This window comes from Siphateles boraxobius, unplaced genomic scaffold, assembly GCF_051911475.1.
Source record: "Siphateles boraxobius isolate OS27281-9 unplaced genomic scaffold, OSU_SipBor_1 2, whole genome shotgun sequence".
In the NCBI taxonomy this organism is placed as follows: domain Eukaryota; kingdom Metazoa; phylum Chordata; class Actinopteri; order Cypriniformes; family Leuciscidae; genus Siphateles; species Siphateles boraxobius.
The window spans coordinates 16,447,311-16,503,441 of record NW_027508810.1 but is presented as its reverse complement, the minus strand read 5'-3'; the positions used below and the strand labels follow the sequence as shown (position 1 = coordinate 16,503,441).

At 37.4% G+C, this 56,131-nt stretch overlaps 5 protein-coding genes across 13 annotated transcripts; 1 reads left to right on the top strand and 4 right to left on the bottom strand.

The window, feature by feature from the left end:
• The first annotated feature begins 18,740 nt into the window (after positions 1-18,740).
• Positions 18,741-25,213, top strand: prss23 (serine protease 23). 5 transcript variants are annotated; one of them, XM_077236116.1, is made up of 3 exons: positions 21,424-21,591; positions 21,709-21,834; positions 23,106-25,213. In XM_077236116.1, the coding sequence occupies exon 3, from the start codon at positions 23,124-23,126 to the stop codon at positions 24,252-24,254; it is 1,131 nt and encodes a 376-aa protein (XP_077092231.1). In that variant the 5' UTR covers positions 21,424-21,591; positions 21,709-21,834; positions 23,106-23,123; the 3' UTR covers positions 24,255-25,213. The 5 variants fall into 5 exon arrangements, with proteins under 5 accessions (XP_077092229.1, XP_077092231.1, XP_077092232.1 ...); XM_077236117.1 differs by having other exon boundaries at positions 21,431-21,591; positions 21,709-21,829; XM_077236115.1 differs by having other exon boundaries at positions 21,431-21,591; positions 21,709-21,839; positions 23,115-25,213.
• A 1,545-nt stretch (positions 25,214-26,758) lies between these two features.
• On the bottom strand, positions 26,759-32,179 carry cfl1 (cofilin 1). The gene is made up of 4 exons (XM_077236156.1): positions 32,045-32,179; positions 28,957-29,255; positions 28,620-28,696; positions 26,759-27,705 (listed from the first exon to the last, which is right to left on the bottom strand). The coding sequence occupies exons 1-4, from the start codon at positions 32,045-32,047 to the stop codon at positions 27,587-27,589; spliced, it is 498 nt and encodes a 165-aa protein (XP_077092271.1). The 5' UTR covers positions 32,048-32,179; the 3' UTR covers positions 26,759-27,586.
• Positions 32,180-33,165: 986 nt separating this feature from the next.
• Positions 33,166-46,160, bottom strand: LOC143744551 (atlastin-3-like). 2 transcript variants are annotated; one of them, XM_077236127.1, is made up of 14 exons: positions 45,871-46,160; positions 44,648-44,875; positions 44,310-44,444; positions 43,413-43,517; positions 43,267-43,317; positions 39,207-39,263; positions 38,578-38,670; positions 38,347-38,485; positions 37,344-37,471; positions 37,203-37,259; positions 37,034-37,105; positions 35,407-35,598; positions 35,078-35,317; positions 33,166-34,559 (listed from the first exon to the last, which is right to left on the bottom strand). In XM_077236127.1, the coding sequence occupies exons 2-14, from the start codon at positions 44,849-44,851 to the stop codon at positions 34,491-34,493; spliced, it is 1,542 nt and encodes a 513-aa protein (XP_077092242.1). In that variant the 5' UTR covers positions 44,852-44,875; positions 45,871-46,160; the 3' UTR covers positions 33,166-34,490. The 2 variants fall into 2 exon arrangements, with proteins under 2 accessions (XP_077092242.1, XP_077092243.1); XM_077236128.1 differs by having other exon boundaries at positions 45,876-46,052.
• A 404-nt stretch (positions 46,161-46,564) lies between these two features.
• On the bottom strand, positions 46,565-51,470 carry LOC143744540 (uncharacterized). Of its 2 annotated transcripts, XM_077236110.1 has the most exons (5): positions 51,091-51,243; positions 49,956-50,562; positions 49,728-49,849; positions 49,518-49,573; positions 46,565-48,151 (listed from the first exon to the last, which is right to left on the bottom strand). In XM_077236110.1, exons 2-5 carry the CDS (start codon positions 50,514-50,516, stop codon positions 47,859-47,861), a joined length of 1,032 nt encoding a protein of 343 aa, XP_077092225.1. In that variant the 5' UTR covers positions 50,517-50,562; positions 51,091-51,243; the 3' UTR covers positions 46,565-47,858. The 2 variants fall into 2 exon arrangements, with proteins under 2 accessions (XP_077092225.1, XP_077092224.1); XM_077236109.1 differs by having other exon boundaries at positions 49,956-51,470.
• A 23-nt stretch (positions 51,471-51,493) lies between these two features.
• Positions 51,494-55,661, bottom strand: yif1a (Yip1 interacting factor homolog A (S. cerevisiae)). Of its 3 annotated transcripts, none has more exons than XM_077236113.1 (9): positions 55,583-55,661; positions 55,230-55,268; positions 54,596-54,837; positions 54,317-54,421; positions 53,935-54,013; positions 52,967-53,024; positions 52,608-52,763; positions 52,411-52,504; positions 51,494-52,333 (listed from the first exon to the last, which is right to left on the bottom strand). In XM_077236113.1, the coding sequence occupies exons 2-9, from the start codon at positions 55,258-55,260 to the stop codon at positions 52,175-52,177; spliced, it is 924 nt and encodes a 307-aa protein (XP_077092228.1). In that variant the 5' UTR covers positions 55,261-55,268; positions 55,583-55,661; the 3' UTR covers positions 51,494-52,174. The 3 variants fall into 3 exon arrangements, with proteins under 3 accessions (XP_077092228.1, XP_077092227.1, XP_077092226.1); XM_077236112.1 differs by having other exon boundaries at positions 55,230-55,271; positions 55,583-55,660; XM_077236111.1 differs by lacking the exon at positions 55,583-55,661 and adding an exon at positions 55,468-55,537.
• Positions 55,662-56,131: the final 470 nt, after the last annotated feature.

The window sequence follows — 56,131 nt, the reverse complement described above, 5'->3', positions numbered from 1 at the left end:
AGAGAAAAAGTTATCACACTGATAGCAAAAAAGCATTTCATGAGAGAAAAAAGAATATTTGAGAGAAAAAGTTTTCATACCAATAGCAAAAAATAATATTTGAGACTAAAAAAAGTTTTGAGAGAAAGTATTTTCTCATAGAACATAAAAAAATATAAATTTGAAATTTTTTAAATTATTTCTGAGAAAAAAAATCTCTCTTAAAATACTTGGAAAAAAAATATCAAATATATATTTTTTGCTATCAGTGTGAAAACATTTTCTCTAAAAATAAAAAGTGTTTCTCTCAAAACGCTTTTCTTTGCTCTCGATGCAATTTTTTGCTCTCGTGTCAGGATTTTGCTTTAGCTGTGAAAATTGTGTCATGGGCGGGGCCACGTTCTTTTTTTCCTATTGGAACGTTCCTATTGGCCAGTCGGGTGAGCATCGTCTTAGGCTTGTTCGACTTGAACCGGCGCTGCACAGACCGATCGGTTGATGACATCAAAGTACCGCGAGAGCGATTAGAGAGCAGACGGCTCCTTATGCTTTTGAATAGCTCTCGCGGTACTTGGATGTCATCAACCGATCGGTCTGTGCAGCGCCGGTTCAAGTCGAACAAGCCTCTTGTCTTAGGAGTCGAACTGATTCATTACACCATTGTTCGCGTTCGGTTCACCTAGATAGATGCAGTCTCTGCCTTAGAGTTTAGATTCTCTGCCCGAGCCCAGGCCCGACCTCGGGCCGATATTTCCCGTCACCATCCTCGGGCCAGGCCGGGCTTTTGATCTAGAGACGTGCACTCCCAACGCAAGAGAGTGTGGCGTTGGACTAGGTTTGATGGCCGAGTGCGAGCGCGGGCGCGGGCTGTAATGCACTCACTCTGTGTGTGTGGGTTCCGGGAGAATAAAACGATTTGTGGGACTCCCGCAAACTAGAAATATCTATGAATAAAAACTAATAAATTTTTATTCATCTGTTGCAGAAAAACAACAAGAACAACTAAAACAAAATACAAATGATTTACAGGCCAGAGTTTTGTTTTATAACATGTTTGCAGCGTTGAGCGATGTAGCCAATCACAGACATATGTGTTGATTTCTTGAACGCAATGGCCAATCAGAAGCATTTAAGATAGTCTCCCCTCACTGCTCAAAACGGACTTTTTGTTCAGAGCTGAATTCTGTATGCTGGCAAATCCTCTAATTATAACAAACAAAGTGTATATATTATGAAAGATTCATTGTGCAGTCAGCGTCATTGATAATAACAGAGATGTGTGAGATCGCGATGAACTGATGTCAGCTTTAGGGATTTTTCAGGGAGCGCACTTTGCGCGCATTCAGTCATGCCAAACCATGCACTCAGTAGCTGCTTGATTTTATGTTATAACAGTGGTTTGTGTGTTAATGCTTTAATAACACATAATTTATCAGGAGCATTTATGCTGATGTGTATGATGGCGACACGTAGGCTAACTTGAAAGTATTTGGAGGTGCAGAACAGAGGAGGAGGAGAAAGTAACATAGAAAGTAGTTGAGAACGTCAGTTATAACGACCCACGTATTAAAATGGTCGGGACTCGGGTTTAAATCGGGCTCGGGCTCATAATTATTGTTAATGCGTCGGGCTGGGCTCGGACACAACGTGCACGGGCTCGGGTAGGATCGGGCTTGATTTTTTGGGCCTGATCTAAGCTCTAAGTCGAGCACGGACACTCCAATGTTTGGGTAAGATGATGACACACACAACTGGATGTTAGCTGGCTGAGCAAGTTCAGCATCACTGAAGATTAAACATTAAAAATAGCACTCATATTCATGAATGAATGTGTATTATATTATTAGCTTGCTAATCGCTAGTAAAGCTAATTATTAATTAGCCATCATGCTAGGTAAACTTGCATGAGTGCTATTGTTTAATGTGTAATCTTCAGTGATGCTGAACTTGCTCAGCCAGCTACCCATCGAGTTGTGTGTGTGTCATCATCTGCAGAGACGGCATCTATCTAGGTGAACCGAACGCGAACAATGGTGTAATGATTCAGTTCGACTCCTAAGACAAGACGATGCTCACCCGACTGGCCAATAGGAACGTTCCAATAGGAAAAAAAAGAACGTGGCCCCGCCCATGACACAATTTTCACAGCTAAAGCAAAATCCTGACACGAGAGCAAAAAATTGCATCGAGAGCAAAGAAAAGCGTTTTGAGAGAAACACTTTTTATTTTTAGAGAAAATGTTTTCACACTGATAGCAAAAAATATATATTCGAGATTTTTTTCAAAGTATTTTGAGAGAGATTTTTTTTCTCAGAAATAATTTTAAAAATTTCAAATTTATATTTTTTTATGTTCTATGAGAAAATACTTTCTCTCAAAACTTTTTTAGTCTCAAATATTATTTTTTGCTATTGGTATGAAAATTTTTTTTTCTCAAATATTCTTTTTTCTCTCATGAAATGCTTTTTTGCTATCAGTGTGATAACTTTTTCTCTCAAACTTTTTTCTTCTTCTCTCAGATCATTTATTTTCTCGCATGTAATAAAGACACATTTCTAGCTCCATATAAGACCACACTGAAAAAGTTTTAATAATAAAACAATTATGCAATATCACATGAGCAAGACTGCTGGCCATCAAAGTCTGCTGATACTTACCAACAGTATGATTGTTAATGTGATTTATTTTATACAACATTTCAATAAACAAGAAATCAATATTGACTTACTTACATTTTAGACCCAAAATAGCCAGTTATTTTGTCCTTATCCACAAAATAAATCCAACTCCGGTGTTTAATTCCTGAATGAATCAGTGTTGAGTTATCGAGTCTGTTGAGTGAATAATTCAATGACTCATTCATTACGACCGTGGTTGCATCTGAAATCGCATAATCTCTAAGTACTTCTTTTGAATAAGTAATTATTTTGCATCCGTTAAAAAAGTATGTTATGTATAATGTGAATGTGTGTACCATGCATGTAATCTAGGCGTACAACATTCGCCATGTCGTCATTGTATGTGACCTAGCAGATGCAGTTGCGTCACTTCAAAGCCATTTGCAAATCTCTCCCGTGGCCCCATGGGAATATAAAGTGTCCATTGGATGCACAGTTTAGAATCTTGCATGAAGTATAGGTCATACTTTTTGCCTACTGTTTCATGAATGCTATGAATTCGGACATACTGATAATTTCGCATACTGTTTTTTGCCTACTATATATAGTAGGGAAGTATGGATATTTGGATGCAGCTGGTCACTTGTTTTGTTATAGTGGCTTTGGATTTTTTGTATTCTACAAAAATTATTAAATTATTAAAACCACAAAATCAAAGCTGTTAAAATCAATGTGAGCTGTTCTTTATGGCTTTATGCTTCATTACAACTGCACATGTCGGGAGAGCCTTTGCATTTATCATCTCTGAGATGTATACAAAAACATCCCCCATTATCCATAACTCTTCATTAGGCTTCTTCTAAACAAAATACACAGACACATGCCTAAACCAAACATTAGCTGAGTTGCTATTTTGTGTTGTGTGTTTGTTTGCATTCCTCTCTGCTAATCTTTCTCAAGCATTTAAAGTGGATCCATCCAATCTGTGAAAGCAGCTTGCCACACACAAACACACGCTTATGACTTAATATGACGTCTTGCTTTTAGATGTGGTACGTGAGGACTAATTCCATCTGTGCGCAGAATGATTTATGGCGGCCTGTTTAGAGTAGTACATTCTGACTTGAGAAAGCTTGCTGAATTATTTCTCACATTGTAAAACCATGGGATTTATTTTCGGGAACAAAATGGCCCGCCAACCCTCAGGTCACTGGAGTCTGTCATTCCATTTTGTCATCCAGCACTAAAAGTCCATAAGTGCCTTCATGTGACAGTATTCAAAAGGTGTATGAAGTATTTTGTTTCTGTATGTTACTTAAGACATTTAATAAACCACCTCAATGAAGGATCTGCTGGACAATACAAGTGTGAACCAGGAGGAGGTAAAAGATTGCTACATGTCATCTAGAAGTCTATTCTCCATTTGATTTCTGCAGGACAAACAATTGATTCCAAAAACATTATATTTCAGTGTGAGATTTATTTCAAGTTTTTTTTTCCCCAAGTCATTCTGCAAACTCAAAATGATTATAATCCATAATGGCTGGAATCACTTTTTTGTTTTTTTTTGTTAACAAGGATTAATGTTTCCATGCTGTCCTGCTGTTTTAACAGAACAAAATCTCTCACAACACTGAGGATTTAAGGTCAGTCATTAGGAAAAGAGCTGAAGGATTACAATTTTGAGAAAAGAGCTGAAGGATTACCAGCTGAAGGTGGTGAGAGTTTTCTGGACTCACTTAGGCATTCTGCGGCTCCACGGATGTGCTGTACCTGCAGCTCCAGCCAAAATGAGAAAAACATAGGTTGGATCAAGAAAGAAGGGAAAAAACAGCAAAAAAATCAGTTAATTTATCTCACGTTCCAATATGTTTCATAAAAGGTCAAAGAGAAACACAGAAAGAGAGGTTGCTACATCCACACACTGCCTTTCACTGACCTATAAAGAATAAACATTTTGTATTCAGTTGACTGTGTGTCTCTCTGGTTTGAAACTTGAGTCATTTGTGCTTCATATGGCCAATAGGCAATTTTGTTCAAAATTCACTACGGACTCAACAGATGATATTAATTCAACCTCTCCCACTACTTTCTGTCACAACAACATCAGTGCTTTCAGCTAGTCTCCTTGTTTTTTTGTTCCTGGAATTTGTCATGCTCATCAAAGCCTTAACTGGTTCCTATTGTGTTTGATTTATATACTGAAGATGTGTACAAAACATATTTGCAATTAATTTCATAATAGCCTGTTGTAGTTATCAAATTAATTTATAATGCTATTATAAATTAACTAGTTTAATGCTTTTTAACACTGAAAGTAAATAACCCAATTAAACATATATACAGTATATATACAAATTGCCTATATGGTTTTATAACATAGATAACAAAACAATTTTTTCCAGTCCTCGAAATTGATTGGCCGCATTCCAAGATTACCGGCTTTTCACTGTTTGTATTACTCAGCTTGTCTGTGTTTGTGTATTCCAGACCGACTCTGGCTATTATAAACGGTGGGGAATTTGGGGATTTTTGGAATCCCTCTGACTCTGTAGGTTAGATGCGACAGGTGACATTATTGAGCCGTTGAATCATTTGCATCATTATAAAACAATTATTCATTTATGTAGAGTGAAACACTACTGTCTTTCCTCAGACAAGCAGGTCGAGTATGCTTTGGCTTTGTTTGGAACTTTGCTGAAATGTTCGTTGAGGGAACAAAAAACACAAAGAAACTGACAGTATTGTGTCTAAAATGTGAGTCAGTTCAGCTTCAGTCAATGTAAGGTTATTCTTGAGCTGTCCTATAAAAGCAATATCAAACTTGCAATTGTTCCATTTTTCTGAATATTAACACACTTGTTAGTGTGATATTGAGTTTTATAGAGATATAAGCAGGGACAGCTTATTCTACATCTGGGGATTATGTTTCGGTGCTGTGAAACGTGTCCAGACCAGCCTCCTGACTGATGTGGAAAATTCAGCTCACTTTATCATTTACTGGCAGACCGTTCATGACTCCTCCACTGAAAGAGCATGTCAGAAGTTCATGTTCATCTGCATCCAAGAAGATAGTGTCCATGGTTCAATCTAATGTTTCATGGAATCTTTTTGGGGGAATTATGAGCTTGAAGTAAAGTGAAGGTCAAGGATATTTATCCTTCCCTTTATCCCTTTTTGTACAAAGTGCTATAAACCTTCACAGGGATGCCCACAGAAATGTGTGCAACCCTAGACAGGTGGTCAGTTTGTTCTGCTTGGTGTTGGCTTCCATTACAGTTGCCTGCTAAAAAACGCAGTGGAAGCCCTTGTATTATGGTCACATAAAGAGCAGAGACGCCCTGCTATAAATCAACTCTGCTGTCGGATCTCCCAAACTCTGCTTCAGGCTCCACTCTTCAATTTTCTACTTTCTGATGTTTATTCTGTTGTAACTTTACAAAATCTTTATCTTGCTGTGCTGTAGATTTTTTGCCAAGCTTATTATGTTGTCAGATTATGCTATAGTTGATTCATATCAGCTTGTATTTGGTTATTTTATACAAGGTTTTTAGATAAATATTTTTACTATTTTTGGCTTAGGATTCATACATAATGCGGACAAGTCACAGATGTAAGAAGATCAGTGGAAGCAACTGAATATTCCAGGTTCAATACAAGTTGAGCGGGTTCAACTGAGTTGTCAGCATAATGTTGATAATAATAATAATCATTTTGACTTCCTCCCTTTATAAAAAAAAGTAAAAAACAGGGTATGATAAGAAATGTACAATGCATGTAAATTGGGCCCGTTTTTGGAGGATTTAAAAGCAGAAATGCAAAGCTTATAATTTTATAAAAACATTTGCATTGTTCTATTAAAACTGTTTTTGAGGTTTAAAGCAGTTTGAATAATCATTTTACAGTTGTTTTAGGCTTTAAAAGGTTACAGCTTTACATGTTCTTTTTCTTTTTGCTGAACCGTTTATATACCATTGGTATCACTTGTACTCTTTTTGCCTGGTTCACTTTATACCTTTCAAACCGCACATAGTTTGTACAGCTAAATAATTTTCAATCTCAACCTACTTCTGTTAGTTGTGGTGTCCCCCAAGGTTCTATCCTAGGTCCAGTATTGTTCCTAATTTACTTTCTGCCACTTGGTAATTTCTTCTCTAAATTTGTATTGTATAAATATGTTATTAAATTCCATTGTTACGCTGTCAATACACAACTTTATGCATCTACAAACCTGATTCCATTCTTCCACCTTCCTGTCTTACCAACTGCCTTTACGAAATAAAAGTTTGTTTTTCTGCCAACTTTCTTAAACTTAATGGCAGTAAGACTGAAGTACTCCTTATAGGCACTAAATCTATTCTCTCTTGGTCCTGCAGTTTTTCATTATGCATTGACGGTTCTTCCGTTTTTCCTGACCACCAGGTTAGGAATTTGGGGTCATCTTCGACAGCACTCTTTCATTTGAAAGATCAAAGCTCACATCAATAGCATAACCAGGTCTTGTTATTTTCATCTTCGTAGTATTGCTCGCCTCCATCCATCTCTCACCCCGTGCAGTACTGGCTATTCTTGTTCATTCGCTTGTGACCTCTCACATCGACTACTGTAATTCTCTTTTATCTGGTTTACCACACAAGTTTCTTCATAAACTCCAGCTGATTCAGAATTCTGACTCCAACTATACCACATATATTATTACCCCATCCCTTCAACAATTTCATTGGCTCCCTTTTAAATTCCGCATTGAATTAAAAATTCTTCTCCTCACTTAGAAATCTTTTCATAATCTCTCTCCATCTTACCTTTCAGATCTTTTACAGCCCTACACCCCTACTCGAACTCTACGCTCCTCTTCATTGGGTCTCCTCTACTCGTCTAACCTACCACCATGGGCCATAGGGCCTTTAGCCAAGCTGCTCCTCACATTTGGAATTCTCTCCCAGTTATCATCCATTATTCAGACTCACTATCCCAATTTCAAACTCAAAACTCACTTATTAAGAATAGTTTATCCTTCATGATTACTGTCTGCACTCAGATCAGGCTTTTTTCTTATCAATTGTTGTTGCTTTCCTCTTTTATTGTTTATTGACATTGTTATTTATTACTTTAACATTGTTATTGCTACCTCTTGTTCTTGATGTATGATAACCTTGCGTGATTTGAAAGGCACCTTGAATAAAATGCTTTATTATTATATGGTATCCAGTTGCTAAAATGGATTTATCTTTACCAAAAATGTTACAAAGCTACATTGCTTCTCTTTTGGCTAAACTGTTGTAGAAAAGGTTTTAGAGTTTACAAACGCCCCCTTTCTCCATTATAAGTGCCTCTCTGCAACCCAGATTTTTTGCTTTTTATTTTTTTAAAGAAAATAAGGGACATAAAATCATTTTTTTGTGATAATCAACAACCTTATGCCACAAATGCTGTCTAATGTATATAGTGAGCCCGGAATATTCCTTTATTCTGTCAAAATATTCTGTCTATGCTTCAGCACTGCAGGAAGAAGTTTAGTTTGACAGCTTTCAGCGTCCTCTTCACTTAACACCCTGGAAAACTATGCACATTAATCTGCAACACCTTCACTGTAGATTGGTTTAGGAAGTCTTCAGATGGGATTGTACCTGTGAGGTCAGTAGTTTACAGTAGTAGTTGTGCCAGCCACCCTGAGGCGATTGCTGTGGGTCATTTAGGAAGTATTGCACAATAACAGCTGCTTCACATTTGGTCCTCACTGACAGATATTGGCCTTAGAACTGGACTGTTTCTGTGACTCCGGATCTTCACCATAAATTCAGACATGACACTGGCAGCAGTACATAATATCTAAACTCCTGGAGATGATTAATTTATCTTCATCATTTCTCATATAGGTGTAGAAGGATGAGCTGGATTTCGTCTTTAAAGACGTTGGAGCTCTTGTTCTCCCGCATGCTGGAGACTGTTGGCTCCGGGAATTCGTTGTTGGGGATGTGCCGGGGAAAATTGTGAAGGAGGATGTATTAGCCTGTGCTTGGCAGAGTATTAGGGAGACTAGGCTTTCTCTTGGGATACTGGATTTTGTGCTCAATTGGACCAAACAGAGAGATAGAGGTTGAACAAGAGGATACGCAGCTGCAGCCCAGTCTCTGCATCATCTCATCTCAGTCTCTCATGCTATTAATTAAGGAGCAGCGGGACTGATCTTCGAGTCTGAGCGCTGTTTACAGCTGTGCCTGCATGCTCTGAGCTGAAGTTTGATAAACAAGAGGATAACAGAAAGTCAGTGCGGGACATTTATTGCACATTTTTGCATCATATATCGTTAATGTTGCACAACAGAAACTGGATTTGTTATGAGTGGCTCATTTGTGCTGCTGTGAGTCTGCTATTAATGACATATGGGGTGTTTTAAAATCCAACACCTCATGCACCACAGGCCCAGATCACTGTTAAAATGCTAAATCATGGGACTGTTTTCAGATCAAAGAGATGCATCAGAGCTGTAGCATGAAAATATCACTTTGAGGGATAACAGAGTAAGACAGAAGACAAGAGGTTGAGAGCTATAACAGCTCTCAAAATATTTTTCTTGTATATAATATTGTATGTGGATGACATCCATGTTTTTCATGTTTACTTTTCTATAATTCATTTGAATAATATTTAATTCTTTTTAAAACATACATTTTTACTTACCTTTTTTTGTTTCAAAAACCAAAAGCTGTATGGTATTTTTTATCTGTAATCCAAAAAAATAATTTCTGAATAAACTTTGTGTATGAGAAAGGGATTTTGCCAATTTGTCCTGTGTATAGCTGTCGAACGAAATATGACAGAAAGCATCAGGTTTGATGTCCGGCAAGAACAAATAATTTTTACAGTGCTTTTTGTGTTTTTTGGTCCTTTTTTATTCTAACATATACCCAGACAACAACATATGTCGGCCCACATCTGGTATACATGTGGATTCCACACGTACCAGATGTGGGCCGGATCTGGGCCGACACTATGTTGCTGTCTGGGTATGAACTGCCAGTAAGAGCTGTATATATATTCTGCAAATGATCCATGTCCTGTTTCATAAAAAAATATAACAAATGTCACAGAATGACTTGAGGGTCAGTAAATAAAGTACATTTTAAAAATTTTAAATCTATAAAGAGCTTTTTCAACCAAGCATGACCCTTAAAATAAAACTTCAAAAAAAATTACACTTAAGCTAATGTAGTCAGGTTGATTTGGTTAGGCTTAATGAAATAATATAATAAACCAATTATTTATCAACCTTACAAAACAGTGTAGAAAAGTTTTTACTTCAGCTGTGAAGTATGGGAAGGCCCTAGAGAGCTTCATTCCCATCGTCTCTTTATGCAAGTGTAACGGTCTTGTAACAAGCTCAGTCTCTCTGTACTTTAAGTCCTGAATTGAGCACAGTGCTTGTGTCAAATGTGGCTGTTCTGAGTAGATTAATGCGAGGATGGGATGTTGGTTTTGTTGCTGGTACAAACCCGCTGTCACAATCCACTCTTTTATAGCACCGTCTCTCTGTTTTTATAAGCTTCTCTCAGATAGATTCCTGCTCTCATGGACAGGGATGATGTTTTCCCCTCATGTTTTCTTTGGCCAGACACTAAATGTTTGAAATCGTACAAGGATCTTCTGCTACACTGACATGCATCAACAGTGCTGATGTGATGAGCCTGGTCTTGCTGGTGCTAATGCCCCAGAGGAGTGATGCTCGCGGTACAGCACTGGAATCCACATCAGAGGGAAAGAAGTGGATAAAAAAAAAACCATGTCAGGGCAGGGCTCTTTGAAATGTATTGAAATACCAAAGGTGAGATTAGTAAAGAAGATTAAATCAAAATCTCGAAGAGATCACGTGAATATTATTTATGAGATGTTTTTACCACCAGGAGTGTGAGGTTGCTTTGACCCAGTCTTATGGCTGAAATTTATGAATAGATGGAGTAGAGAGGTTGTATATTGATTTACACTTCAGTGTCCTGCACTGCTATCCCAGAACTCTCCATACAGTCTATCCTTCCCTAAGTAAACTAGATAGACACCATAAAAGCGTCCTGCCAAAACCTCAGAGAATTCCTGATGAAGGAAAGAATGCAGCAGGAAAAGAAGCCACATTTTCGTCCCTCCATCTGACTCTCTGTTTTTTCTCTCTTAATAAAAAAACATAAAACTGCCCTATCCATTCTGCACTATTGCCCCCCCCCCCCGTTTCACAATTTTGGCAGGAATAAGTACTCCAAATGCTTCAGGCTGGAAGAAAACATTGTGGCAGAACTGAATAGTTTTGCATCATTTTGAATGAAGCCAAAAAGTCTTTCTAAATCTACTCAGTATGGTTAAATGTTTTATTTTTTTTTACTGATGTGTGGTGTCTACAACACCTATAGGGAAAGTGCAAGGCAAAGCAGTTGTGTTTGTTTTGTTGTGAAGTGTCAAAGGGGAAATGTCTCATTACGCAGTATCAGAGACGAAACTCAGGCTGCAGTTTGTTTGGCTTGTGAAGTACGTCTGGTAATTAGTTTGAGCTGTGGTGAAGGAAAACTGCGATCGTGCAGTGAATGCAATGCACTTGGAGGCTCAAACGTGTCTCTGTGTTGGATTAGAAATCCCATTTGAAACACAGGAGATGAAAAAGTCTTTGTTATGTTTGTCTCTTTGTCATCTTGCTAATGCACGAGCTTATGATGTATATATATATATATATAGATATATATTAATTCTGACAGCTTAGAAAATAAATCTGTGGTTGAGAAAGGTCTAGTTGTGGTTGAGAAAATCTGTGGTATTTTTAAAAATTGAAATTTTGGCCTTTCATATTTCAGGCAGACTGCTGAATCATGAGCAGTGGTTTATATTGTAGTTTTCTTTTATGCATTAGGATGTTGCATTAGTCATTCCAGAACAATCCAGTTGTGGAGACAGAGATCCACATGCGACTTGTTCCCTCAAGAGGTTTTCAGTGTGTAAATTGCTATTGTCATTCTTATCAATTTCTAACTCAACCCAGTTTGCTATTCATCTTAGTTTTGTCTCTTTAGAGTGGTGCAGATATGACATCACTTAGAAGGCCAAAGCGCAAAAGCGAGTTAACATTTTACCACTTTCGGTTCCATCGTCCCGAAGTCAATTGGTTTTTTGAATGGGGTTTTGGTTAAATGACTGAAATAAGGTTTGTGGTGAACACAAGCTCAAGATACTTTCACGTTTTATTCTACGATATAAATTTCATCAATATTACTTCACTCATGCTTTTTTGAAGCTGTTAACAAGTGGCTAAATAGCACTATATAGGCGGAAAAAAGGAGATTAGACGTCATCACGCCAAAAAAGTAAACTCAGTCCACTTTTACAGCCTCGTTATGGATATAATTGTGCTCTTACAAATGATTCTAACTCAAACATTTTGGGAAAATTTTTTTACATCAAAATTGAAAGAGTTGTTGGAAGCTTTAAGTAATGGTGACGTTGAATTCGTGGGACCGTGGAATAGTTCATTTATAGCCAACCTTTAGCTTTTTACTTCTGGCGACTGCATTTAGATTTCAAAATTCATAAAAGTTGTGTTCATCTGTGATAATTATCTTGATGGGCAAAACGTGCAAGTATCATTAACTTTTGTTGATCACAGAGCTTGTTTTTAGCGATAATCCAAAAGCCTATGGGAAAGTCCTATTGTTTTTTTGTCGAGGGAACCAGCGGGATGCTGACTGCCTGTTGGCCTACAAAGTGACGTCATACCTGCACCACTCCATTGCCAGGGTGGCACTGGCCCTCTTAGATTGATGGCTGATCTACCCAATCAAATGAGACACAATTTTTTTTTTTTATCACACATACTGGACAATAATAATCGCTCAAATACATTAATAGCTGATGCCAAGCATGAAAAACAAAAGATTTATTCAAATTCTGGACTTATTAGGCTCTATATCACCTTGGAAGTGCACAAAGAGCCCTCCCTTTATAATTATTAAAAAGCTGTCACTCACCTTAGTTCATCGCAATGATGCGGTCTCACGAAATTATGTTTCACTAAACAAAGTTCGGGAGGAGCACGTTCAAATAATCAATCCAATTAACTTGTCATCAACAATCATCATGACTATCCCATCAGCATGAGAGGAAGCATATGCACTCAGTCGACTCACCTACATTCCTTGACAGTTTTTCAGCATCCCTCCACCACCTCGACACTTCACTCTCGGGCTTGTTCCTTCCACAGCCAGGAATATGGGGGGAGTACTCTGGGTTCGGGCCAAATACTGAGCCCGGAGCCCTCTCCTTGGACAGCACGCCAAATATGCATCCCATTTATTCTATTTATTTGTAAGTGTGAACTCCGATTATAAACAATGAAGCTGTCTACACTGCACAATTAATCTCTTATTTACATGATTTAAACACTTTGCTATAATGAGAGGATTTGCGAGCGTGCAGAGCTCAGCACTGAACAAAAACTCCGGCTTTGAGCAGTGAGTGGATTCTAACTTAACTACCTCTGATTGGCCATTGTATTCAAGAGATCAATAGATATGTCCGCGATTGGCTACATTGTTAAACGATGCAAAAACAAGTTGTAAATGGAAAACCAGACGCTCTCCAGAGTGCAAACAAAGATAAATACTAGATCGTTTTCCAAATCGCCAATATGCTATTATGACGGAGCAACTGATTCTAGACCAGCAATTATGAGCAGCTTCTCCCTCTAAAAGCAATCAGAAACAGCAGCAGGCAGTGATTTGAGTGAGAAATTTCCACTCGTCTCATGTCCGTGGCCAGGGGAATTTAAAGCCTTACACATGCTCCATCTATATGATTATTACCTTAATTTATTGTTCTTATTCGGTTCATGATTAGTTTATTTATAATTTTTTTAGAATGATTTAGAATGGTTAAAATGATTTAGTTGTTTTCAAGAAACTTTTGGCTGACAATAAATAACTCATGTAATAAATTATTTTTATCCCTTTTTTTGTAAAATGATGTATTTTGAGAGTATAGGCACTGAGGTCCACCCTATTTCATCAAGGTCCACTCACTTTGCCATTTCTGGCCGTGCCACTGCCGGAGACTGTGATCCTGGCAGTCAGTGTCTGATAATCACCTGTGCTTACAGAGCAAATACATGTGTGAGAGCCAAAGAAGCAGTGCAAAGCAGTTCACCATGAGATCCAACGCAAATATTTTGGTTTGTTTAGAGAGCCTCAGAGCATATTTCTCTCTTTTTTTTAACTTGTGTCCATTTGTCTGTCATTACTGAACACTGGTTTTGACATCTTGATTCTGCTCTCTTCCCCCCCATGGCCATAATACTGCAGTGTTAAAGCAATAAGCTCAATTGATTGCTTTTCAGTGTGTTATCAGTTTCTGTTGAAGGTATGTGTTCAAGAAGGCAGAAGATTGTAATTCTGATGTTTACTAAAGACCTTTTATTTGGATTAATGTTGAAGATGAAAATGGAGATGATATTTAATGCAGACATTTCATTCAACGTGGGTAAAGGTGTAATTTAATTGTTTCATTTATGTTCTGTGTGACTCTATGATGTGTTCTTCAGTTATTGCTCTGGCCATCTGAGTGAATTAAAACTGTCTAAGAGAACTGAGAAACTGATTCATTTATAATCTTTCTTTTTTCTCTTTCCCTCATAATCCTTTCTCTCCTTCTCATAGTCTGAACCATAAATGAACCCAAAGTGGAGAACTATTATCCCAAATATGTGCATTAATCTGCCATGATTATGGCAGAATTTTCTATTTGCTCAGCTGTTTGGGAAGTCCTTTTTCCAATCATCTCACTGTGCTTATATAAAACCTCTCAGTGTTTCAGTGCAATATTTATGGCATATATAAATGTTCTTGCTCAGAATGGCTTGAAAACAGCACGCATTCATGCAAGGCTGACGTGGATCACTTTAAAGTGGCCAATACTGAGGGAGTCCTTTCACAAGGTCAGGCGTCCAGATGAGTGTTGGAGTGTGTCTGTGGTAACATCTGCACAGCAGTCACATCAGACTCTCTACAGCTGTCTCTGTCTGCCAGTCCTGACATTATGACTCCACTCAAAACACTGTTGGGAATCTCCAACATGGCCAAATCATTTACTCAACTCCTCTCAGATGTCGATCAAGCTTGATGTTCAGTAGAAATCACTTTTATACCAGTTAACAATAGTCATTTGTTTGTTTGTTTTCATGTATGAATGTATTAGTGTACACTAGTTTTCTATTGAATACCAGAGGTGGACAGTAACAAGGTACATTTACTTGAGTACTGTTACTTTAGTACACTTTTGGGTATCTGTACTTGAGCATTATTATTTCTGGAAACTTTTTACTTTAACTTCACTACATTTGGAAGACAAATATCGTACTTTTTACTCCACTACATTTCTGTCAGGGTCCTTGAGTAGAAAGTAGTACCATCAGTCAAGGGAGTCATCAGTTGCATTTTGGACGGAAATGAAAGCCGGGTTGACGTCAGAACCCGACTGATGTTGGTTTCTGACGTCAACCCGAATTTCATTTTCTACCACATGGAAAGAGAAACATGAAAATGTAAAAATTAAAATTATTTTGTAACTTACTTGCTCTCGTGTCTTTCAGTTTGGTTTAATGTTTAACACAAAGACTGAGATTATGTTTAATGAGAAGACAGAAAGTCAATTTCGAGATATCTACAATACGTTCAGGTGCTGCTTTCTTGTTATTTTTAAAGCATCAACCCACTTTTGCTTTTATAGGAAAGAGCATATTGTACATTCTGCATAACATATTTCTAAAAACAGGGTTAGAATGACATGGAAGAGAGTAAATTATGACAAAATGATAATTTTTGGGTGAAATATAGTTTGAAGTGCTGCATGAAATGTGTTTCTGTTTCACAGCTACTGTAATTGGAAAAATAAACATTTATGTAAGACTGCAAGAAGCAAGACATTTCTTTTGCAGACAGCAGGTTGGTTCAGTAAAACATGTCTCTTTTTCTTGGCTTCATGTCTCACCATGAGAATAATTTTCCAGCATGGTAATAATGCGTTCATTTCCATCATGTCAGCACAGTCGGATGTCACATTGCTGCTCTTTCCTTGTTTTTGTTTCTAAATAAATCAATCAAATAAAGAAACATCATTCTCATTTCTCTGCATTTATTTAAACAGACTGGATCTCACGATGCTAATTATTTTGAATTATTTCTCTAAAGATTTCTAATGACCAAATACAAATTCCAGGTTATCGCGTAAATATTTTAGCGGCTTGTCATTACAAAGTTGTTCGAAGATTAGGAAAAGTTATTATTAATAACTTTTTATTTCAACAAAACAGTGCAACCCCATGCTTGGAGCCAGTTACATGGTCTTTAAAAAAGATTTTGCGATAAGAATATTTTGTTCTGCATTCCTCGACTTGTTTTTGCAAACTGTGTGTTTTTGTCTCGATTTTCCCATAACTCCTTCGAGCTGCCAATTTGGGAATGAGCTCATACTGGAGCTTCATGGGGAGAACTGGGGAGATGATGAGGGGGAGTACAGCATGAGAGAGGGAGGGATAGAGTTTGTCAGAAGAGGTTAGAGAAAAAGAAAGAAGAAACTGTGTATTACAGTAGTCAGAGTCGGTGGACAGCTGTATTGTGGGAGAGGGGTTCTTAGTTCTGATATACTTTTAGCATTTTTGCCATTTTAATTATTAATAGTTATTTTAATGTATTAATTAAAGTATGTATTCATATTTATTAATAGTTAATAATTAAATATAATTATTATGCACATCTTTTTTCTTCAAGGATCTTTTTTTAAAGATTTTTAAATAAATATTTTCCCACTGTATAGGACAATTTATCAATTTAAGTGTAACCTTTCACTACAGTTGGTTTCAAATGGTCCTATGATCCAAAAAGGGTGGAAAAATCCACATACATGTTAACAGATCCTGTTAATGAAGTAGGGGAGAGCGCGGCACAGCCTAACACTTTTTGACTTTCTCAGTTTATTTAAACCTACTTAGGTTTCAGAGTATTTTTTTTCGCATTCATTTCACACGTCTAGTACAATCATGTGGTTTTGTTTAATTAATACAGTGTATACTTTTTTCTTGATTTATCCTGAAAGAATGGAAGTGAAGTGTGACAACATGCCCCATAGGTGGGTTATTGTAACATGACAAAATTACCAGAGGTGGACAAAGTACACAACTTCCTTGAGTGAAAGTACAGATACTACTGGTCAAATATTACTCTGTTACAAATAAAAGTTGTAAAGACTGATCAAATGTACAGAAGTACTCGTTTTTAAAAGTACTGAAGTATCAAAAGTAAAAAGTAAATCTCAATGCATTGTTTGATTATTGTTGCACTGTTGTATGAAATACTTACTGTCCCTTATGCCTCTGAATATATGCCTGCCTACCTACCCTCATGTCAATATCAAATTTATTTCTAGATCACAGTTCCAGTAGTGGGATTGAATGTGAGATTGAAGTGCACTCAATAACGCCCACAATAGTTTCGGACACCCAAATGGCTGTTCCCTCAAATAGGAACAGAATATTTAAAGTTTTTTTGATTTTAGTATGAATATGTTATCCTTACTGTTATCTATAAGTTAGTGTGCTCCAAAACAATGGCAATATTTGCATTTAGAAGACCAAACTGAAACTGAAACTGAAAATGAAAAACAGGTTGACATCAGAAACCAACATTAGTCAGGTTCTGACGTCATCCCGACTTTTATTTCCAACCAAAATCCAACGTCTGTCTGACGGATGCTGACATCAAACCAACGTCGGATTCTAACATCAACCCGACTTTCATTTCCAACCAAAATACAACTCCTGCGACCAAAATCATCCCCTGACTGACGTTAATACTTTCCACTCAACAGAATGTTGTGGAGAAAAAAAGTACGATATTTGTCTTTTAAATGTAGTGAGGTTAAAGTAAAAAGTTTGTAACACAGTGTTACAACATGCCCCACCTGTACAACTGGGATTTAAACCCGGCTAGTATCTTCTGCTGATTAGCGAAAAACCATCTCAACTGTGAAACAACAGATTGGAGATTAAAACAATATCAGATTTGTCTCATTTTAAATAGACACAAAAAAACAGAGATGAAAAATTAACATAAATTAGAAATTTATTTAGCTGTGGTTAAATAAATGTTCAGTGATATCTTCCAAATATTTCTGAATTTTGGCGCAATTTTTTCTCTAGATATGGCAAGTAGTAAATACACTAAGTTTGTGCCCCGCTCACCCCTAGTCAGTGCACACATTGTCATGACTCTGATTGGCAGTATGCTGTGGAAACGAGTCAAGCAAAATGACTATTGTTATGAAAAGCTTTTTCCACTGTTGTGAATCCAAAGCACTGGGTTGAACCAGAAGTCAATTAATGGATTAAAGAGTACAGAGGGAGTCTCTGATCTTGTTAACAATACTTATTTGCTTGGATGGCTACTGTACACTGAGCCTCAGTGTGATGGGAATTAAGAGCTGGGAAAGAATGGGACTTCTGTACTACACCCTAATGATTTGAAGCTGTGCGCTAACCACACCTGTGTATGTAAGACAGAGTTCATACATACATTGAAAGTGCAGTTAACAGGAGTGCCACTGAATAGGTCTGGGGCTTTATTCCTGTATTCCAGAAAATAATGCATGGCCCCCTAAAAGGGACTGGTATTGAATAGTCTTTAAGCTATTGTGGCTTCTCGGCTTACAGTCCAAGACAAAAAGTCTGCTATCATCTATCCCCCATACACATTATCTGTCAATCACCTATAATCAGGGATAAACAAAAAATTGAATGATTCTGGTTTCTCAATAGTTCCATTATTTTTTTAATTTGAGAAAGAAATATGATAGAAAAACTGAAATGCAAATCTTTTGCAAACTGCAGGAACCATTTCAGTGATCAGTGTAAAACAACAAATAACAATGTAATATACCACTAACAAAGTGTATCTTTTAAAACAAATATGTCAGTAATTACACTGATTTGCTCTCATTGGCCATAAGTACAACAATATCAGTTCTTGGTTCATGGAGTCGAATGATGATTCAGATACTCCAACTGATTCAAGTGTTTGTGATTCACTAAAAAGAGTCTTTGCTTTGAAATCAGACTTCACTGGTCTGTCACGATAGGTGGCTGTACTGAAGCGCACAACAAAGGATAATCCATCTGTTCGACAGGAGAAAAAAGAAATCCACTAGAACATAACATCACACGTAAACGATCAACGATGGTAGCCAATCGACACAATGTTGCTATCTGAGAAAAGACTGACTGAAACAGAGGACTTAAATGCACGGGCAAACGCGCTAATTGACAAGACACACCTGAACAGAGTACAGGTATGGGGAACCGTGGAGAATTTACTGAACTAAACAAATTAGGAGATTAACAATGAAACTCAGACATGAACTGAACAGAAAAACAGATAAAAAAAATCCAACTCCAAACATGAACAAATAAACTCAAAATGTGATTTGGTCATGCTGTGTTTTTCATTCACTTAAAAGGACCAGAATGTAAGTTTTTTGCTTGTGAATCTGAAGTTTTTGAATAAAAAAATCACCTTCAGTGGGCACATGCATGTTTTGGATTTGCTAAAAAGAGTAAGAGTCAGTTTCTTGAAAATCAGACTTCACTGGTCCCGTTGTATGTATTGCGCTGAGTAGTAATAAATTGAACACTATCAAGAAGATTTTAATGCAGTCTTCCATCAGCTGTAACCAATCCGTTATAAATCATTAAGTTATGGTATTTTTGTTATGTAATCGGTTTTTGGTTCCCAACCATTAAAATTTATTTAGCTGGGAAAGTGTTGTTTCTTCTCAGCTTCGCTTTAGTTTGTGCTTAGTGGCTTTTGAGATATGTCACTCCACAGTGGCACCAACACATGTCTCAAAATCTGTGACTTTATACTGAAGGTTGTGTATATGTCTGTGAAAGAAACCCAGTGTCTTCTTCAGTGACTTATTTTGCTTCCTTTGGTGGAAGCATTTCCCCCTTTTCATTTAATAGAAGCTTCAAAGCCTCTGCAAATTATCTGGTGTTGCTGGAGAAAAGGCTTTTCAGTTTGTCTAAAAAACCCAAAGAAGAGAAGACAAGAATCAGTTGTTCTGAAAATAGACAGCCTGGTGAATAGAGAAAAGGCCACAGAGGCACAGGAATGGAGCTGGAGCTGGTGGTGATAAAAGATCAGCTTTGGAGGAATGGACACACTTTCAAAGGCCCCTCCTCATGGTGAAGCCCCCGCTCCACCTCCCTCCACGAGGCATGAAGCCAGGACAGGTCAAGAACAAGAGTCCTACTGTAAAGAGATCTGGGGATTGTCCAAGGTAGCAGATTCCTGTCGAGTGAATGAGCTTTAGGCTGCATTTCCTATGTCCTAACCCCTTATCGCTAACTGTGAAAGAGCATAGCAAATATCAGAGACTTGTCAGCTAGAATGATATCCACTTCAGTCTCTGGTGGCTTGTGATGTTAAATAAGATATATGTCTGGAAGTGTCTGAAAGAAAACCAGGAGAAAGGGGAGCAGGAAACAGACAATGAGAACAGCGTGTCTGTGCCAGCACATATCAGCCAAACCTCGCTCACCCACCGTGACACTCGATGTATTACTGATACCATCACTGAACAGTGTTTTGCTTTGGTATTAGACATTTACAGCCTTCCAGAACCCCTACAAGACTTCAAACATTCCTTAACCGAGTGCAAAACCGCAGGTTGCGAGAACGCCCTGGGGTATTGTGGGGGAAAAAATCTTTTGTATTGGAAATGAAGCAGATAACATTAACTTTAGTATTGGAGCCTCAAAGTAAAAAGTAAGTGATTGAAACTTATATCTACCAGTTTTTTACTATGTATCATGTGCCTTATTAAATGTATAAATGTGCCTTTATTTCTTGCAATGTGAATTAGCAACCTTACAATTGTAACTGTATTCTACGATGTGAATTTATTTCTTATATTACATATTATCTCACAATTATCTCACAATTACCCCCTTTTTTTTACTCTGAAGCTGCAGGCTTACATACTTTGGCACTATGTGTGGCTAGTTTAGTCGAGAAAATGTGATATGATTTGATTTGCTTTTGCTATGCTTTTGTTGCTCAAGTGCAATCGAAATGCTTTCCCCCCTGTTTGCTTTAATCAACATACACACGCACAGTGTTGGAGACTGTTTAAAGCTGTGCATTTTAGCCATTAAAGTCCATAGTTTTTTGCAATGCGTCTGAGAAATGGAAATCTTTTGACCAAAGAAAGAAAGGAAGAAGGAAGAAATGAAAGGAAGAACGAACGTGTTTTGTGCAGGTTAGGGCAAGTGGTGTGAGTGCTTGAGGAAGATCATGGTCAGAAGGTTATATTCAAGCTTGCACTATGGGTCAAGACGCCATCGTGACTGGAACACACCCAAATATTTCTGGAATGTGTCCTGCCATGAGACCAACCCACAATAATAGGTCATTTTAACCCCTTTAGACCCCAACAGGTAAGATTAATTACACCTATAGATTTAAGGAGTCAGAATAAACAATACATGCTAAAAGAATTACCTAAACACATGTACATGTGTTTGTACTTGCGTTGAGTGGCATAGTACATGCAGTGCAATTTAACTGAACTGAGAAGGAATGTATATCCTAAAGACATGCCTGCCTTGACTGTCACCTATGTTTGATAGACAGCTTAATAACACCTGAATATTTTAATGTGTGCCAAGACATGCCCAGCATTTATGCTCTGTTAGCAAACAGGTTTGTCATTACATTTAAAGAATTACGAGAGAATGACGTGCTGTACTGAACACGTATCAGACTGTTCACACATTGATGTTGGTTTAGGACACACCATCCCCTTTATCCCTGTGACGGCGGCACTAGGACCCCGCAAGGATACGCAATATTGCGCCTCGGTTATTGGGTTTGGACGACCTCAGTTTTGCACTACCGCAATGATCATTCAGCGGAGAGTAAGTGTGCTGTCTGCTTTGTTGAAATAAGGACTCTTGAAAAGAAGCCGTTTTTGAATAAAAGCTGGTGGTTAAAAGGATTGTGTATGTTTTTGGTGGACCTGTCACGCGCTCCAGCACTTCACAGTGGAGATGGGAGTAAACCTGGAGAATGGGATAGCCTACCCAGTGAACTTCCTGGAGACGATTCTGTGATTTGGATTTAAACAAGCCTTGATCATCATTAACACAGCTTGAAGTTAAGTATCCTCCGCGAATTTCGAAACTGTTTTGTGTCATTTTCTCGGTCAGACGCGCGCGTAAAGCTCTGACGCACGGGTCAAACACTGCTCTTGTTGGCTGTATGCAATTCAATTCCTGTTTAATTCGGGGTGCCTCTACAAGCTGCAAAAAAAAAGTAAAGAACGAAAAATCTATTTTTGTTAACGCACTTTTCCATTATAAAATGCTCAGTTTGTGTAGATATTTGAGTAGCTATCTCCTGGCTTCCATTTGCCCAATTGCATTGTAGTTGTTGGTTTGTACAGAGCGATGGGAAAGTGAGGGTAGGTAAACACAGTTTGTTTTCCTTGAGTTTAACAATAACGCAAGGCGTGGGTAGGGTTCGTTGGACATTCATTCATGATGTGAAAGACAACAAAAAAGACGAAATGAGGGGCTTTCGGGACAAAGGGATGTTGTATAGGAAACAGGTTGTGTCCGGGGAATTCCTCAGGTGTCACACATGGGTGTCCATGATGAATAGAGCAGATTAGAATTCCTAGTATAAAGGGACAATATCAAATCATTTGTATAAGGCCTATGTCTATAGACTATTATGTGTCTATAGACTACTAATTTTTTTTATCGATATTTTTCACTAGAAAAATGAATAGGCAAGGCAAGTATTTGACAAAACGAATAAATAAGTAGCTCAGCTTTTCTGCCTATACAAAATTTTAAGTCAGCTTTTTATTTTATTTAGCTAATTTTACACATTCTAAATGGAGTGACTTCACTCCTATACAATGCATAAAGTAGGCCTACTAAACAAAACAATAAAATACAATATAGAATTAGACAAAATGAAACAAAAAAGATAAACAAAAAGCTTTGGTATGAAGTGACAGTAAACAAACTTTATTGATCCAGGCAGATGGGTATCAGTATGATAAGTCCAAAACCACTGGTACTAGAACGGATAAGAGCCAGCTAAACATGTCAACGCTTTTGAAAGATAAACGTTTTAAATGGGGGTTTTCAAAGCAATGCCTTTTTGGTTTCCTTTTGACACTCCAACCTTTTAATAATCTGAAGAACCTTTTTCCACTATAAAGAACCTTTTCCATTGATGATAAAGATTCGTCATGGCACCATAGATGCAAAAAACAACAACAAAAAAAAACACTTTTTTGAGTGAAGCCATTATGACATGATATGATATGTCACTATGACATTTCTATGACCTTATATCTAAATTAAAAACATCTTGAGTTTTATTTCATGCTTGCACATATGTTTGTGTTTGCTTTTAGGTTGCATACATCTTAGCCATGGTGCCTAACCGCGCACTGGGACTGGCCCATCCTTGCTGTGTTGGCCTGCTGTTCTTACTCCTCCTGCCCAGCTCGGTTTCAGTGAGAGAACCTCGACATCAGTCTCCCGCCCACCTCCCCTCACTGATACCTCATGCCACCCTACCGCTGTCCCGCTCCCGTTTCAGTGCTAAAGCTCAGCTGGACCTCACTACTCACTGCAATGAGAGCTGCTACCACAAAGAAGAAGACATGGATAAAGAGCACCTAGCTTTCGAAACACTTTATGCAGATGGCTCCCGAACATTAACTACTGTTGACCTGGATGAAAATGAGACTGAACTTCCTTTCAGGCAGCCCAAAGTAACCGCTCCCAGACATAAGCGGCTAAAACGGCAGATTTACGGTTCAGACGGGCGCTTTAACATCCGCGGTGACCACTTCCTTCTGGACTACCCGTTCTCCACAGCTGTCCGTATCTCTACCGGCTGCACTGGAGTTCTGGTGTCCCAGCAGCACGTCCTTACCGCAGCCCACTGCGTGCATGATGGGAAGGATTACGTCAAAGGAGCACGGAAACTCAGGGTGGGCTTTCTGATCCCTCTGTCTGTTAACGGTACAAGGCCGGGTCAGGCTCCTGTGAAGAAACCCTTGGTGCGCTGGGTGAGAGTTAAACGGACCCGAGTTCCTAAAGGTTGGATTCAAGGTCCTCAAGAGGTCAGCATGGACTTTGACTACGCACTTCTAGAGTTACGTTGGCCTCACCGGCGTCCCTTTATGAGGCTGGCTGTTGCACCCACCTCAGAAAATTTGTCTGGTAAACGCATCCACTTCTCTGGATTTGACAGTGACCGGCCCGGGGAACTGGTGTACCGCTTTTGTCCGGTGGAGGATGAGTCCAACGATTTGATCTACCAGCACTGTGACGCCCGTCCGGGTGCGAGTGGCTCTGGCGTTTACGGACGTGTGTGGGATGATACTTTAGAGCGCTGGGAGCGCAAGGTCATCGGGATCTTCTCGGGCCACCAGTGGCTGGAAATCAATGGAGAGAATCGTGACTACAACGTGGCTGTTCGCTTCACTCCACTGAAGTTTGCTCAGATCTGTTACTGGGTTCATGGAAATAAGATGGACTGCAATCAGGACTGAATACATGACAGAGTAATGGGACAATATAAAATCATGGACAAAATACGACATGCCTGATTTTTGAACCTGCACTTTACAGTCTTTTTCGGGTGTGGCTACTGAATCTGAGACGAAAGAAGGTCCATGGCTGGTAGATCGCTACCCACAGGCTTTGATCACTCACATGGGTTGAGCTGGAACTTTATTTAACCACTACCTTTAGTTTTTGCTAGCTATACTGCCAACGTTACTCAGCTTTAGACTCTGAGGTCGACAACACCAATAGATTTATCTTGTCAAGTCTTTGATCTCCCGTCCCAGACAGCAACATAGTGTCGGCCCAGATCCGGCCCACATGTGGTATATGTGGAATCCACACGTACCAGATTCGGGCTGGATCTGGGGCGACACTATGTTGCTGTCTCGGTTAAGTGATTCTCTCCACTGCGTTGCTTTGTTCAGATTCCACATTACAGAAGCTTAAAACTGGTGTTTGCACTTTTAGAAACTAGAATTGGGATGGAGGTTTTATATCTCATCCCTTGGGTTTTGTGTAACATTAACATACACTGAGTTTATTTGCTGACTTAAAGTAGAGGGAAAATGGCTAAGGTGCCTTAATTTCCATCCCTGTACATCACAATAACAAAATCGATGACTGGAGATGTAGTGTGGGTGTTGAGAGTTATTAGAAATTAAAAGCATAGATCCTTAGTTTATTTTAATGCATACATCTGGATCTGTAACCCATGAATGCAATTCAATCTTCTACAGTTACATACTCTTTTTCAAGATAGATGAAGACCTCATATTGGTAACATTACAGTATCTGTCTGTAAATATTTTTTCTTATTCTTTTATGTTGAATTAATATAAAGACCAGACAAACACAAACTAAGAGAAAGGTTGTGGGGTAAATGTTGATTATAGTTCTATTTTTAAAAAGCTTTTTATTTTAATAAACTAAAATATGTCTCTTGTTTTTGCTTTTTTCATTGAAAATTTAGAGGTAATTTCTCATAGGACTTTTTTATTTTCTAAAGAAGTGGTAATAGCAGATATGATTCTGTGTTGTATATTTCAAGTATGATAAAAAAAAATATAAAAAAATCTGACAATTATTACTGTATGTAAAATGTGACACTGATACCCTCTGGTGGTAAGAAGAGGAAGACGTAAAAATACTGCCAGAAACCATTGGCAACCTTTAAACAGCAGTTACAGATTTTTGGCTTATATTGTTTATTGTTAGTTTATATTTCATAGAGTGTTCGAGTTCAGTGTTGTAACAGCTATTAATAGCTTGTGTTTTTTTGATTCATAATTGCAAAAATACTGGACTACGAAAGGCAAAGGTGCAGACCGAGACGATTGTAGTTCAGCACAGGAAGTAGGAAGGTTCATTTTTTTTCAGTAAGGTTTTGAAATGAATCTCTACTGCCCTCCAATGGTTGACGTGTACATCTTTCATTGAGTCTTTCACAACATGGCTGAACAGTAAGTCCTCGCGGTTCTGTCAGTCAGTCAGGAGTGATTATACTGACGTGAATACAATTACAATACATTATTCAACAGTATTGCAGGAGCTCAGCGATTTAATATAGCAAAAATTGTCCAATAAGCTATATCTTAAATAAATTGTAGTGTATCATACTACACACAAACATCAATTTTGAATGAATTAATGTTCACAGAAATCCCTGTGGTACTTTTAGTGAAATAAATGTTTTAATACTGGTTTATCAGCATTTTCTCAATTACTTATACCCATCCTCGGGCAGTTTATTGGCAATAGCTTCATCCACATTTATATTCTACATACTATGTGACATGCAGTACATACGTGAATGTTTTTTTTTCGTCAGTCACCCAACCTGCATCTCACTTCTATCAGGCATCTATTCTAAATGTCAAAAAATGACAGGCATACGATATTGAACATTAGAGGGAAATATCTTTATTCCACAAATATCAATTTGTCAGTGAAACAATACTGCTGCCATTTCTCAAAAAGAGAGATTTAACCAATTAGCCTGTTAAGGAATTGATTTGATTGTTTAAATGGAATTGCATGTTTATTAGTAGTATCCAATGCAGATGACATGCCATCATCTTCAAATACTGAATGATTGTACAAGATTGATCTGCAATCATAGTAGTTTCGATATAATCAGCAATTTGTATTATTGGTTTGTAGTCTACTGAACTACATCATTAAGACAAGCCACCCATCAAACCTATAAGTAGGATGACAAAGCAATCCGAGTCTCTTAGTTTGGATCCGTTTGAACTTTATGAATTTTGCAACCATCACATATATCAGTGCATAAACCATGCTGAACACTGATAAAACGGCAACAAATGCAGAATAAACAAAATGTAAGTATATATATATATATATAAATATTAAAGATCAACTCGAGATTCAAAGACTTTCAAAATTAGATTCACCCTGGGGCACAAAAAAAAAAAGCCAGCCTTCACACGATTTGCAAAACATGAAGAAACACCAGTTGTAACAGCAGTTGTTTAGTGCTTTTTTTTTATTAGAGATAAGGAGACGATACAAAACATCCACTGACCAATATCAATCAAAGCTCTGTACACAGGCTGCCCAAATATATCGCTCCCCATCTAAACTTCATACGTGTCCATCAATCCAATTCATCAACAGACCGCTCACCCACTAGGTCCCAGATTTTACAGGTAGAAGGAATGTGTACAATTTCTTGACACCAGTGCCATGGTTTTGAATTACATTTTTGAAATATTTAAATCAGATGGAATCATTAAAACAACATGTGAGCTCAAAATAAAACAAATGGGGGGAAGGGGCAAGTAAACTGTTCCCAGAATGGTCCAATAACATTGTGTGATTTGAGAAAATTACTTAACCTAGTCAACACACATACTTTGAAAAACTTAACTATATGTTTGGCAAAACAAAAACAAAAAAACTAAATCTTAAGAACAAAGAGTATGTTGTATAGCTGAATTGTAACGCCTGTTGTCTCAGTCTTTTCTTTCAACAATCCCATGGAACTCGGAAAGAACGAAAACCTGCCAGTACACATTTACAGTTATATTACTTTGTTTTTATAATCATCATCCTTCATTTTTGTCTTTTAAGATCTTTTTTTTTTCTCTTTAATGTTTTTGTTCATGTTCATTGTATGTGTGAACTGGAATGACAGCCTACATCTTTCATCAGGTGTGGAGTTTGGAAACTGTCACTTTTGCCCAACCCTTCCCCCACCCACATTAACCCACCCCGTGGCCCCACAAACAGTCGTGCTGGCCCACCTGCCCCACCCATGTCGGAATGAACGGCTAACCCCTGAAATGTGTCAGCCTCAATCGGACAGAGGCTTCCCCTCGAGAGTCACCACTGATGAACCCCCGAGCTTCTCAGCAAGGGTCTTTCGGTCCTTGATATCATCCAAACCGTTCACTTGCCACTCGTGCTTGATACCTGTGAAACAAGAACGAACAAAAATGCTACATCTCACATTTACACACACACACACTATTTAATTATAACAAAACATAGCATGATTCATTTAAATATATTTTTTTTTAATTGTTTCTAATATAAATTAAACTATACATGCAACATTTTATTTGTTATAATACATTTAAAACAAAATGGCCTGTGTAGTTTAAATTTAAATACCGTAAAACTTCAAATAATAGCACGGGCTTTTATTTTCCCAAATCGTCGAACTGCACCGGCTTGTATTTGAGACAGGCGTCTATATGAGACAAGCCTTTATAATTTAGTGTTGAGATGTTGTTCATTGAGATTTTGTTTCCTAGAGTCTCTAATCTCTAAAAATCTCCAAATGCTCCACGTAAAAACGGCGGTCTTCTGACCTTTTACTATCGTGTCAATTGATTTTGATCAATATGCGCGAGGGAGAGAGAGCAAGACAACGCTCGTATTGTTTGAAGACGTGAGAGTATGCGCGCACGGCCGGGGCTCTCTCTCTCTCTCGTTTGCGCCCTGTCAAGCACAGCAGTCATTCTATTACATCACTCATCGATCAAAAAGACTTTGTCGGGACACAAATTATCCACGGAGAAGCGGACGATCTGGCGGGTTTTAGAAGATTAAATACAAACCGAAACTAATAAACAGACCCGGCCTCTATTTGAGACCGGCCTTTATTTACCCAAACCTGTCGCCACTCCAGGCGTGTAAAAGAGACCGGTGTCTATTTGGGACTCGGCTATTATTTGAAGTTTTACGGTAGTTTATATTATACATAATTCAAACTTATTATGGATTGAAACATAGATTGTACATGAAATATCTTTTATATATACATTTTATAATTGTACATTTCTATCCCTCCCCCTCCCTTTTTTTTTGATGGACAGCATTACCTGTAAACTTCTTCTTGATGGCATCCTTGGAGCTGGCGTAGATCATCTTGCTTTTAAGTGGGGCACTCTCTGGGGCCCTGGACAACACAAGAGATTAGAACATCTGTTTCACACAAGCATGTGACATAACTCTACATAAGAGGCACCCAATCCTGTTACTGGAGATCTACCTTCCTGTAAAGTTCAGCTTCAACCCTAATCAAAAACCTGAACCAGCTAATGAAGATCTTCAGGGACACTTGAAAGTTACAGACAGGCCTGGAACTGAACTCTGCAGAAAGCCAGATCTACAGAAACAAGAACCCCTGGTTTAAATTAAGTACATTCGCAGACTTACCAGAAAATGAAAACCAGGTCCTCTTTCTTGGTCTCTTTAGTCTCATATGTGGCATCATAGAGAGCGTAGCGACAGTCATTGGGAGGAAGCATCTTGACAAACTTGAGGTAGGGATCTCCTTCATCTCCCTGCAGGATCTCCTGGCCCTCCTCCATAACGATTTTCTTCTTATCCTCACTCAGGCAGAAAAGAACAGCCTTCTTCCTCTTGCTCTTCTCCTCCTCATTGCTATGAGCCTTGCGAACCTTCATATCGTTGAAGACCGTCAACACGTTCTCTTCCACTGTAACTCCGGAGGCCTGCGAGAACACAAAACACACAGGATAAGGTCACATGGGTTTGAATAGAGGGAAGTGAGTGAGCTGATGAGCAAGGATGGATGAATGTGTGGGTGCAAAATGAGAAGTAAATGAATGGGGTTTGCACCAAACAGTCTTGTCTGATCAAGTTAGACAGGCTGCCCTTATAACAACTGAATACTTGGACCTCATTTGACTGAATCCAAACTACTGGGCCTGCAGGTTTTGCAGCACAAGACAGAAGCGAATGACAAAAAAAAAGAACAAAAACAGCCATGGGAGAAACAGGACTGCACACTTCAAGGGCAGTGGAATGAGAGTCACAGCAAAATAACTTGAATGACATTCTGGGTGAAAATTAAACATTACAGCGATGTGGTTTCTACTCCCAAAAAAACAACAACTGGCATGTCAAAGAAAAAGGGTGGTTTGAACAAGGCACCATTCTTTCCTGGTCACACGACTTCAGACATCCTCAAACACATTGGAACAGAGGGATGGTTGGGCACTTCCTCAGAGAAGCTGATGAAATTTATGCCGATCATCTGATTTAAAACAGGACCATTAAATGTGTATAAAATTGGCCGTAGATATAATAAGAGAACCATGGTGTACAGCTTTAGATTGCAAAACAACGATTCTTCTGTGAAAAATCAAAATGGCCTCAGTCACACCAGTCCCATAAACCTACTCAAGTGCTCTGATTTCCATTAGAAACAGGGATCAGTGACTAATGCTGCATTGCTACCAAACATTTTAAAGAAATGAAAAAACCTTTCTGGTAACCTGAACATTTAGTTCTCTAGTGCAGATCCAGCTTCTGAATAGCACATTAAGACATGAGAAAAGGTGGACAGAAGGACCTTGTGGGGTAGATGTTTGAGTGGCCCACTTACAGGAAACACATGTCTAAAGGGTGGAACCGGGGTTTGCTTACGGTGTGAATGTCAGGAATGCATTAAGATGTCTCATAACCTAACAATCACAAATAATTAAAGAAATAGGGCATTAAAGACCCAAGGGATAATCAGGATTCCCACACCTCATGAATCATGACTTTCAGTCTTTTATGACTATTGTATAAATACTTTCCATGATTGTAGGATCCCTGTTTCAGGTGAAAATACCTTTTAGATAAACATTTGTAGATGATTCTAAGATAAGACAAAAGCTTAAAATTAAAACATTAAGTTTGTTTTTTCTAGATCTTCCACCAGCATCTTAAGAGAAAACAACCTCATTTCATGTCATAAAAAAAAAAGAGCAAAAGTCCAAAGTTAAAGCACACAAGGGCAATAATGCTGCAGATAAATCATCCACGTTCACTGAGAAGTGAAACCCACAGTAGAAATGAGATACAGGAAATGACAGCGTGGGCCCTTAAATGAAAAGAGAGCTTGTACGTTAAAAAAAAAAAAAAAAAAAGACGAGTCATCACTTGCCTCTCACTGAAAGAGATTTTGATTTTGTTTGTGGCCTATGACGTGTATATTGTCCTGGTGACGAGGATACCGAGACTGCTCACACCGGAACCGGCATTTCCTTAAGCCTACACGCGACACGAACGCAATTTCCTCTCAAATTCACAAGTTTATTCGTGTCTACAGAAACAAGTTGACGAAAGCGACGCATCAGCGGCTTAAATAAAAAAGCAAGCAAGCATATTCAACTAAACATCCACAAGCACTGCACGTCACAGATAAGAAACGTCATGTGCTTAAAGACAAAATGCCGATAAAACGAAATGCATATACATTAAGGAAATTAAACAAACGGTTCCAGCAAAGATAAAACGTCAGATACGCTACAATTCACCAAAGTTACGTCCAACCAGGAAGAGTGTAAGTTAACGTTAGTCGTGCACACGTTGCCTAAAGATTTGCAAATGCACAAGTAACGGTTCCTCCCAGCGCATATTTTTGATATTGTTTCATATAAACCTGTGCTGCAATCGACCTAAAACACTTTCCTAGTCGAGGTTTCTTTTTTCGGTCAAAGAAATAAACCACCACCATCTGTGCATCAAGAATTAGGGTGGGGCCACGGTTGCGGTGTTCGTGCATGCGTTCCAAATATCCGCAAAATTAACGCGCTCCAAAGACGACAAGCATAGTATAAACACGCGGGTCCTCGACTTTAGAAGGGAATAATCTGCGTTTTTACACATGCCCGCAGTCTCTCTGGTGCGGCAAATGTGAGCGATGGAGTTTTCTGGCCGCGTTCAGACAAAGGACAGACTCAAGAAAGCGGTTCATCTGGCAAACAAAAAACGCAGTTATACACACACCGGTTTGCGGACATTGATTTATACACATCCTCTCTTAATTTCGCCGTGCGATATAATGGTGTGTGGAGAGATGGGGCCTGTAGGTAGTGTGCAATGAAAGGGAGCGAGGCCTTTCCTGGGCCTCGACTCACGGAAATAAAGGAAGCTGAGCGGGGAAATGGCGCCAGTAGTTTTTGGGTCTCATTTTTGCCAATCTCATCGCATCCGAATAGCTGAAGCACAACCAAAATATCGAGAGCTCTGAGATTAACTGCACCGTTATATATAAATAAAACAGCTCAAAGAACACCGTCACAAGAGCCAAGGAAACCCAGTTTACGTTTTCTAACAATTTACGGCACTTAACGTAGCCTGCAGCTATAGTCGGCGGAGGCGTTAATTGACATATTTGATTATCAGATTATTCATTCACCCTAAAAAGCCCACAGCCTAGTCATTAAACTCTCCAAATACGTTGGAAATAGCCGCAGATCGTATAATTATGATTTAAATGTAGACATACCATGGTTGTTTCCCTGTGCTAGTCGGCGTCTGAATAGGAATTGAATGAGCTGTGATGCAGTCCTTCGCTTTCACACTTGATACAACGCTCGGGCGCGCCCTTTTGCGCGTGGCCGCGCGGCAGATGGGAGCGAGCATCCAGTCACGCGCTTATTGAGGTGTTATGGGAACTGTAGTTTTGGGCTCTACACAAATGGTCGTGAACACATTAAAATATATTCACTGTTGTCAGTAGTACATTGGCACAAACATATGGTCGTTGAAAAGCGTTTCAGTTCTCTAAAATGTATGTCAACCCTTTTATATATGAATAATATATATAACATATATGGAATTATTATTATTTAATTCAACCATTGATAACGCTAATATTATTAAATATCAATATTTAACAATACTTTTTAATTATTTACTATATTTAAATGCAAACATAAACATATTTAATATTTAAATAGGTTTGAGAAAATCTTGTGATGGCGCTTTCTACCTTATGGTAACGTGACATGATGGAAGGCGCTGTTGTACTACTAATTCTGCACTGAAAATATACTACACCGATTGCAATATTCGTTAGTGGCTCGTAGGGCACGCTGTGGTCTGAGCCTAACCCTTTGTGTATGTCTCTGCCCCTTTTTAAGGTTCGCTTAACTCGCTTCCAAATAAGGAAGCAAATGGTGACACTCGTGAGCGCGCTTCAGCCAAAGCCGCGCACATCAGGCGGCTCGCGACTCCGTTCGCCATATAAGGAAACAAGGACATTTCATTTCTATAGAAAAACATTCACACAGTACGCGCTAGAGGGAGCGGTGTACAGCAGCAACGAAAGAATGAAACTGCAAAGAGGGAAGAACATATCTCGCTGACCAAATAACACAGAATATTATTTATTATCTGAAATTTGCAATCAACGAATGACGTATGAATTAATAGTTCAATTTACTCGCTTTTGCTCATTCGTAGACTCTTGCAAGTTAACGGCTGTTCAAAACGTTTCCTTGAATGAATGCTTACGGTCCCCACTGAAATGTTCTCACAGTTCAAATGAACGCTGACACCTAGTGTACAAAAGTGGAGTATTCTTGACATTTTTGCCTCCATCTGAATACAAACAATACCCATGAGTGCATTGCATGCTTAAATCTTTATTTTTGGGGTTTATATATGTAAAATGTATGTAACAGTAAAAAGTATAAACAGGGACAGAGAATGATCCCTGGTAGGTCAGTTTAGGCAGGTCCACTCGATTGAAAATGTGAAGAGATCACAGACACACATTCAGATCACAGGACACATTCGAGGCTCTGGTGGAATGCAACAAAGAACAATGCCACAAAGACACATTACAGACATGCCTTGGGGGGCAAACACATATTGTCATTGTCTGTAAAAATCTGGAAAATAACAGATATGCTTTCACATACTATCACATGCCTGAAACTGAATTCTCCAGCTATACTGTTTCACTGCCACATCATACATGAAAGAGGAATGCCATATGACAAAAATGAAAACGTAATTAAAGTAGTAAGACGCAACAGTGCTCAAACCAAAAAAAAAAAAAAAAAACAATCAAATCAGGAGTTTACTAATATGATATGCTAATATGAACCTGATTACAGAATAGTGCATAATGACCGAGCTTTCCACAAGTCATTTTTTAACAGTTAATATTGGCTTTTCTATCAATACTTTCAGTCCAACTTAAAGTGTCAGGATGGGTTTGAACACCCAACAACATGACATGCCAGCAGTTAAAAAGGGGTGTACAGGACCAATCGAGCACTCAAGACAATTGGAATGGAATAAAATATGTTTGTTATCCCGATGAAACAAAGTGAAACAAACTTATTGACAGGATTTATCATAGAATTCATAAATGGATGTATACAAGATGGAGTGATGGAATGCACAGAAAGGCCACAATTTGGTACAGAGATCATAAAACAAAGGTCTTGCTAAGGTCACATAATATAGTGTACTAACACTTAATACTAAACATCATATCAAGCCTTAATGAAATAATGGCAGTTCATGTGCAAAGATATTCATGGCTAAAGAGAACAAACCAACAACGTGTCTACAGAGTGCAATGCAAGTGCAATCCAAAAGTTACACAACCCGGACCTGCAATGGAGGATGTATTTGGCTGTACAGGAATGAATAACTGTAAACGTATCAATGCAGCTCTGTGGAGAGTTTAGCCAGCCCTTGTGCTAAATACATAAATGTCCCTGAAAAACTGCTGGTTTGTGATATTTGGTATATATTCATATTTGTGTTGATATTTAAAAATCTGGTTTAAGACATCTTGCAAAAAATCAGTCAACCTGTATTATAAGGACAGATTGAAGTGCTATATTCGGAGATCTGCGATATTTGGTATCATATCATTGGTCGCTTCTGTGCAGTTTACATCTTGTTCTGGCATCTTCGGTTTGATTGAGAAGCTATCTAGTCTTCTTAGGTTGTGCAGCCACCTGACCCTGGCCTCTTGTCTTGTTTAACACATCTGTGGCCTGGAAAAAAAAAATGGAGAAAAAAACATTAAATTTACAATTTCTAACCATTAAGGACATTTTTTAAGGTGAAGAACGTAAGATTTTTATGTTAAAATTCATTCTCCAAACCAAGATATTTGTTCTTTGACTATTATTAGTATGCCATTCATGGGTTTATCTCCCCTAAAAGTGTGAATATTAAGCCTACCAGGCACTATACACAGAGCGGTCTGCTTAGATCTGCCAATCTCTTACCAGCTCAACCTATAGTAGTGTTGCTAGACTGGAAATGTCCAAGTATCGTACCAGAAGCTCAAAAATTATCGTACACGACTCAAGGCTGATTAATACTTCTACGTCGGACCTACGCCGGAGCCTCTAAGCTATACACTACGCGTTGGTTTTCATTTATACTTCTGTGTTGTTGTCCGCGCTGACGCGCAATTACACATGCAGAGGGAGCATGTGAAACCCGAGAGAGGGGTTCTAGCAGACCAATCACAGCGCTTGAAAATTTATTAAAGGAATATATTTACCTGCTCTAGTATTACTCCAGCAGCTTGGTCTATGGCTGTGCCTACTCCTCTGTACTGGCCAGAGTACCGGATACAGGCCCAGGTCAGCATAGCAATCATGGCTAGACCAACTACACAGTCACATGCAAAGGAAATAGTTTCCAGGCCAATGAAGTGCAAAATTCCTGACAGCACATACAGGAGGCAGATCAGGACAAACAGCACTGCAGGTGTCCGGAAAGCACTGAAAACATTCTTGGACTGAAAGGAACAAGAGTACAAAAATAAATAAATCCTCTAATTATTTTTCTCACATTAATTCTTTTGATTCTTTTTCACAATGCTGTTACCTCATTGTGCTTTCTTAAAGACTCCCACTGCTCCATCAGCTCTGTTTCCAACTGTTCCTGGTATCGGTGACAGAAATCCCGCCCGCCCATCTTCTTAGTGCTGGAGAAGAGCTGAAGGGCCGCCTGCAGGAAGAAGCGGTGCTTTTCCTCGAGTGAGTCAGGAGCCACATAAGGCAGATCTCCACCACATACCTAACAGTGAGAGGGAATTTATAAAAAATAAAATGGACATTATATAAAAGCTTACATGGATATTATGTTCGAACACCACATGCCAATACAAATGTCAATAGTTTGCAGCACAGAATGTGTAGGGTAACATGGGGTAAGATGCCTTTTGATGAATGGCTGTGCAATTTTTAAATATGTCATTTCATCTGAATATAAAAATTTGTGAGATTTAGACAGCCGAAAACAGTTTTGAGGTTAATTGATCTAATTTTTGGTCTCTGGAAAATACTGATCTATGACATTATATTATGTTGAATATTTAAGTTGTTTGTGTCTATTTGTTAATGAGAGATTTGTGGACACAATCATGTTTTAGATTTGTGGAGTAAAAGTTATAGTAAAAAGATAAAACGAGACCCTTGGGGTAGATAAATAGAATAGTTGATTTAGTATTATATATTCAGAGTCATTTATACATTCTTTAAAAGTTTATCTGGCTTCTTACCCCAGGAAGAGGTATTTGATATTTGACATTTTGTGCTATAACAACTAAATTGGCAAATGTTTCTATTTCTTTCCTATAATAACACTGACCGATGCATCATCATCCTGAGCATGCTAAACTTATACCAAAGTGTTACAGTTTAAAAGTAAATCCACATTGTTCTTAAGAGGGGTATCTTCCCCCATGTTACAATATTTATGAGAATGACACCGAGCCTTAACCAAGTAAAACACAGTAAAAGTGACAAGCGAGCAGTGACACAATTTATGTGTCTCTTGCTAATTATTTAAAGGGGAACTTGGCAACTATTTCAACTTAATAAAACCGTTTAGAAATCATTTGGATGGTTTAATAACCTGTTCTGGAGAGAATGGTGACTTTACTCGCTCCCCCCAACGTTCCTAGGTGGAAAACCAACCTTGAAACATGAGGACTAACGTCCCGGTAAGTTGGAAACAGGAAGTCTCGTGAGAAGCGAGAACGAGCGAGAAACACAAACTACTTTACGGCAATTCGACATAAACACACACGCCGCCCTCAATGTGTATGATGTATTACCCACCTCGGTAGACATAGCTCCACACGATAAAGCTGGCCGGCTCCGATAATAACAAATGCACATGAGCAGCGGTAGAAAGGGGGAGGAGGGGCCGCAAGTCAGTTTTTTTATGACAGTGTTGTGAAATATACGCCCCACAGCTGTAGGGGGAGCTCGTTGAGAAAACATGCGACAACAAAAGTGAAAATCAACAAAGAAATTGCTAGAGTTGCCAAGTTCCCCTTTAAGACATTTGATTATTTCTCAGAATTTGTAGGAAATCTTCTTGAATCCAAAACAAAGATCATATACTAAGGTGAAAGTTAATGAACATGAATGATTCGTGATTTTCATGGGACAAACTATAATTATTGTACACATAACAAGAGTCTAACACATTCCAGGTAACATACCTTCTCCATATTCTTGTAGTACTGGTCTTTGGCTGACGCAACCGCCGCAAGGTTATTGGCCTCTGCTGTAGCCTGAATGAGTCAAAACATTACATTAAAACCCTGAAATCTTGTGATAAAGCGATACCAAATAAATACCAAACATTAAAAAAAAACTAAATTATGTTACCTCTAGCATGGATTTAGGGTGTGGAAGGTCTTCTCCCTGATATATCTTAATATATGCCTGACAAATTACAAACAAAACTCATGAAAAATTCTGTTCAACCAAATATAGACCAAGATGTTCATAAGCCAGTTGTGTGCTCACTTTGAAGTACTCCAGCAGGCCTCTGCAGGTCACTTTATTCCCATTGATCTCTTTCACAGCCAGCTCGTCAGTCTTGAGCAGGTTGGGAATGAGTTCACGCAACTGTTCCTTAAACTCTGGAGCCACATCTAAGAATCGAAGATGGAATGATTGTTAAAGAGAGTTAGTACATGTAAACACAACAAATAAAATAAACATTTCAGTATAAAATGAGGCTCTGAAAATGCAAATGAAACACAGTAACACACAATGAGATAAGCAAATATCAGTAAATGGAGTATTGACAAATATACACTACTTTACTACGGTTTGGGGTCAGTAAGATTTTTTCTGCCTGATATTTTAATTAGGCAAGAATTGATTAAACTGATCAAAAGGGAATCAAAAGCATATTAGAATGATTTCTGAAGGATCATGTGACCCTGAAGACTGGAGTAACGATGCTGAAATTCAGCTTTAACATCACAAGAATAAATTACATTTCAAAATATATTGCAATAGAAAACAGTTATTTTAAATATTAATAATACTTAACAATATTACGGACTGTATTTTGATCAAATAAATGCATAAAACGTTGAAGCATTACAAAATATCCTATCGACCCCAAACTTTTGAATGGTTGTGCATGTCATTTTTGTGTGGATATGTAACAGCAGAATTAGGAATGGGCACTTTGGTCATTTTGCCCAAACAGATAAATGAAACAATTTGGGGTCCGTCACCCAACTTTTAACTTGTGGGTGTATGTTGCATTCCACCACACTGTATTTTTTTAAGCATCTCTAATAATTTGTCAAACAAATCTGAACACACAGTACTGTAAAAACGTACTGTAACCAAATCACAAAATTGTAAAAATGTTTTGAAGTTGAAAAACAAAAATCAGTTATTGTGCTCCCAAATTGAATCTTTACTGGCAGTATCAAATGCTCTGTTACTTGTGCCCATCTCTAGGTAGAGTGTTTAGTGTGAGTAGTAAAACATGAATGACGTCTAATACCACACAGCTGTCCCCTGAATGCAGGGCTTGTTGCCACCTTCAGGCCAGGGTGTGGTAAGAGAAAACAGGAAATGGAGGTGAAACAGGAGTGAATGTGCTCTCTCACTGTCTGAAGCTCCTCATGCTGAGTCTGCTTCACCTGAACATCACCACACAAATACACAAGAGAGCGATCACTAAAGACAAACACACAACTGAACAAATAGTGTACTTAAGTCATTAGTCACATACTTGAAGACGTTTGTCCAAGAAATTGCTTCCTCCCTCAAACCCAAATTTATACTCATATGGGAAACTCCAGTCTCTGATCAGGAACATTAGAGACTGTGGGCAAGAAAGAGTTGTGCCGAAATGAAGGAAACACACAATAAAACGAAAGCATTAAAGTTCTTTAATACACTCAAGCACAGACATGTCTGTCTAGGTGCACTCTGATAAGCAGCTTCAAGTTTCAAGTAATTCATCTGTCCTAAGCTCTCAAGACATTGTTGTCCATGGTTTCATATTAATGCAGTCATTTTGGATAGGTACCATGGTACTACCGCTGTATTCTTTGAAGAATCTTGGTATGGATATAAATACAATGGGATATAATTATGATAATCATTCAATATAATATTTCGAATACCATGATATTGCCATCTGATACCATCATTTTAACACGGTGTCACCAGACATCTTTTTAGGTCCTGAAGTTATTCTGCTCACAAAGTTAAATGAGTGCCAAGCAAAAAAAACACAAATTTGAAATACAAATGTGAGCACAGAAGGCATGCATCACTACAGGTACACACAGACACAAACACATTTAAACTAACAGAGATTACTACAATGTCAGTATCAGCAAGCTGTGTTCATACCTGAAAAGGCTTCAGAAAGATTTCGTCCATTGCAAGTCGGCCGTACTCTGTAAAAAGCTGCACAAACACAAAAAAATGACAGGTGTAATAAAAAAGTTAGAAAAACCATAAAAAGAAAAACAATGTACAACAACTAATGACTGTGATATACTTTATGATCTATAAGGCTAAGAACAGAGATGCATCAGAACAGATGGGCTTTTCAGTTTATAGGCATTAAAAATATTTAACGCAATTAACACAGCATCCGTTTTTTCCCATCACCCTTTGGCTAGCATTACATAGGATCACGCTGTTATTTATGCAAATGCTTTTAAACCATTCAAGCGCGATAAGACACAAAAGAGAACGCAGTGCAGAACTGGCGCGCGTCTGTGAATCTCCTGTCTGTGTGACAAACACACACTTGTGTGCACAGAAAGCTGCTTCAGACAGCGCTTGAATGGACAAAAACACACCAAATTAAACCCAAATTTTTTGTTGTGTATCCTCGAAAGTGTTAGTGTTAAATGAGTTTAATGAAGTCTTAAATGAACGTAAATTGCTGTGAGAAAATGGGATGCGTGTCAGATCCACGTCATGTCTTAAAGTGACAGCAGCCTCATAAACCTGCTGATATCTGTCATTAAGGATAATCAAAGAACCCAAGAAAAAGAGAAAACCACACACTATTCTTGACTAAATAACTTTTGTAGCTTTAATAAGTATTAATCTAGTGTTTAATAACTTTATTCAATTTCTGTATATATCTTACCTGCTAGACCATCCTAAAAATCTTAAAGCACTGTTTACAAGGTTACATGGGTCAAAAAACAATGAAAACAATAACGTTTTGTGCATTTTGACAGGACAAGTAAAAATCGGAACTGGTCTGACTGGGCCAATAGACAAAAATGAGCCCTGATATATTGAAGAGCACAAGTAAATGTGACGTTTATTACAATGGGTTTATGTGAAGATTGTTGTAAGCCTAATACATGTTAAAATTATACTGTAATGCTGAATGGCTATAATTAATGGCTAAAATAAAAAATATATATTTTTTTTTTTATAGAGACATCAGTAGCATTATTGGTATCGATGATACGGACCTTTTTTTATAAAAAGATGCCATTAAACAAATATTTAAAATATATGCTACTGTATGTTGTTTCTACATTAATTTGGAGATTAAAAATGTGAAGCTGTTACAATATAAATATACATTACAAACGTTAATGTTTAATCGATTGACAGCACTAGTTACAAAGGATTACTATTCTAAATAAATTACTTCATTTTTTTCAAGAGTTTTAAAAATTGCATCTCAAGTAGATGCACCTTGATTTAAAGATGTGTTTAGATATTTGTAATTGTATTGGAAAACAGGACAAAAATACTTGGGTCAATGACGTGACGCCTACATTTTCTGTCCGATTGCATTTGTTCAGGTAAAAATGGGTTTAAATGCATAAAAAGATACTGAATATTTGTAGTACCTCTCCCATGTATGTACTCATTTTAACTTTTAAATAAAAATAGTTATTTGTAACTTTTTTGATATTTTAAGTGTCAAAATATCATGTGGTGCGACCGTCCGGCCCTAACTTCGGTTTTGAAAACGTCTTTGAAATTACTCTAAATTTATTACAAAATATTTTCTGCACTCTTTGGCATGATTTCCAAAGTGTTTTGTAATTCTGTAAAAAAAATCAAAGCATTTGTAGTTATATTGGCATCATAATATACAAACAAACTTTGTCCGATGATGTCCATTTTATGAAATATCATGTGGTGCGACCATCAAGGAACTACCATTTTGGGACTTTTATGTTGAAAACTATTCAAACACAGGAAGTTAACATCATATACCAATTTACCCATGGAAGATCACAAGCAGGTTTGTAATTCTCTCAAATAGGAAAAAAAATAAACCTTTGTAATGGTTGGTATGCAGTTACCAAAGTTGGATGTCATGTGGTATGACCTTAAAAAAAATTATATTAAAGTTATTTCTACAAATATAGATTTATATTCTAAATTTTATATTGACCTTTTGTGGAAAGCTAGCTTGTTTTGTTTAGGTGACCAATTCTGTGCCAGTAAATTCTGACTGAATTGAAAAAATCATGTGGTGTGACAAAATATCATGTGGTGTGACCACTGCAGACTGTTTTTCATGATAGATATATGTCCTAGATTTGCAGGTTTTGGGCTTTTATATTCAATTGATGGTTTATATACAAAAAGTACTTTAATTTAGAATAGATTTTTATGCAATTTGGGATTTTTTTTTATATTTCAGACGGTTTTTGTTTACTCTTTGTACAATATGAGAAAAATGCAACAAAAAAGTTATAGCATGTAATTTTAGTTTAGTAATTATGCATTTATTAATAATGTATTTATTATTGCCTATTCATTTATTTAAAACTATTTTAATCTATTTTACCAGATGCCAATGCCAAGTGAAGTAAAAATTCTGACCCTGCAGGAAGAGTGGAGAACCTTGCTAGGATAAGAGTGAAATATTATTACTATTTAAAATAGCTGGGTTCTATGTGAATATATATATATAGTAAACTGTAATGTATTCCTGTGATCAAAGCTAAATTTTCAGCTTCATTACTCCAGTCTTCAGTGTCACATGATCCTTCAGAAATCATTCTAATATAATGATTTGCTGCTCAAGAAACTTGATTATTATCGATGCTGATCTATGCTCTAGATCTAACGCTCAATTTAGTTTTTAGTTATACTATTTTTGTTACTACTGGAAATTGTGGAAACTGCGATACATTTAATATGTCAGGATTATTTGATGAATAGAAAGTTCAAAAGAACAGCATTTATTTTAAATAGAATCTTTTGTAAAATTCTAGCCTAAATATCTTTACTGTCACTTTTTTATCAATTTAATTTGTCCTTGATTAATAAAAGTATTAATTACTTTTAAAAAAACAACGATTGACCCCAAATGTTAACTATACAATATTTGTATTTATATATATATATATATATATATATATATATATATATATATATATATATATATATATATATATAACATTATTATTTGTTAGAAAGAAATTCTAAGTCAAGTTACATGAAATGGTGCACCTATGTTTGCGATGTGATTTTTATTAAAAAAAATGTTTATAAAATGTTTGTGTTCAGTTAAATTCTGTTTATTTTGTATAACATTTGGTTTAAATCTATTTTTTGTATAAAATGCATTGTTCATTGATCACTTTAAATAGATTTTTAACTATATACGGTCTTTGTTGTCATTTGGAGCGACCACTCATCATGTGGGGCAACCAATAAAAGCAATCTCTGTATTAAATTTAAAATAAAATATCTTATTTCTGTGGTTGAAATATGAATCACTGATAAAGTATGCTTAAGTGAATGATATTTATTTAAAAAATGTATCAGTTTTATGTGATTTACAGGAAAAATAAGTCTGTTAACTAGATTTAAGGCGGCAACTCTAAAATTATAGAACAAAAAAAGGGATCATTATTTACAAAAACTTAAAAGAAATGCAAATACTTTGTTTCTAAACACTTTAACTACTAAAAACTTGTAAAAAAAAAGCATGTTAAGGAAATTAATTAATTTAAAGATAAATCACGGTCACACCACATTACATTTTTTAAGGCTATGGCCAATTCATCTAGATGAAGAAACACTAAAATCACTTAAATTAAAATTTTTATATGAATTTATTTGTAAACAACATCCTTAATGTTTGAACAATTGCAACAGGTATTATTTTTTTTTGTATTTTAAAATTGCCCTGTTGAAAATCATTATACGTCATTGAGCCACTTAGAAAGATACTCATTTTTTGCAGTGGAAGCAACATTTAATGCCATGACTTTATAAATTTAAGACTTTCTGCTCTGATTTATGACCTTTTAATGCCTTAATTTGTGTACGGGATGACTTAAGACTCGCAGAAACCCTGCTTTTAACCCAATAATTGCTCTGTGGTGTAATAAAGACAACGTATTCCAAATCGAAAATGCAGGACAGTCTCAAAACAAATCAGTTGGTTAGTTGTGACTTGACTAACCTGAAGTTGCTGAAGATCATCTTCCTGAATATTTTGTGACAGGTTATAAATCTAGGAGAAGAAAAAAAGTAATTATAATGGCACATTTCCAGTCTTCTTATTTGCAAATAATTTGTGGCAAAATTGTTAAGATGCATTGTAGAAACCTGGATAGAACTAGTCATGGTGCTGAGGGCAAAGATAGTGGCACAATCTTTCACTGTGGACTGAGAATCAAAAGCTCCTTGCGTGTCCATTAAAAGAACTGCAATCTACAGAAGAGAACAAAATGCTCCATTTTAGTACTAAGGTTCTCCAAACTCAAGAGAGCAAATGACCGGAAGTGATCAAAGTGTTTTGACAGGTTTTTTTTTTTTTAACTTTACGCATTAAGCCAGAATCACTGACGATAAAATCTTGACAGGAAATGATCACAAACTTACTATGAATCTGATTTCAGGTCTTGTGCAAGTGCAGATTGCTGAACAAAAACCACTAGCTAAGATTTCAGACAGTAATAAAGTCATAATCCAACTGTCATAATGAATGTCTAGGGAATTGAAACTGACTAATGCTAGTCATTTAGTTTTTCATTCAATCTCAGTTCTTTATTCACCCCATATATCTCAAACATGTAAGACCACTAATGACAGGAATTGTAGGGAATTCCACTTAATGATTTTCAGTATCTCTAAGAAAGCAACAAATAATTGATCAAACTATTTTTGGTAATATTTATAAAAGTTCCATTTATTACAACAAAATCATAAAGTTCCTAACAAGCCTACTTAGCATATAACACATTGTCATATAAAGAACCAGTTAGTAACACTGATCTCACAACATTTTAATGCATTATTTCTCTTACACTGCCTGCAAGTTCGCAAATTGACTTGACTACAGTGTTCCTTCTGAATTAAGCATAACGTTTTTGTGAGAAGTTCAAATGCATGTATAAATACGAACAGTGTATGCAATTATTAGTGAATAAATAGTTACTGGGATTTAGTTCTTAATAAAACCACATGACCGCGGTGCGTTGGCTGCTAATGGATGCTTGTTACCTCACTTCCATCCTTCTTCCGCACAATGAAAACTTCACTCCACAGAAGGATGCCGGTGGTCTCTGGCTCGGAGCCTCCTCTCCAGGAGAAACCTGTCAGGGGCTCATTTTCCTGCCCAAGCCAGTCCTGACCAGGCTGCAGGGGACAAAATAAGGAGAGGTGAATATATTGTAGGAACCTCCTCAAGAGCAGTACACCAAGAGGGAGCCAATGATCTTTCAAAGTGTTTGGAATCTTATATCCTAAAACATCCTATGTGGGCAGATTTTTGCCTTAATATTAAATTATGTGCAGCATTACATGATCTGAATATTGGATGCATAGGTTTTCTTTCTGACCTTCCTATACATGTATCGGAGCATGAAATCCAAAATGAAACTTTTCCCTTTTCGGAAGGCTCCGGCGACAGACACCACCACAACATGCTTATCTCGAACCTCAGATGCCAACAGAATTCGACCGAGAGCGTCTGTGTCCAGGTCAAAGGAGTGATCCTCCTTGTTGACTGTCACAATTTGAACTGGCCCCGGTTCACCCCGCATCCTCTGTCCGATATCACAGGCTTTCTGTGGGTGACAATAAATGTGTTTTAGCGTAATACCAGCAATAAAATAAGGGCACATGTTCATATCTGAGTGCATGACTATTTGTTTTGACCTTTAAAGCTAGCTGTTAATATCTTCTTGGACATATCAAAGAGTGTGTATTAAATCCATTTCTGGAAGGCATTATTGAGACAGTACAGGCCCTGTTGGCCAGCAAGGCAGGGTTTGTTGGGAAATTGCAATGTGGCAAGCCAGTTAAAAGGTTCAAGCATGCGCTTCTCCATAGACAGATTCCCCAGCTTGAATGTGACTTATTATTCCAATCATTCCGACTGCTTTCACTCGTGGGCAAATCTCAAGTACAATCAACACTGCATATGCATATGGTGGAAGAGTTTATGCACAAATAGGTGTACAAGCAAAACAACACACCCTGAGTAATAAAATGCACAACTGGAACCGATCAAAAGAGGCGTTGAACATAAAAACATGAAACATGAAAAATGTCCGAAATTCCTGACTGTCTAATAAAATAATATGTTATAAGTACAGACAATTGCAGTACTGCTTAATTTGCATGTAGTAATAAGAAACGTGGCAGTTGCCACTAAACAACTTCTGTCAAATATGATAAAAACAACCAGTGTTGCTTCAAAATGTGTTTGGGGTCCTATCAAACTAATATTGATGAGTAAATCTGAAACAGTGCAGACACCTCGTCTTCTTGTTCAGACTGGCTGAATTCCAGATTCTTTATGTAATATTTTCCATATATGAACCAGAAGTTGTTTACGTGGTAAGATCTTAAAGGATGCATGAATATTATTGGTATATAAAATCAAACTAGCTTATATTAAACTAGCTACCGTTAGTTACTATCGCCTCGCCCAAACATTGAGGAGTTTCTCAATCAAACCGACAGCGTATTTGAAAAACGGACGAAACAGCCATCTTAAAAGTGTCTTGAACTAGCCTACATATTACTGACTTTAAAAACAACCAATTAACTCCGGTACCTTGCCTTTCGCTTTTCACTGAAGACCTCCCGCAGGTTCTGTTCCAGAATATGAACGTCCAGTTTTAATAAACACAACTTTGTCCGTCAAAGAACATCCCACCGCGCGTGCTGCCAGGAAAGGTAGTTTTTACGGAAATATATTTGTATATACTCCAACTGTAAACAGGTCACACAAGAACTACAACATCCAAGAGGACCCAGAGTAAAACTCGCTTGACGAGCGGGGTTTGGTTTCATGGTCCAATCAGAGGACATCAATATTATTGAGCCTTAACCAATATTTAAAACTCAGTTTTATTAAAAAAATTATTGAATATTACCTTTATGATTAAATCATTGTACGCACATTCAGACCTGTTTTACTTGTATGTCAATGCATTTAAAATCGTTTACTCATACCAACATGGAAATGGTACAAGCAACCCATTTTTTTCCAAAAAAGTTTTGCCAGACATCTAGGGAGTGTCTTCTAGTTTTTTTCATAATGAGTCATACTAGTATAGCAGCCTTCATAGTGTTGCCAGGACCAAGAACCACCCATGAACACATCTTTTTCGCTACATTACACAACAGCTGGTATGCAGAGCTTAACCTAAATCTGTATAGCACGTTTATGATTAAACATTTCTAAAGGGACATTTTTACCTGCTCTTTCAAACTGATTCTATATCACAAAACTATAACAAAAAATATTTATACATTTATATTTATTTACTTTTGCTGCTTTTCAAATGTACATTTGGCAGTGCATCAATCCATTAGGATTACATTACTATTACATTTAAAAGGAACACATACAAGATGTATTGAAAATCCAAGACACCCTCTCAGGATGATTAACCAGACTGCATACATATGAAAAATGCTACCCACTTTTGCAGCACATTTATTACATCAGAAGCACATCTGGACAGTTTTTACTGGCTCACGCTGTTCAAGGTGTAGCTTAAATTATGCATTTAAACCGCTAGGTCATCTTAAGTAGGACGACTTTCAGAACACTGGTCTTTTTTTCTCAATTAACCGGATTTACAGATGAGACCACTGCAGACCAACCATTATCTAAAGGTTAATTTTCATAAATTAAGCCATGCGAGAAATTAACATCAATGTTTCACTCCCCAAAGTATTCTAGTTATATCTGTAATATTCTAAGAGTTTGCTAATTGAGACTAAACATAATTTCATGGGTTAAATCAGGCAAAGATTTCATCATAATATTTCAGTACTTTATTGCTAAATGTGTTGCACATGAAGAAGATGGGTTCAGAGTGCAGGGTTCAGAGTGTAATTTAGTGTCAACCTGTTTAACATCCTAAACTAAAAAAAAAAAAATTTAAACACGTGAATAAAGAAAAATGTGACATGCATCATACTACACAGAAAACGAATCACTACAGAATGCTGTAGCATAACAATAATCAACAAGAAATAAGGGTTAGATATTAATATTTCCATCTACCCAAACTAACAGCTGGCAGTTTGTCTCAATAATACTTGAATATGTTCATCATTTTGAACAATTTCATACAGTAAAAACCTAATTTTCTTTACAAAAAAAAGTACATCAGAACTTTATCCCTCTTATTTGAACCTAGAATACAACAAATCTTTAGATGAATTTTAATAGGAGGGACTTAATGAACAATGGCATGGAAGTGCATTACATTTAACTTGTCAACCATGACAATAAACAATAAATATTTTGTTCTTAATGAAAGTTCATCATTTTCCAGATGCTTTTTTCAACCAAAGTTACCTGCAATATACTAATACCAAGGATACTCTCACAGTGCTGTTGTCAGTCGCTACAAATGACTTTTCAAATCACTACATTATTTGGGATTGCTTATGTTGCACCTTTTATGACAGTAAGTAAAAGTTCAGGCAGTTATAAAGTGCCAATAGTACATCAAGCCTAGAGTTTCACAGTGGCCCATCTCCCTATTAACCCTCCATGCTTGTACATAGCACACAGGCAATATCTCAGTGGTTTCCTCCCGCGAGATCAAGCAGCGACCCTGCAGCCTCCTGAGCCTCTGCATCAAGCTGCAGTATCTCAACCGTCTCCAGGTCCAGCTCTGCGTCTCCTGGAAGAACCAGGTACTGATATTGCTGATACTGATAATAGTGTAACTCAATGTAACCGCTGTCTGCCAATGGATCTTTCTCCGAATCCTCGCCAACAACCTCTGTAAGCTCCATAGACTCCATGGGGACCAGTTCCTCATGATCTGGTATCAAAGAGCACGGCGGGTTTGAAGACAGAGAATCTAGATCTGAAGAACAGGAAGTGATGAAATTAAGAGAACTGTACCATACATAACAGGACTGAATTTTGTGTGACAGTCACTCTATGTGACTCTTCTATATGAAACTCAGTTACATCATTTTTTAAAAATGGATATATCACCCAAAAATGAAAATGTTGTCATTACTTGTCATTTGTTCCAACTCTGTATGAGTTTCTTTCTTCTGTTGAACTCAAAAGAAGAAATTTTGAAGAATGTTTGTAACCAGACCGTTGACGGTAGCCATTGATTGCCCAAAAATACTATGGAGGTCAATGGGGTTACAAACATTCTTCAAAATATCTTCTTTTGAGTTCAACAGAATTTTGGGGTAAACTATCCCAGTTTAAATAAATGTCTTTCATTCACACAAAATAAAACCACACTAACAAATACCAATTTATGTACTTTTGCATTATTACTTAATTAGTAGTATATGGTAAAAGATGTGTGCAAATGAAGAGTAAACTGTCCGTTATGCGAGACATCTTTACTTAAGTGACCCTGTAGTAAAAAAGCCTGACACAGACAGGACGGCCATTATGTCAGTGGCTATAAGTTGCTAGGGTAATGTCTGGCTGTTACCAAGGCAACGGCTCACAAACATACAGTGTCTGGGAAAAGTGGATGAAGGCTAGCAAACAAGAAAAAGTGCATGCGAGAGAAGCTAGCAAAATATCTTACACTACCATTTGATTTGATCAAAAGTGACAGTAAAGGCATTTATATTGTTACAAAAGATTTCTATTTCAAATGAATGCTGTTGAACTTTCTATTCATCAAAGAATCCTGAAAAAAAGGTATAAAGGTATATTGCCAGCACAGCTGTTTTCAACATTGATAATAATAAGAAATGTTTCTTGAGCACCAAATCAGCATATTAGAATGATTTCTGAAGGATCATGTGACACTGAAGACTGGAGTAATGATCCTGAAAATTCAGTTTTGCCATCACAGGAATACAGTAAATTTTAAAATGTATTTAAATAGAAAACAGTTATTTTAAATTGTAATAATACTTCACAATACAACGGTTTTTACTTTATTTTTATAACATTTATACAGCTTTTGAACAGTAGTGTATATGCACATGTAAACAGTCTTTTTAGAATGTTTATTTTACATGTCTGTTTTATGCTGCTAGATTTAAACATTTTTTTTATAATGAACTTCTATGGATGATATTCTAGGTGTTTTGGTCTGTTGTGCTGTAATTGATTGTTTGTTAGTATGACAAGCTAAGACCTAAACCCAATTTTTAGCCATGGCTGGACACTAAACTAAGCTAAATTATAATAATTGTGATAAAAGAATAAGTGATTTTCAAAAGTTGTGTTGTGAACTTGTGACTGACCTGAAATTTCCATGGTCTCACTCAAAATGTTCTGCCCATTATCAGTCGCCTCCAACCTGTTCAGAATGGAGGTCAGATAAGCTTGTATCAGTATCATCTCTTAAAAATGAAAGGGTCATTTGTTCATCTGACATCACACATACTAAATCAGAGAATTCAATATTATGCATCATACAGGTGGTGTATTAAAAGAAAGTGAATCAAACTCACAAAACAGGATTGTTTAACAAGTTGCTGTTGGTACGATGGCAATAATGTGTTTTTTTAAGAACTTCCAGAAGAGCTGGCCGATATTCTGGACAAACACGCCATAATGAGCCCTTTCCAACAGACTATAAAACAATATGGGAATATTTGATTAAAAAAAATTAAGCAATCTATACAAGAGATGAGAACATTCTGATTAATGGGCTTTGGAAGTAAAGGGGTCTGACGCACCTGACACTTGTCTCGATGTATTCGTTGGAAGCTCTTGCTCAAGGACAGGTTGTGTCGGACAGAGTTCCTCCATCCACCCGGAGCCTCTCTATAGTAGGGAAAGTTGTCGACAATCCACTCATAAATACCTTTCACAGGGAGTCTCTTCTCAGGCGAGTCTTCTATTGCCATGAAGATGAGACTGCTAAAAGAGTACGGGGGTTTGGCAAGGGAGGGAGGCAGCTGGTGGGCAGGAATGGGCTCGAAAGTCTGAGGCAGTGTCGTGATTCTGGGCAGGGGCTGCAAGGGCAACAGGTTCCCTCTTTGATGCAACCAGCTGAGGCAGGTCAGGTCATCCTGGTCAGATACTGTGGAGGGACTGGGGCAGTTTGATCCTCCATATACCTGAGGGGTTGATGAAAAGTGAAGATAGGAGGCTGGGGTGGTTGGGGAGGAAGGGAGGGACGTAGGAAGAACAGCGGCAGGCTGTGGAAGAGAGGGGGATAGAGAAAGAGCTTCAGAATGATTTGGGGGGGAATGTAGAGGAGAATGGGGTGGCAGTGCTTGTGTGTCTTTCTCCATCTGTTTCCCAGCAGCAAGATACAGGTCCACACATTCACCTGTTGAACTGTAGAAACACACATACATCTTAATAATAATGCACTGTACATATTATGTACAAACGTGCAAGCATGTCCTTTTAACATTTTTTTCTTTCTCAAAACAAGCACAACGATTTAGGAATTGGTAAATAAATAAGTAAACAAACTTGAAGGTATTAAAAACTCAGGAAGGACAGTGTAAAAGTCATTGCCCTTCCACAGAAGTATAATTTCTTTTACAGTACTGAGTAAGTTACACAAGCGAGTAAATCATTGAGCAAGGTAGTCAAGCGAGAAATTACATACCATTCAACTGGTGCTAAATAAACACAGCCTAATTAATGCGAAATATGAACAGGCTTTATGACACAAAAATAAAAATAGTTCGACCCTTCTACCACCTAACTAACATAGAGAGCAAAGCCACATGGTCTATACACCTGAGAAAATGGCGCAAGAATATTAAGTTACATTTAGAATAATTACCCAGGCATTCATGCTCGCGTGAACGCTTTATGCCAACACAAAAGAGCGAAAGAAGGGCGAAAACTTACCTAAATAACTGGGTATGAATTTATAGCATTCGATCTCCTATTCTTTTCTCTAATAAGTTGAAAGTTTCTGACAAAAGTGTTTCAATATCTGTAAAAGCTGTTATGTCTCGCACTATCCCGTCCTGTCTGCGCTGTCCTTTCCCACGTTGCCTTGGAAACCAGAAGGACGCTTTGCAGCCGGCGCGCCTCCTGCGCGACCCCTCCTTAAAGAGACAATCAACTGCATGAAATAAAACGCGTTTGGTTTGATGTTTGCCGTTGGTACTGATATATGCGATAGAAAAATCTCTTTTGTAATTCTAACCCGGTTGCAGGATTTTGCCCCACAGTGTACAGCGCATGATCTGTCACAGCAAAAGTCAAGTATTTTAATTTTCAAGATGAAAACAGTTCTACACACCTGAAAGGCCTAAATTATGGACTTTATTTTGCTATAAAGAGGAAAACACTGCTATTCATGCACAGATAACCAGAAAAGAAGGGCACTTGAGTTGACCATGTGTTCACCAATTACACATCACACAAGAATCACAGCACTGGGCAGATAGATTAGCATGCCTCTTAAAGGGATAGTTCAACCAAAGAAATTGTCATTTAATCACCCTAATGTTTTTCCAACCATGCATGAGTTTCTCTCTTCTGTTGAACACAAAAGAAGATCTTCTAAATAATGTTTGTAACCAAACGGTTGACGGCACCCATTGACTTCTATAGCATTTCTTTTCTTGGAAAAACATGAGGGTGACAAAATCTTTTTGCGAACTATCCCTTTAAAAAGTAGTTTGGATTTTGTGACACTAAAGCAGCATGGCAAAGTCACAAGGGCAGTCAAATGGTAATTTTCCCATTTTCTCCATGTGAAAATGGCAGAAAAACACAATCCTGTAAAACTTTTAAATTATATTTTCAACAATTGATCTGCAGATGAAGCCAATATTGAAGATCAGACCACATAAATCCTCTGTGAAAAAAACACAATCATGGTAAGTCTTTTTTTATATATATATAACAATGCCAAAGTTTGAAGCCATCCCAGTCCAGCATTGCCATTTTATAAGTTCCTTCATAGTATAAATACTGTAGGTCATCTGACCAAATGAGCTGTGAGCCAGTAAATGATGATTGGCTGAAAGGCAGCAGATGCCACAGTTATGTACAAGCGAAAGCGGGGCTTGACACTCCCTCCTGCACCTATGGAGTCTGCTGAGATTGAAGAAAGGATCTTCATTTTTAGAGAACGAACCTGAAAAAAAATAATAAAAGAATGAAAAACTTAAATGCGTAAGCACCACTTTTAAACAAATTCCTAAAAAAACTCACAATAAAAAACATGAGGGCACAAGAAGACCAAGCAAGAGCAACAAAGTAGCCATCACTGCCAAAGAGCAGTCCACACAACACTGTTAAAATCATCCTGAAAGACAAAGACAAAAAGAGTTTTTAATTCTATATAAAAAAACACATAACCCAATTACAAACTAGGCTCTAATACAATATAATATCCAACAGAAACATACCCCACATATTTGTATCCACTGTAGGCAACAAGGTCAAACGTTGAGAGGTCTGTGTGAACGGTGAGCAAGTAAAGACTGAGCAACATGACTAGAACTTCAATAATGATCCACACCAGAGCTGTGCTTGCACACAAACCCAGAACTTCTGGACTGAACCTGAAGATGTAGAGAAAACAAACATATTATAAATCATATACATGTCATATGAAACATTTATGAATCCCATTTAATAGGGTCACATCAGTGTCAGTAACTGAATGTAATAGGCTAGTTGACTAATTATTGTTATACAAATCCAACAGGATGTCTATAAAATGACACATCAGCATGCTTCTCCTATGATAATCACCATTACTCACCGTTTCTGGATTCCTAAAGCCATTCCTGCCAGCAAAATGTAGGTGATAAAAGCCATTGCTAAATGAAAAAAAAAAAAATGTATGAGGAAATCTACACTGAGCAGATAACTCAACTAATAATTGTAACACTACAAATCAATAAATTCACAATACACTGTTTCTGATCTTACTATGATGCATACTATATGCAAATATGTGACAACAGATGCAAATGCAATGTAAGCATAGTTCTGTTGCGCACACTTAGGCCCGGTTTCACAAACAGGGCTTAGATTAAGCCAGGATTAGGCCTTAGTTCAATTATGGCATTGAAGTAGCTTTATAAGTGTGCCTTAGTAAAAAACATTACTGGTGTGCATCTGACAAAACAATGACACTGACATTTTGAAAATGATATAACAGTACAATTTGCTTTGAGTTAAAAAAGCTCAAACATGCATTTTAGTCTGGGACTAGGCTGAAGCCTTGTCTGTGAAACTGGGGGAATAGGACTTTAACAAAGCCTAGTACTCAAGGGAGCAGTAGATTTCCTTTCAAATGTCTGTGCCATCAGGACGTGTAATAATTCGGGTAGCAAGCTAGTTATAAACATGTTTATAGAATCTAACTTACTCACAAAGTTTCTCTTCAACTGCTACTCTGCCATAACCTGAAAGAAGTGACCTGGCTGACTGGAGAGAGAATACTAGCCGTAGGAGGAGACAGTTTATGGAAATGTCCACCACATTGGCACTTGTAGTAATGCTGAGAACGCAGTGCATACAATGAATTGTGCTCCGACACATTTTTAGAGTGCACAGTGCAGTAATGCACAAAATTGAGCTTGAGCTTGCATTCAAATACTTGCTTAATGTTTGTTTTGGGCCTTAGAGAAATTATTTTCAAGATGTTTAATAATTTATGTTGTACGCACAGATTGTGACAGTGATTTTTCAGATTGCTCAAAATGAATAATAAACATCAATTACTGGGTATGTAGAGATCTGGAGCATTGACATCATGGCGTGGTGTGAGAGGAGTGTCTCTGTGGTAACGTACTTCCCAGTCCTGATGATATGGGAGTAAACATAGAAAAAAAAGCAAAAGATTATATTAAACCTGTTCAAAGAAAGGCAAGACAAACCTTTTAAATAATTTTGCAATAAATTAGATTTTCTGACAAGACCAGTTTGAAATTAATTTATGATATAGGGACAAAATATTAAAACTGATCAAATAAACTTTGTGCTCCATTTAATCATTTTTAGTTGTAAAAATCTAGATACAAAAAAAAAGTCCAGCAAAGTAGTAATTCTGATTCAAATGAGAAAATAATGTTAAAAAACATTGATTTAGGAGCTAACATTTTACCTGATGTGTGTATGGGAAAATGAGAATCATCAGTTTCTTCATGACATATTTGGTATCAACTGCAAATAAATTCTTCAACTTGTTCACTGGCATAAATCGGTTAATCTGCAGAAGAGATTACAGGGTCGACAAATTTTTTTTCAATTACACAATTAAAATTAACATTTTTCAGAAGCCAGATGCAATGCATGACTGATATCTATAGTTAGATCAGTTGTTTTCACACATTATCATAACATATCACAGTGTGTACCTCCTAAGTTAAACATGGCATCTCACCTCTTTGTTCACAATATCTTTGCCTTGATTGGCAAGTGATGAGCCATACATCATGGCAGCATTGGCCATCGGATCTGCAAAGAGGCTGCCCACTCCAGGCTCTTGACCACCCGCTGGCACTTCAGCCATATTATAACCTGAACTGTAGTAGTTCTGGTTGTTCATGGGTGGCGGCCCAGAACTGGTGTCATCAAAAAGAAGTGGACCCCCACTGGGTGGAGATGCTCTAGCTCTGGGTTTTGCTGCATGGAGAAAAACAGATTTTTTTTTTTTTAGTTTAGTATGATGAGAAATGACTGATAAAGCAATACCCCCTTTGTATGGCTGTTTATGCTTCTCAAATAATAGGATCATTCTTTCTATTACATTTTTTTACTATGACCTGTGGTATAAAAGCAGTGCATGCATACTAATTACATGTGATGTGGCAAAGAGTTCACCCAGCACGTCATCAAACTAAGAAATCGAATTAGTTTAAGATAACTAATCAGTTACCCTACAATCTGCATTGTACTGTGCTGCCAAACTGCACGTGATGTATTCATTTCAGAGTTTGCTGATTTTAAAGTACAGTATGTTGTTGTCCACGTATGTCAAAGAACAACAATCTTTTGCCACGTTCTTTCATACGTACTTGCCCGGTGTCCATGCTGTTGAAAATCCATCTTCTCTCCTGCTTTGAATTCCAAAAATAATTTGATCAGCTTCACCAGTAAAAATCTGCAACCCAAGCAATCGAAGTCTCCCTACTAAAATGTTGCATCTGATGTCACCATCAGACTAGTGGTAATAATATACTAGCTTGCTATGTTGCTAATTTGAAATATAACGTTAACTAACAAAACATGACGGATTAATCTTGCATGTAATACCAAAATGATTTAAAGTACATGTATCTTCATGGGGATACAAACGATTGGTAGCCATGTATAATATACGTTTGAAATAGTGTTTTCTAAATAAGTTCTCATGTTAGCTTATACTCACAGATACGCCTTCACCCTCCTCGCTTCGCTTCTCATTGGCTGATGAAAACTGTGCCTGCGTGGCAGAGATGAAAAACATCACAATTTCATTGGTTAGAAGGACTGTTGCGTCGACTGAAGATCTTACATTTTGATTGGCTGTAAACAAAGCCAATCAAAAAAAAAATGTAGTAGCGCTTCGTTGTAACTTACTAGGCAACCGAAAGGAAAATACATTTTAACCCCCCTTTTTTTACTGTCTATGATTTTAACACAGTTTATATACATACTAATATATATAGCCTATATTGAACAGATATTTAACTGATTTGGACATAAAGAGAGAGATTATCTTAAAGATATTATTAAATAATTGTTGTTATAGGCCAAACAATTTAACAATTTAGAATCTGCCTTTCTCTTATGTTGAATTGATGCGTAATTTATTAAATTCATGTCTTTAATGTAATAAAAAGCAAATTACTACTATGAGAATGGAAATAATTGAAATAAAGGCATTCATACATCATAGTATGCAATTTACACCTGAGTGTGTGAGAAATAATAAGCT

What these genes read in the sequence shown, in the direction of transcription:
- prss23 (XM_077236114.1), top strand. Translation starts at nt 23,124, where the DNA reads ATGGTGCCTAACCGCGCACTGGGACTGGCCCATCCTTGCTGTGTTGGC.
- cfl1 (XM_077236156.1), bottom strand. An exon ending in GACCTGGTTTTCATTTTCTG is followed by an intron (nt 28,697 to 28,956) that starts GTAAGTCTGCGA and finishes TGTGTTGTCCAG; the next exon opens with GGCCCCAGAGAGTGCCCCAC. An exon ending in CATCAAGAAGAAGTTTACAG is followed by an intron (nt 27,706 to 28,619) that starts GTAATGCTGTCC and finishes CTTGTTTCACAG; the next exon opens with GTATCAAGCACGAGTGGCAA.
- LOC143744551 (XM_077236127.1), bottom strand. Translation starts at nt 44,851, where the DNA reads ATGCGGGGTGAACCGGGGCCAGTTCAAATTGTGACAGTCAACAAGGAG. An exon ending in TCCGATACATGTATAGGAAG is followed by an intron (nt 44,445 to 44,647) that starts GTCAGAAAGAAA and finishes TGTCCCCTGCAG; the next exon opens with CCTGGTCAGGACTGGCTTGG. An exon ending in CTTTAAGAAAGCACAATGAG is followed by an intron (nt 35,318 to 35,406) that starts GTAACAGCATTG and finishes TGTTCCTTTCAG; the next exon opens with TCCAAGAATGTTTTCAGTGC.
- LOC143744540 (XM_077236109.1), bottom strand. Translation starts at nt 50,582, where the DNA reads ATGTATGTGTGTTTCTACAGTTCAACAGGTGAATGTGTGGACCTGTAT. An exon ending in TACATCGAGACAAGTGTCAG is followed by an intron (nt 49,850 to 49,955) that starts GTGCGTCAGACC and finishes ATTGTTTTATAG; the next exon opens with TCTGTTGGAAAGGGCTCATT. An exon ending in TTGTTAAACAATCCTGTTTT is followed by an intron (nt 49,574 to 49,727) that starts GTGAGTTTGATT and finishes CATTCTGAACAG; the next exon opens with GTTGGAGGCGACTGATAATG.
- yif1a (XM_077236111.1), bottom strand. Translation starts at nt 55,522, where the DNA reads ATGGCTACCAATCGTTTGTATCCCCATGAAGATACATGTACTTTAAAT. An exon ending in GCTTTAGGAATCCAGAAACG is followed by an intron (nt 52,764 to 52,966) that starts GTGAGTAATGGT and finishes CTACATCTTCAG; the next exon opens with GTTCAGTCCAGAAGTTCTGG. An exon ending in AGTGGATACAAATATGTGGG is followed by an intron (nt 52,505 to 52,607) that starts GTATGTTTCTGT and finishes TTTGTCTTTCAG; the next exon opens with GATGATTTTAACAGTGTTGT.